The sequence below is a fragment of the Nicotiana attenuata genome, unplaced genomic scaffold (assembly GCF_001879085.1).
Source record: "Nicotiana attenuata strain UT unplaced genomic scaffold, NIATTr2, whole genome shotgun sequence".
Lineage (NCBI taxonomy): Eukaryota > Viridiplantae > Streptophyta > Magnoliopsida > Solanales > Solanaceae > Nicotiana > Nicotiana attenuata.
In genome coordinates, this window is record NW_017670233.1 from 4,324,977 (window position 1) to 4,397,065 (window position 72,089).

At 40.2% G+C, this 72,089-nt stretch overlaps 1 protein-coding gene across 1 annotated transcript; it reads left to right on the forward strand.

The window, feature by feature from the left end:
* The first annotated feature begins 37,178 nt into the window (after nt 1-37,178).
* On the forward strand, nt 37,179-42,720 carry LOC109236319 (60S ribosomal protein L32-1-like). The gene is made up of 4 exons (XM_019402484.1): nt 37,179-37,292; nt 37,366-37,469; nt 42,129-42,310; nt 42,401-42,720. Exons 2-4 carry the CDS (start codon nt 37,380-37,382, stop codon nt 42,528-42,530), a joined length of 402 nt encoding a protein of 133 aa, XP_019258029.1. The 5' UTR covers nt 37,179-37,292; nt 37,366-37,379; the 3' UTR covers nt 42,531-42,720.
* The last annotated feature ends 29,369 nt before the right edge of the window (nt 42,721-72,089 follow it).

A 72,089-nucleotide genomic window follows, 5' to 3' on the forward strand; every position in this document is an offset into this window, starting at 1 on the left:
CCTTGGCCAATCGGTTCGTGAGGTTGGATATTTCGGAGCCCAGCCGGGTATTTCCTTGTGTGATTTCTCGGTCTTCCCTATATGAACGCATCAGAGAGCGCCAGTATGATGATCCGCACTTGCTTGTTCTTAGGGACAGAGTTCAGCATGATGATGCCAGAGATGTGTCTATTGGAGATGATGGGGTATTGAGGATGCAGGGCCGGATTTGTGTGCCCAATGTGTATGGGCTTCGGGAGTTGATTCTGGAAGAGGCCCATAGCTCGCGGTATTCTATTCATTCAGGAGTCGCGAAGATGTATCAAGATCTGAGACAGCATTATTGGTGGCGGAGAATGAAGAAAGATATTGTGGGATTTGTAGCTCGGTATCTTAATTGTCAGCAGGTGAAATATGAGCATCAGAGACCGGGTGGCTTGCTTCAGAGGATGGATATTCCTGAGTGGAAGTGGGAGCGGATCACTATGGATTTTGTAGTTGGACTCCCTCGGACTTTGAGGGAGTCTGATGCTATTTGGGTGATTGTGGATAGGCTGACCAAGTCCGTGCATTTCATTCCTATCTGTACTACTTATTCGTCGGAGCGGTTGGCAGAGATATACATTTGGGAGGTTGTTCGGTTGCATGGTGTCCCAGTTTCCATCATTTCAGATCGGGGCACTCAGTTTACTTCCCAATTTTGGAAGTCTGTTCAGCGAGAGTTGGGTACTCAGGTACAGTTGAGCACAACTTTTCACCTTAGACGGACGGGCAGTCCGAGCGCACTATTCAGATATTAGAGGATATACTACGCTTGTGTTATTGATTTTGGAGGGTCATGGGATTAGTTTCTACCGCTTGCAGAGTTTGCTTACAACAACAGCTACCAGTCGAGTATCCAGATGGCTCCATATGAGGCTTTGTACGGGAGGTGGTGTAGATCTCCAGTTGGTTGGTTTGAGCCCGGTGAGGCTAGGCTATTGGGGACAGATTTGGTTCAGGATGCTTTAGATAAAGTGAAGGTAATTCAGGAGAGACTTCGTACAGCGCAGTCGAGGCAAAAGAGTTATGCTGACAGGAAGGTCCGAGATGTGTCCTACATGGTTGGTGAGAAGGTTCTGTTGAAGGTTTCGCCCGCGAAGGGTGTTATTAGATTCGGAAAGAAGGGGAAGCTGAGTCCGCGGTTCATTGGGCCTTTTGAGGTACTTCGGGGGATTGGGGAGGTGGCTTATGAGCTTGCCTTGCCACCCAGCTTGTCGAGTGTGCATCCGGTTTTCCATGTTTCTATGCTCCGTAAGTATATTGGGGATCCGTCTCATATTCTGGATTTCAGCACGTTCAGTTGGAGGGTGATTTGACTTATGATGTGGAGCCAACAGCTATTTTGGAGCGTCAGGTTCGGAAGTTGAGATCAAAAGATATAGCTTCAGTGAAGGTGCAGTGGAGGGGTCGGCCCGTGGAGGAGGCTACCTGGGAGACCGGGCGGGAGATGCGGATCAGATATCCTTACCTGTTTGAGGCTTCAGGTATGTTTCTTGACTCGTTCGAGGACGAACGTTTATTTAAGTTGGGGAGGATGTGACGGTCCGGCCGGTCGTCTCATGAGTTACCGCTTCGTTTTCCCCATTTCTGCTCCTATTTGCTTTGTTCATCTGTGTTTTGAGGTATCGGGTTGGTCGGATTGAATTCGAATTAGTTTTGGTGAGGTTTGAGACACTTAGTCTCTTTTAAGAAGGCTTAAGTTAGAAAAGTCAACTGGATGTTGACTTATATGTTGGAGGGCTTGGATGTGAGTTCCGATGGTTCGGATTGCTTCAGGGGGTGATTTATGACTTAGGAGTGTGATCGGAATGGGTTTTGGAGGTCTGGAGTAGATTTAGGCTTGGATTGGCGAAATTGAGTTTTTGGCAGTTTTCCGGTTGATAGGTGAGATTTTGATATAGGGGTCGGAATGGAATTTCGGAAGTTGCAGTAGCTTCGTTATGTCATTTGGTATGTGCATACAAAATTTCAGGTCATTTGAACGTGGTTTGATTGGGTTTTTTGATCAAAAGCGGAATGCGGAAGAATTTAGAACCTTAGGCTTGAATTCGATGAGTTTTGGTGGTTTGATGTTGTGTTAGGTGTTTTGAAGATTGGTACAAGTTTGAGTAAGGTTACGGGATATGTTGCTGCTTTTGGTTGAGGTTCCAAGGGCCTCGAGATGATTTCGGATGGATGACGGGGAGTTTGAAGAATTTTTTGCAGCTGCTGTATTTTTTGCTGCTTCTGGTATTTCCGCACCTGCGGATAGGGGACCGCAGGTGCGGCGCTGCATATGCGAAAGAGGAGCCGCAATTTGGAAGGAAGGAATTTAAGCCTTCGCGTTCGCGTTTGAGGCCCCGCGTTCGCGGAAGGCTGGGAGCTTGTGCTTCGCGTTCGCATGAGGCTGTCCGCATTCGCGTATAAGGATTGGGGTCCAGTGGAATTTGCTCTTCGCGTTCGCATCAGCTGTCTCGCGTTCGCGTAGGTATGTGAACTGAAGCATCACGTTCGCAGTGTATGTATCACATTCGCGTAGAGTATTTTTGGGGTCTTGAGGATTTGTGCTTCGCGATCGTGAGGCTATTGCCGCGATCGCGATGAAGAGGGATCTGAACTAGGTAGAAAGCTTTTAAGTTATTTCATTCGCGATTTTGGGTCATCTTTCCTCCATAGTTGATCATTTTGAGAGCTTTTTGAGGGAGATTAAAGAGGGATTCAAGGAGAATCGATTGGAGGTAAGATTTTTGAACCTAAAACGTGATTCTATTATGAAATCAACCTAGAAACTCATGGAACTTAAGCTAAAAATGGAAGAACTAGGGCTTGGGATTTTGAACTTTTGAATTTGGATTTGAAGGACCATTTGAGGTCAGATTTGAGAACTTTTGATATGTATGAACTCATGGGAGGATAGGAACCCGTTGATGTGAAAATTTCTGAGTTTCGAGAAGTGGGCCCGGNCTTAAGAGGCCTTTAATGGGGGATTTGAGGGGTCGTTTGGACTCCGATTTTGGTGTTCTTTATATGCATAGACTCGTGGGGAGATAAGGAACCTATTAGTGTAAAAATTTCTGAGTTTCGAGAAGTGGGCCCGGGGCTCGGGTTTTGCTAATTTCGGGATTTTTGGTATTTTTTGATTGTTTTCGCTTGGGATTTTTTCCCCTCGCATATTGTGACGTATTCGTTCTGATTTTGGATAGATTCGACGCACGTGGAGGCCAATTCGAAGGGCAAAGGCGTCGCGAGCTAGGGATTTGGCCGGTTCGAGGTGAGTAATGCTTGTAAATGACGTTCTAAGGGTTTGAAACCCCAGATTGCACATCGTAGTGCTATGTTGAGGTGAGACACACGCTTGTTGACGAGCGTGGGGTCGTACACTTGGGGATTGTGACCTGGTCCGTCCCGGTTGATGATTTTACCGGGTATTTGACTGAAACTTGTTTGTTATCACTATGATTTGGGCTGAATGTCATATTTAGGCTTCGTGCCAATTATTTGAACCCTTCGGGGCTTTTTCTTGATATTTCCTCACTGTTTTGAATTACTACTTGAACTCAGTCATGTATTTTCCACTGTTTTACTACTCAGCCGGTTTTTACTCAGTTTTGAGACTTAAATGATATTTTAAATGATATTTTGGGCTGAGACACACTGTTTTACTATTGCCCGAGGGGCTTGTGAGTATTTTTGACTGAGTAAGGCCGAGGGCCTATGTTGTGAGGAGACATTGATACTGATTTGAGGCCGAGGGCCTGAGATATGTACGCCACGAGGTGGCTTGATAGATATGAGGCCGAGGGCTTATTTGTGATGCCACGAGATGGCTTGTTATTGCGCTTGGGCCGTAAGGGGCCCCTCCTGGAGTCTGCACACCCCCAGTGAGCGCGGGTACCTAGTGTGATGTGAGATTGAGCCCGAGGGGCTGTTATTGTTTTGAGATGTTGCCTGAGGGGCGGATGTGGTGATACTGTGCCCGAGGGGGGAGCTTTTATTTATTTTCCGTACCTTAATTATCTGTCATTTACCTGTTTACTTGTTGAACAAGGATTTTACCGTATTTTCACTGGTTTTACTACTTTTAAATGATTTTACTGCTTCATCATAGAATGCTTTGTGCCTAGCGTGATTTCTTACTTTCAGTCATTATTTACATTTGTTACTCACTGAGTTGGAGTACTCACTTTACTCCCTGCACCCTGTGTGCAGATTCAGGCGTAGCTGGTTCCGCTCCGGAGTGTTGATTTCCTCCAGTTCCAGGCAGGCTTTTTCGGAGATTACGAGGTAGCTGTTGGCGTCCGCAACCCGTGTCTCTACTCTTCTATCATTTCTGTTTCCTACAAACACTTGTAGTAGTTTATGACTTTAGCACACTGTATTGTGATTCGTAGATGCTCTTGACTTGTGACACCCCGGTTAGGGCTGTGTCGGGTTGGATTTTCCATATTTTTATTGTTATTTCCGCTATTCAGTGTTAGTAAATCATGTTTTAGACTATTATGTGTTCGTTAACTATTTGAAAAGATGAATTGGATTGAACTGGTTGGCCTTGTCTTCACGAGAGGCGCCATCACGACCAGGTTCGGGGTTAGGGTCGTGACAGACATCTGGTCATTTTTGAATTTGGTGACTAATGTGATAATTGATGTCGCAAGTGCTACAATTAACATGGATGATATTTTGGAGTCCATCTAGATTAATTTTATAATGAGGAGATGGATGAGTTTCATGAAATGTGTCAACTCCTTGCTAGGGATGGGTTCACACAACTACACACCAAGAAAGTTATCTGTGGACCTTGAAAATAGGAAGACTACTCCTATAAAGCCGATTAAAGAACCACCTACCTTGGAGTTGAAGCCATTACCACCACGCCTTCGGTATGAGTTTTTAGGCCCTTGTTCTACTTTACCGATTATTTTTTCTTCTTGTTTGACTAAAGTGCAGGTAGGTTCTACGTTGGAGGCCATGCAAAAGAGGAAGAAAGCCATTGAGTGGACTTTTGTAGACCTTTGGGGTATAAGTCTCATGTTTTGCATGCACAAAATTAAATTGAAGGATGGTGTGAGATCTTGGTTGAACTTCAAAGAGGCTCAATAAGGCAATGCAAGAGGTGGTCAAGAAGGAGATTATTAAATTGTTGGATGTCGAGGTCGTATACCCGATATTCGATAGCTCATACACGTTATCAGCTAAATATGTGCCTAAGAAAGGGGGATGATGGTTATTACCAATGATAAAAATGGGTTAATCCCCACAACAACTGTTACTGGGTGGAGATTTTGTATGGATTACCAGAAACAACAAGGTTGCAAGAAGGATCAATTTCCCCCTCCTATTCGTGGACCAAATGCTTGATAGATTGGTCGGACTGCCTTCAATTGCTTTATAGATGCTATTCAGAATAAAACAAAATCCTTAATGCATCGAAAGATAAAAAAAGATTACTTTCACTTGTTCCTATGGCACATTTGCCTTCATGTGAATGCCATTTGTTTATGTAGTACACCGATGACTTTACAATGGTGCATGATGGATATTTTTACGGACATTTACCTTGAGGTTTATGGATGGTTTTTCAGTAGCAGAAGAATCATTTGATGCTACTCTTGCAAACTTGGACAAAGTATTGGCTAGATATGAGGAGACAAACTTGATGCTTACTTGGAAAAAGTATCATTTCATGGTTGAAGAAGACATAGTCTTTGAGCATAAAATCTCAAAGAATAACATTGAAGTTGACAAAGCAAAAACAGAAGAGATCTCCAAGCTTCTACCTCCAACTTCGGTGAAGGGTTTGAGGATTTTCTTAGGCCATGCGGGTTTATACTGCAGATTCATCAAAGATTTTTCTAGAGAACCCCATGTGCAAGTTCCTTGAGAAAGATGTGAATTTCAATTTCAATGATGATTGTATGAAAGTTTTCAAAGAGTTGAAGTTCAAGTTTAGCACCACTCCTGTTATCATGTCTCCAAATTGGAGTTTGACATTTGAGCTCATGTGTGATGCTGGTGATATTGCGGTGGGGGCTATTTTGGGGGCAAAGAGTCAACATGATCTTTCACATGGTCTACTATGCTAGTAAGACCATGAGTAGTGCACAAGTAAAGTACATGGTTATAAAAAAAGGAATTTCTTCCCATTGTGTTTGCTATTGGGAAGTTCTGTCCTTATTTGATAGGTGTCAAGGTAATTGTGCACACGATCATCTGACACTTCGGTATCTTATAAGCAAAAAGGAGTCCAAGACCTATTGATGAGATGAGTACTTCTATTTTAGGAGTTTAATATTGATATCCAATATAAGAAGGGTAGTGAAAATCAAGTGGCGGACCACTTGTCTCATTTGGAGGAGAAGAGGAAGCCATATGATGGCCTAGAGATCAATGACTCTTTTTACAATGAGAAACTCATAGCATTATCCATGAAAGAAGTACCATAATATGCGAATTTGGCTAATTAAATTGCTAGTGGTATTATCTCGATTGGGTTTAGTTCCAATCAAAGAAAGAAAGTTAAAAGAGATCGCACAGATTATTATTGGGATGTGCGATGCCCTTTTGGATTTACATGGATGAATAATTAGGAGATGTGTGTTAGACGATGAGCAAACAAATATTCTTGTTGCTTATCATTCTTTGCCTTATGGTGGTCATCGTGGTGGACAAAGAATTCCGGCAAAAGTCCTAAGTTATGGATTCTATTAGCCTACTCTTTATAAGGATATTAGTGAGTTGGTAAAAAGATGTGATGAATGCCAAAAAGCTGATGAAATTTTAAAGAAACGTAAAATGCCTCTCACGGCTATCTTGGAGATTGAGATATTTGATATTTGAGGTATTTATTTTATGGGTTCATTCATGAGTTCTTATGGTGATAGTTATATCTTGGTGGTAGTAAACCATGTGTCCAATGGGTGAAAGTTGTGGCTTCACCTAACAATGAGGCTAGAATTGTGGTTGCTTTCTTGAATAGGAACATATTCATGAGATGTGGGACTCCGAACAATCATATGTTATGGAGGATCACATTTTTGCATCAAGGCCTTTAACCATTTTCTTGGAAAGTATAATGTCAATTACAAGGTGATAACTCATTATCATCCGCAAGCAAGTGGGCAAGTAGAAGTGTAAAATCGGAAAATAAAGAGTTTCGTGTCCAAAATGATTAATGTTAACCAGACGGATTGGTCTAAGAAGCTTGATGATGCCTTATGGACATATACAACGTCCTACAAAATACCTATCAGGATGTTCCCGTATTGGTTGGTGTTTGAGAAAGCTTGCCATTTACCGATAGAGTTGGAGCGCAAAAAGCCATGTGGGCTTTAAAGAAGTTGAATCTTGATTGAGATATTATCACTAACATGCAGGTAGAACATTTGAGTGAGTTGGATGAATTCTCATTTCAAGCTTATGAAAGTTCATCATTGTACAAGAAAAAGATGAAATATCTTCATGACAGTATATTTGGAACAAGGAGTTCAAGATCAGAGATCCAGTGTTGTTATTCAATCCTAGGTTAAAGATGTTTCCATCAAGGCCATAGATAACCGAGTGTGGACCGCGTTGCACAATTGTGGCCACACTGCTTGGTTTTGACCCAACCCGCCGTGCAATTAAAAGAACTAGAGCTAAGTCCTTTTTTCCTTTTATTTCAATTATCTGAAAATACCCTTACAGCTCTCTAACCACCTCTTAGGCATCAAAGCATGCAAATTACCACTATGCTTCCAAATTTCACACACTTGCACTTAACTCTCAACTTTCACGGTAAGTGTTCACTTTCTTCTCTTTTTCTTCTCAACTTCTGTTTGTTGCTTTTTGCTTCTTGTTTTTTGGATTATCTCTGGTGGTATATGCGGAATCATGTGAAGTTTGGGAAATTTTGACTGAAATAATATAGCATGATTATCTTTGATGGCAAACCTCTATTGTAGTCTGTTATGGCCCTAGTGCGGTCGCACTTCCCCAATTGCGGACTGCAATACTCTAATAGGACTGAGATGACCCATGTCCCCTGCATATTTTCTAAATTCTTAACCAAGTGTTTAGCATAGTTTATGGCCAAACTATGTGGTCCTCCTTTTATGTTGTATCTTTGTGCTTTCTCAGGTAGAATTGTTAGATCAAGAGGCAAGGGTGAGGTTTCTAAGGGTCGAGGTGAGCCTGTGAGAAAGAGAGAAAGAAGTAAAGGGGCTCTAAATACTTCACGAGCCCCTAGTCCCAGGAAATTGATAGGCAAGAAAAAGAAGGTTGGTAGGGGAAGGGGATAGACTCAGACTGAGTCCTCCTCCTATGCTCCTTCTTGGGAAACCTCTGAAGGGAACCTGTTGCACAATCAGAATAGATTGATGTTGAGTAATCACAACCTCAAAGCCATTCTGAGTCCCAATATAAAGAGAAAAGTTCCGAAACTGCACAAACTTCAAGTCATGGAGCATACATTAAGAAAAAAGAAATAATAATAATAATAATAATAATAATAATAATAATAATAATAATAATAATAATAATAAACAACACAAAGATCTTCTAAATCCTGAGATGAAAATTCCTATACATTCAAATGAATTTGTAGACCAACTAAATAAAATGATGATAACTAAGTTTTCTTGTGAAAGAAAGACATTTATTAGTTTTGACTCTGTAGAAGAAGAAGATACCAACAACTACTATATAAAAAATACTGGATACTTTAACATCAAATGATCTTCCGTCACATAGGTATATCGTCAAACCCATAATGTCATTTAAGTTTCTCTTATTCTCTTTCTTTCTCTCTATATAAGTATGTATATACTTTTATGTTTAAAAATATCAATAAAATTTCAAATGTTTATATTTCCTTGAATAGGTTAGTTCCAAAAGAAAATGCCCCCATCATGCTACTTAGAAATTCGGACCCTTCAAATGGCTTAGGCAATAGTACAAGGTTGATTTATAGAGAATTTGACAATAGTGTTATATATGCAATATTGCAACGGGTTAAAATGCTATGAAACATTTGTTTATTCCAAGAATTTAACTTTCCCCCTCTGAAAAAGAAGGACGCCCTTTCAAATTCGTGTGAAAATAATTTTTCTTACGTTTATGTTTTGCAGTGATAAATAAAGCACATGATCAAACAATACCCTATATCTGATTGTATCTACCACAATATGTTTTTTCACATGGACAACTTTATGTTGCTCTTGTTAGTATCCTGTATTTGTAAAATAATTTTGGAGAATATAAATTAACGTATAAAGATGAATGGAAAAACAGAAACAGAATTTAATCCGAGCCTACTGAATTCACAGTGTTTCCTTAAGGAACTTAATACCCTTCTAATACCCAAGATTGTGGATTATTTTCTCCCAGGATAGAACGAATTACGCATTGATGTAGTTGTACTTCAAACCCCAGTGTTTCAGTGAACACAATGATCAGTAGCAAATCACACTTACTGTTGCTTTCTTAGTAGTTAAAACAATGCGGAGGAAAGGAGGAGAAGTCAGAAATTCGTATGAAAAATCTGAGAGAATGGACAACTTATTTATAGCCCCAACCTGTTGAGTTCAAACGAAGAGAGGTCAGTTACGTAAAATGGCCATAACGTAAATGGCCATTTACGCAAATTAAAACGGGCAGAGGAAACGTTTTTCGTTACAAAAAACGGACGGGCAGAGTCAATGAAACGGATAATTTGGGTTATTAATCTTCCGACAAACATGGATATTTAATATTATTACGTTAATATTTACTATTAAAAAATAAATATGGTCCAAAAAATTAATCAATCAATCGTTTGACCGAATCCGAATCCGAGTCGCCGAAGCCGAGCCAAGCGAGCGACGATGATGACGGCGCGAGGCTTGCCTTCTTCTTAACTCTTTAAGAGCTAAAAGAAGAGCAATTGTATATATATACCCATCAAAAACCTTTTCCTCTTCCAATATGGGACAATGTCCTATTATCAAGGAGGGAAACTTAAAATTTTTATTTTCCCTCCATTTCCCATTCACCCTCTTTTAAGCTTATTTTAGCTTAAAAAAACTCAACAATTCCCCACATGAATGGGAAATGACTATATCACGGAAATATGCATGAAAAACTGTGTGATTCACAAGCAAGGATTAATCGCATCTGGATAAGTAGGTTTCCCTTTGAACTTTCCATAGTGAACTCATGTCGGATATACTCGGTCAATCGGTAGATTTGATATCTTTGAACCGTCGAACTTTGGTGTATACCTAGACAACCATAAGTCACACAATCAACCCTTAACCGTCTTTGGTTCTCATTGTTGTGTTCATTTCAGCCATTAACACTGCCTGGTTTCATAAGTGCGTAGAGAACTGGCCTTATAAAATTCTCCTTGAAGCGGCTAACACATTACACTTACATAGGTGATTCCTAAACGTGTCATCCCGTAGATACACTATTTGATATACCCCGTATCAAATTTAGAAATCATTAAAAAGCCTTAATGCTTTATCCTTGGTACTGAACATTGTCTCATCACGAGAATAGACCAAAATTTTATTTGACAATGTTGAACCGTCATTAATGACTTTGTTTGATCTCTTTGAACCTATATCTTGGGATCTCCAGTCTTCTAGGTAGAGTTACTGCCACAATGACTTGTTCTCGCCCATAGTCCCATACCCCTCGATGATTTCTCAACTACCTCTCTAGTTAGGCCTTTTATAAGTGGATCCGACACATTATCACTTGACTTTACGTAGTCAATCATGATAATTCTTCTAGAGAGTAGTTGCCTAACGGTTTTATGTCTTCGTTGTATATGACGAGATTTACCGTTATACATAACGCTCCCAGCCCTTCCAATTGCCGCTTGACTATCGCAATGTATGCATATTGGTGCCAATGGTTTAGGCCAAAATGGAATGTCTTCCAAGAAATTCCGGAGCCATTCAGCTTCTTCACCAGCTTTATCTAAGGCTATGAACTCAGCCTCCATTGTAGATCGGGCAATACAAGTTTGTTTGGACGACTTCCAAGATACCGCTCCTCCACCAATAGTAAATACATATCCATTTTTGGACTTAGAATCAGTTGACCGAGTGATCCAATTTGCACCACAGTATCCCTCAATCACTGCAGGATATTTGCTGTAGTGCAAAGCAAAGTCCTGGTATGTTCTAAATATCCCAAAAATCATTTTATTGCCATCCAATGAGATTGACCTGGCTTGCTCGTGTATCGACTCAGTTTACTTATAGCACAAGCTATATCTTGTCGTGTAAAATTCATGATACACATTAAGCATCCCAACACACGAGCATAATCCAATTGTGATATGCTTTGGTCTTTGTTCTTTGCTAATGCAAGATTCACGTCAATTGGAGTCTTTGCAACTTTAAACCCTAAGTGCTTGAATTTTCCAAGTACTGTCTTGATATAATGAGATTGTGACAATGTTAGAACTTGAGGAGTCTTATGGATCTTAATCCCTAGAATTAAATCAGCAACTCCGAAGTCCTTCATATCGAACTTGCTAGTTAGCATACGCTTAGTCGCATTTATGTTGGCAATGTCATTACTCATTATCAGCATATCATCCACATATAAGCAAACAATGACTATGTAATTTGGAACATTTTTAATGTACACACATTTATCACATTCATCTATCTTAAAACCATTTGACAACATTGTTTGGTCAAATTTAGCATGCAATTGTTTAGGTGCTTGTTTTAGTCCATAAAGGACTTAACAAGTCTACATACCTTCTTTTCTTTACCTGGAACCACAAACCCTTCGGGTTGTTCCATGTAGATTTCTTCCTCCAAATCTCCATTCAAGAAAGCCGTCTTAACGTCCATTTGATGAATTTCAAGACCATAAACTGCAGCTAATGCTACTAACATTCGTATGGACGTTATTCTTGTAACTGGAGAGTATGTATCAAAGTAGTCAAGACCTTCTCGTTGGATATACCCTTTGACTATAAGTCTTGCCTTAAATTTATTAATAGTGTCATCATCTTTCATTTTCCTCTTAAAAATACATTTAGAATCCAAAAGGTTTATTTCCAGGAGGAAGATCAACCAATTCCCATGTATGGTTGTTCAATATGGACTCTATTTCACTATTGACTGCCTCGAAGGCATAGTTTCTTTAAATGTTCGAGGCTCATTTTCCAATAAGAAAGTCAGAAAATCTGGTCCAAATGAAGTAGACGTTCTTTGACGTTTACTACGTCTTGGATCCTCCTGATTAAATGTACTTTCTTTTGTTTCTTCCCGAGGCCGTTTAGATCCTTCACCAATCGACTCACATTCCTTTTTTATATGGATATATATTTTCAATGAACTCAGCATTATCTGATTCTATAACCGTATTATTATGAATGTCAGGATTTTCTGATTTACGAACCAGAAATCGATATGCTTTACTATTGGTCGCATATCCAATAACTGTTTTCGGTCCTATTTATACCCTTTTGGGTTTAGGAACTTGCACTTTTTCCAAACACCCCCACACTTTAAAATAAATCAAGTTGAGCTTCCTTCCTTTCCATTTTTCATATGGAATGAATTGTGTTTTGCTATGGGGTACTCGGTTAGTATCCGGTTAGCCGTAAGAACGGCTTCCCCCACAAGTTCTATGGAAAACCAGAACATATCAACAATGCATTCATCATCTCATTTAACGAACGATTCTTTCTTTTCGCAACCCCATTGGATTGGGGCGTGCAAGGGGCCGTTGTTTGATGAACAATTCCATATTCTAAATATATTTCTTCAAAAGGAGATTCATATTCACCACCCCTATCACTTCTTATCATTTTGATTTTCTTGTTAAGTTGCGTGTAACTTCATTTTTGTATTGCTTGAATGCGTTTATTGCTTCATCTTTATTATTAAGTAAGTAAACATAGCAATATCGAGTACTGTCGTCAATAAAAGTTATGAAATACTTCTTTCCACCGCGAGATGGTATTGACTTCATATCGCAAATATCTGTGTGAATTAGGTCTAAAGGATTTGAATTCCTTTCTAACCACTTATAAGGATGTTTAACATACTTAGATTCCACACATATTTGACATTTTGATTTGTCGCATTCAAACTTAGGCAATACTTCCAAGTTAATCATTTTCCGCAAGGTTTGCCATTAATCATTTGACTCAAGTAAGTAAGAAGAAGCTGAAATTTTATTATTATTCTCAACAACCATTACATTCAGCTTGAAAAGGCCCTCGGTGAGGTAACATTTTCCTACAGCATCTCATTCTTACTTATTACAATCTTATCAGACACAAAGACACATTTAAACCCGTTCTTAACAAGAAGTCCAGCAGAGACTAAGTTCTTGCTAATCTCGGGAACATGAAGGACGTTGTTTAGAGTCACCACCTTGCCAGAAGTCATTTTCAGAAATATCTTCCCACATCCTTCAATTTTGGCCTGTTACACCCCGTAAGTTTAACAACCTTGATATATGTATGTGATATGGTATATATATGTATGTGATATGGTATTTTGAGTGAAACTTTTTTTGTAAAGAACAAATGGTTTGAAAAATATGATTTTATATAATTATTAATATTACTACTTTCGAATATGTTTTAAATTATACACATAGTATGAGAAAAGTTTATGAGATTTTCTTTATTATAAAGATATAAATTATTTTCTCACAAGAAAAGAAGGTTATCTTTTTACCATTTTAAGAATTAAGTGTACGAAAATTTTACTCTTTATATGAGATTAAAAAATTATAAGTGGAGAAAATATATGTATTTTTACATGAATATTTTAATGAAATAATAATGTATGTATTAATTTTATATGGTACCACATGACCATGATAATAGGGTATATATAAAGTGTGTTAAAAGTGGGTAGTATTTTAAGTAATTTGAGATAATTTTTAATTATGTGAATAATCGGTAATTTATAATGAGTTTTGTGCAAGATTAGTTAGTTAATTATCAAATTTTGGATAAGTCTTGAGCCCCCCACGTGGCAGCCATATAGGATAAATTAGATGACTAATAAATCTAGTTAAATAGGTGGCATTTGGAGGGTTTCGACGAAGTGATATTTATGTCTTCTACTAGATGAGGAAAGGCCCGTATACGGGCCCAACATTGTAATCTTAAAATTATTGTTTGTCGGTGCTCAATTAATTTTTTGATAAATAAATCGATCATTATTATATCCATTTAATAACTGATAGAGAATGATATTGGGGATCACAATTTATAGTTAATTTATTTTAATAATTACAAAAAATTAAACTATAAATTATAACCTGCTTAAGTTGCTCCAATTATTAACATAAAATACTATGTACTATAATACTCATTTTAACATCAATGTCAAATATAAATATCTAATTGTAAAATTGATTGAATGGTATTATTTCCTCACTATATTTGAATTTTTAATTACAGGGTTTTAATTTTTTTCTTAATTAAGGATATAAGAGAAATATTTTTATTTTTCTATAGATTTATCATATGTTAATTTTTATAATGAAATAATATAAAATATTTTAAGACAATTTATAGATTGTTGAAAACTTATCATGGAAGAATGGAGTTCAAACCATATAAATCAAATTTTCACATCAATTAAGTACATAAGAGGTAACCTCCTAGAACAGATGAACAAATGTCATCATTTAAATTAACTTTTACTAAGGTTTAACAAACTATAGTTTTTAAAACTACTTTTGAATATAAAACTTTTAGGTTTGAAACCGCCTTCAGATAGTGTGAATGCATGAAAACCTTTAATTTTATTTTTTAAATTGTGTTAAAATAGTATGGGTAAATATGAAAATCTTGTAAATATTTATCTATATTTCTTTTTGTTGCTTTATTATTTAAAAATTAAATTTACTTTTTCTGTGAAAACTTTTATTTGACTGAAACAAAAATTAATAATTTTATCAAATGAGAAAAAACATTCAACATGAGTATTTGCATGGAGTAACTCTATGCAAAAGTAGTCTTATCAATACTATATTTAAACTTTTAAAGGAGTGTTGTGGTCAACGAAATGTGGGGTCCACGTATATCAAGAAGGACACAATTTAAATTTAAGAAATGCAATCTGTTACTTTGCATTTGGTTATGCATAATATGTCGTGAACTTCACTTTAGATCTTCATATCAACAATCTGTCAGAAGTCTTTAACTCACTATACCGGAGGGATAACCAACTGGCCTAGCAAAACATATTTAGCATTCTATTGAGAATTTATGACTCAATTTTGGACAGGATAAGGTCCATTGTACAGCATGTATTTTCAGTATTACTGACATGTATTAGGGCAGATTCTGGCCTTTAACATAACGATTATACTCGCGCCGATTTCCTTTAGCGGATACGAGTTGAGCTCTTCAGCAAGTGGAATAAGATCAGATATGTTAAGGCTATCCCTTCCTTCTTTTAGGCATGATCCAAATGATACAAAAAAAATACTCTATTCATAGAATACTAGGGGTCTCTATAGTCTTGATTCCCCATGAGTCTTTTATTCTATCATCTGTTCATGGCTCTCAAAAATACGTAAGTTGGTAAAGTTTATTTCATGATATTAATCAGAGGCATAATGGTCTTATGACGTACCAAGAGATTTTATTAACGTATTTCATATGCATTTCATGCATTTATACATGCACATTGATCCATGACATGATGACGTTATACACGCGTATTTATATATTTATATATATATATAGGAAAAGTTTACGGCGTTATATACGCACCACCACCTGATCAGTTGGTATACGTTGATGATTTTGCCCACAGTGGCCGAGATGATATGATGGGATGCCCTCGTGTCACGACCCTAGTTCGCCCTCCGTGAACTGTCGTGACGGCACCTAGTCTCTACGACTAGGTAAGCCTAACAAGTGCAGAAAATAACTAAACTTGCAGAAGGAATAATCAAAATCAAAATAACTGAATGGAAACAATAGTTATAATGCCACTCGGCATATACAACACAACATTCTCAAACCAAGTACACTATCCCAAAACCCGGAATCTCATGAAACCACAAGCCTTTTAATATCTAACAGTGTCTAACTCCAGATTGTCTAACAAAGAAAAGAAATACAGAAGGGCTAATACTTGAAAAAAACGAGAATAGAAAGGGACTCCTCGGCCTGCGAACACGGCAGATATACCTTGAAGTCTCTACAGAAGCGCCTCGCCTCAAGGATGATAAGACTGAGCGAAAGTACCTGGATTTGCACATGAAAAACATGTGCATAAGGGGCATGAGTACACCACAGAGGTACTCAGTAAGTGCCAAGCCTAACCTCGGTCGGGTAGTGACGAGGAAGGTCAAGGCCCTACTGAGGTTAAATAAAATATAAGGTTTAACAGTGTGAAATAAAAACAGTATAAATAAGTGCAACAGTAAGAAATAACATAGAATTGAAAGAACAACAACAACTAGAACAGATACAAACAAACCACAGAAAGAAATACAGCTCAACACAGAGATAACAACCGGGGCACCTTCCAGGATACTGTCCTGTAGTCCCAATTACAACTATCCAGTGGATCTCCCGGGATACCGTCCCGTAGTCCGTCATGTCCGAAGGATCTCCCGGGATCCCGTCCCGTAGTCCAACTATCAATGCGCGGGGGGATCTATCGAAATCCCGATCCGTAGTCCCCAAATATAAATACCCAGTACTGGGAGAATCTACCGGGTACATTCCTGTAGTTCCATATAACTGTGCAGGGGGATCTACCGGGAATCTAACCCGTAGTCCCAAAGTAAATGTGCAGGGGGATCTATCGGGAATCTAACCCGTAGTCCCAAAGTAAATGTGCAGGGGGATCTACCGAAAATCTAACCCGTAGTCCCAAAGGAAACAGACAAGGGGGAGCTACCAGAATCCCACATCCGTAGTCCCAATGTAAATATACAACGGCAGCAAGAAAATATTCAGAGAAGGGAAATTTCGTATTAAGGCAACAAATAACTCTAGCCTAGCATGCTGCACAGAGTTCGGGTAAACAGATTGAACAATTAAAGCAATTAAAGCACTTAAACATGCGTTCCTAAGCTAACGACAGGCTTAATAGTACAAGTAATAAAAGCAGGAGAAGAAACATACTAATAAGTACTTAAAGAAAACCGGATTTCCAATAATTTGCACAAGTACGCACTCGTCACCTCACGTACAAGGCATTTCAATTACCAAATATATCAAACCTAAGGGAAGGTCCCCCACACAAGGTTAGACAAGCCACTTACCTCGAACCCGCTCAAAATCAATCTAACACCACGTCTTTGCCACGAGTACTCAACTCAAAATGGCCCAAATCTATTCAATTCAATTGCATAATGTAAATAACACTTCAAGTGACTGATTCTACAATTAAATTCTAAGCTAATACGCGAATGTAAAATGACCAAAATGCCCCTTGGGCCCACATCTCGGAATCGGGTAAAATTTATATTTTCAGAAATCTCGCACTCTTACGAGTCCAACCATACCAAAATTATCCGAATCCGATGTCAAAAACCCAATCAAAACTCAATAATTCGGCCTATGAAGTTTATCCAATTTTTCCCAATTTTTCCACCAATATTCGAAATTTAAAGACTAGATTTAAGTTAGGAATCATGGAAACTGATCTAAGTTGGGTAGAGATCACTTACCCAAGTTACCCAGGTGGTCTTCAAAATCGCCCCTCCCGGGCTCTCAAATTCAAAAAATTTGAAAATAGGCTTAAACCCTCGAATTGAGGTTTTAAGAATCTGCCCAGGTTTTTTTGTACATCGCGATCGCGAGAAATGATGTGTGATCGCGAAGAGGAAAAATTGAGGGTTCCTGAACTGGTCTATGCGAGCGCGACAGGATGTACGCGGTCGCGGAAGAGGAAAAGAACAGGCTTACACGTTCGCGGACAAGACCATGCGAACGCGAAGGGAAAATAGGCCATTGAGCCACCGGCTCCTAGTTCTAATATGCGGACGCGAAAGGGGGGATGCGAATGCGAAGGAGGAAGGGGCAGACTTCCGCGATCGCGAGCAAAATCATGCGATCGCGAAGAACAAATTAAACCTCCTCCGAAAATACACTACGCGAACGCGGAGGGAAGGCCGCGAACGCGATTAAGGAAACTAGATACTAGATTTTTTGCAATTCTAACAAGTTCCAAAATGGCCCGTTGAGCATCCGAAACACACCCGAGGCCCTCGGGACCTCAACCGAACCTGCCAACCAACCCTAAAACATCATTCAAACTTGTTCCAAACTTCGGAACGCTCAAAACAACATCAAAACACCTGTTTTTCATCGGATTCAAGCTTAGGAATTCCAAAAACTCTAAAAACACGCTTTCGATCAAAAAGTCTATCAAACCTCATCCGAATGACCTGAAATTTTGTACACACGACATATTCAACACTATGGAGCTACTCCAACTTCCGAAATTCCATTCCGACCCTCGGATCAAAATCTCACCATCGAACCGAAAACTTCAAAAATTTAACTTTCGGCATTTCAAGCCTAAATTAGCTACGGACCTCCAAAACACAATCCGAACACGCTCCTAACCCCCAAATCACCCAACGGAGCTGACGAAACCATCGGATTTCCATTCTGAGGCCGTCTTCACACTGTTCCGACTACAGTCAACTTTCCAACACTTAAGCTCTCACTTAGGGACTAAGTGTCCCAAAACTCCCCGAAACTCAAAACCGAACATCCCGACAAATCAAAATAGCAGAAATAAACTTGGGGAAAGCAGTCAATAGGGAAATTGGGTGTTGATTCTTAAGATGACCGGCCGGGTTGTCACATCCTCCTACACTTAAACATTCGTTCGTCCTCGAACGAGCATAGAGACATACCTGATGTAGTGAAAAGATTAGGGTAACAGTTGCGCATATCCTGCTCGGCCTCCCAGGTCGCCTCCTCGACCGGATGACCCCGCCACTGAACCTTTACTGATGCAATGTTCTTTGACCTCAGCTTTCTAACTTGCCTGTCCAATACTGCCACTGGCTCCTTAACATAGGATAGATCCTTGTCCAACTGGACTGAACTGAAATCCAACACGTGCGACGGATCACCGTGATACCTCCAGAGCATCGAAACATGAAATACCGGATGAACTCCTACCAGGCTGGGAGGTAAGGCAAGCTCATAAGCAACCTCCCCAACTCGCCTCAGTATCTCAAAAGGGCTAATAAACCTCGGACTCAACTTCCCTTTTTTCCCAAATCTCATAACACCTTTCATAGGCGAAACCTGAAGCAGAACCCGCTCTCCAACCATATAGGAAACAACACGAACCTTCCGGTCCACATAGCTATTCTGTCTGGACTGGGCTGTACGGAGTCTATCCTGAATCACCTTAACCTTCTCCAAAGCATCCTGAACTAAGGTTGTGCCCAATAATCTAGCCTCACCCGGCTCGAACCAACCACCGGAGATCTACACCGCCTACCATATAAAGCCTCATACGGTGCCATCTGAATGCTGGACTAACAACTATTGTTGTATGCAAACTCCGCCAATGGCAAGAACTGATCCCAAGACCCTCCAAACTCGATCATACACGCACGGAGCATATCCTCAAGAATTTGTATAGTGCACTCGGACTGCCCGTCCGTTTGAGGGTAAAATATTGTACTCAACTCTACCCGAGTACCCAACTCCTGCTGAACGGCCCTCCAGAACCGATATTTGAACTGAGTACCTCTATCTGAAATGATGGGAACTGGAATACCATGTAGACGAACAATCTCCCAGATATAAATCTCCGCCAACCGCTCCGAAGAATAAGTAGTACACCCAGGAATGAAATGAGCGGACTTGGTCAGCCGATCCACAATCACCCAAATAGCATCAAACTTCCTCAAAGTCCGTGGGAGCCCAACTAGAAAGTCCATGGTGATCCGCTCCCACTTCCACTCCGGAATCTCTATCTGCTGGAGCAACCCACCCGGCCTCTAGTGCTCATACTTCACCTGCTGACAGTTGAGACACCGAGCTACGAATCCAACTATATCTTTCTTTATCCGCCTCTACCAATAGTGTTGCCTCAAATCCTAGTACATCTTCGCGGCACCCGGATGAATGGAATACCGCAAACTGTGGGCCTCCTCTATAATCAGCTCCTGAAGCCCATCAACATTGGGTACACAAACCCGACCCTGCATTAATACACAACCAATCCCAACTCTCGAAGCATCTCAATACACGGTATATGAACCTGAAGCTGATGGTAAAACCAGCACTGGAGCTGTAGTCAAGGCTGTCTTGAGCTTCTGAAAGCTCTCCTCACACTCCTCCGTCCACTGAAATGGAGCACCCTTCTGGGTCAACCTGGTCATAAGGGCTGCAATCGATGAAAACCCCTCCACAAAATGATGGTAGTAGCCCGCCAAGCCAAGGAAACTGCGGATCTCTGTAGCTGAGGATGGTTTGGGCCAACTCTACACGGCCTCTATCTTCTTCGGATCCACCTGAATACCCTCACTCGATACTACGTGGCCTAAGAATGCCACTGAATCCAACCAAAGCTCACATTTCAAGAACTTAGCATATAACTTCTTCCCTTTCAGAGTCTGAAGCACAGTCCTCAGGTGCTGCTCATGATCTTCCCGACTTCGGGAATATACCAAAATATCATCAATAAAGACAATGACGAACGAGTCAATATACGGTCGGAACACAATGTGCATCAAATGCATAAAGGCTGCTGGGGCATTGGTCAGCCCAAATGACATAACAAAGAACTCGTAATGACCATACCGAGTCTTGAAAGCAGTCTTCGGGATATCTGGCTCCCGAATCTTCAACTGATGGTAACCTGAGCGCAAATCAAATCTTAGAAAACACCTGTGCGCCCTGAAGCTGGTCAAACAGATCATCAATACGAGGCAAAGGATAATGGTTCTTCACTGTAACCTTGTTCAACTGGCGATAATCAATACACATACGCATAGAACCATCCTTTTTCTTCACAAACAAGACAGGAGCACCCCAAGGTGATACACTGGGCCGAATAAAACCCTTATCAAGCAATTCCTGTAACTGATCCTTCAACTCAGGAGGAGCCATGCGATACGAAGGAATAGAAATGGGCTGAGTGCTCGGGAACAAATCAATACCAAAATCAATATCTCTATCAGGCGGCATGCCTGGAAGGTCAGCTGGAAACACATCGGAAAAATCCCGTACTACTGGGACTGAATCAATTGAAGGAGTATCAATACTAACATCTCTCACATAAGCTAAGTACGCGTCACACCCCTTCTCAACCATACGCTGAGCTTTAAGAAAAGAAATGACTCTACTAGGAGTGTGATCTAAAGTAACCCTCCACTCAACACGCGGTACACATGGCATAGCCAGTGTCACGACTTTGGCGTGACAATCAAGAATAGTATAATGGGGTGACAACCAGTCCATGCCCAAGATAATGTCAAAATCTACCATGCTGAGTAAAAATAAATCGGCTCTGGTCTCAAAACCACGAAGAGTAACCAAACACGACCGATAAATGTGGTCCACAACAAGAGAATCTCCCACAGGAGTAGAACCATAAACAGGGGAACTCAAAGAATCTCGAGGTACACCTAAATGCGGAGCAAAATAAGAAGACACAGAAGAGTAAGTGGAGCCTGGATCGAATAGAACGATACATCTCTATGATAGACCATGACAATAGCTGTGATGACAGAATCTGAGGCAACAGCCTCAGTACGGGCAAGAAGGGCATAGTATCTGGCTTGGCCCTCCCCTCTAGCTGGCTGAGCAGGTGGGGTAGCAACTGGTGCTGTGATCATAGCGTGAGAATCCTACGGAGCGCGTTGTGGCTGAGAAGTCTGTGGAGGTGCACTCCTCCCAAGTCTAGGGCAATCCCTTACCACATGGCGTGTGTCACCACACTCAAAACAAGCTCTGGAAGGACGTGGCAGTGGGAACTGTGCGGTACAGGTACTCCGAGACCCCTGAACACCTGAAACACTGTGTGTAATCTGAGATGCAAACTGAGCTGGCTGACCCACAAAACCTCTACCATGTCGTACTCTTCCTCCAACATAAGGACCAGTGGGTCTCTCCAGTCTACGAGGTCTCCTTACTTCCCTATACTCTCTCTCCTGACCTTGTCTGTCCTCTCTCTCCTGGACCCACCTGTCCTCTGCTCGGCGAGAGGTCCTCACCCCCCGCTGAACTGGGATCACAGGCTGTGTCGCCATGTCACCTGGAACCTGACCAATGGGAACTCGCTGCTCTAGAGTGGGGGTGGCAAAAGTTTGGATCCCTTCCCTGATCTGTGAAGTGGCTGGTACAACCTGAATCAATCCCGCCTGAACTAATGTACCAAGCATGCTCAGGAACTGTGCTAATGTCTCCTGAAGTGCTGGAGTAGTAGTAGCAGCAGGCGTATCCGATGCCTGGGCTCTGGCTAGAACTGTTGGTGGCACCTCGATGGCAGCTCGCGCGAGTGCTCTGGCTGCACCGCGTGCGCGTCCTCGGCCTCTACCCTGGCCCCGACCTCTGACGGCTTTCGTAGGGGGCGCGGGTGTCTGATCATCTCTGGTAGCACATGTTCTCACCATCTGTGAGAGAATGGAAGACAAAGGTTTAGGATTGTGACGTCAAAATCTTGCACAACTGGGAAATCAAATGAAGTGGAATTTCCTAACGGTTACATAGCCTCTCGTAGATAAGTACAGACGTCTCCGTACCGATCAGCGAGACTCTAATAAACCGGCTTGTGATTCATGACTCCTATAAACTTAGAGCTCTGATACCAACTTCTCACGACCCCAGTTCGCACTCCGTGAACTGTCGTGACGGCAGCTAGTCTCTACGACTAGGTAAGCCTAACAAGTGCGGAAAATAACTAAACTTGAGGAAGGAATAATCAAAACCAAAATAACTGAATGGGAACAATAGTTATAATGCCACTCGGCATATAAAACACAACATTCTCAAACCAAGTACACTATCCCAAAACCCAGAATCTCATGAAACCACAAGCCTTGAATATCTAACAGTGTCTAACTCCAGATTGTCTAACAAAGAAAAGAAATACAGAAGGGCTAATACTTAAAAAAACAAGAATAAAAAGGGACTCCTCGGTCTGCGGACGCGGCAGATATACCTTGAAGTCTCTACAGAAGCGCCTCGCCTCAAGGATGATAAGACTGAGCGAAAGTACCTGGATCTTCACATGAAAAACATGCGCAGAAGGGGCGTGAGTACACCACAGCGGTACTCAGTAAGTGCCAAGCCTAACCTCGGTCGGGTAGAGACGAGGAAGGTCAGGGCCCTACTGAGGTTAAATAAAATATAAGGGTTAACAGTGTGAAATAAAAACAGTATAAATAAGTGCAACAGTAAGAAATAACATAGAATTGAAAGAACAACAACGACTAGAACACAGACAAACAAACCACGGAAAGAAATACAGCTCAACAAAGAGATAACAACCGGGGCATCTTCCAGGATACCGTCCTGTAGTCCTAATTACAACTATTTAGTGGATCTCCCGGGATACCGTCCCGTAGTCCATCATATATGTGTCCGAAGGATCTCCCGGGGTCCCGTCCCGTAGTCGAACTATCAATGCGCGGGGGCATCTACCGGAATCCCGATCCGTAGTCCCCAAATATAAATACCCAGTACTGGGGGAATCTACCGGGTGCATTCCCGTAGTTCCATATAACTGTGCAGGGGGATCTACCGGGAATCTAACCCGTAGTCCCAAAGTAAATGTGCAGGGGGGTCTACCGGGAATCTAACCCGTAGTCCCAAAGTAAATAGACAAGGGGGAGCTACCGGAATCCCACATCCGTAGTCCCAATGTAAATACACAGCAACAGCAAGAAAATATTCAGAGAAGGGAAATTTCGTATTAAGGCAACAAATAACTCTAGCCTAGCATGCTGCACAGAGTTCAGGTAAACAGATTGAACAATTAAAGCAATTAAAGCACTTAGACATGCTTTCCTAAGCTAACGACAGGCTTAATAGTACAAGTAATAAAAGCAGGAGAAGAAACATACTAATAAGTACTTAAAGAAAACCGGATTTCCAACAATTTGCACAAGTACGCACTCGTCACCTCACGTACAAGGCATTTCAATTACCAAATATATCAAACCTAAGGGGAAGGTCCCCCACACAAGGTTAGACAAGCCACTTACCTCGAACCCGCTCAAAATCAATCCGACACCACGTCTTTGCCACGAGTACTCGACTCCAAATGGCCCAAATCTATTCAATTCAATTGCATAATGTAAATAACACTTCAAGTGACTGATTCTACAATTAAATTCTAAGCTAATACGCGAAATTATCTAAAATGACCAAAATGCCCCTCGGGCCCACGTCTCGGAATCGGGTAAAATTTTATTTTTCAGAAACCTCGCACTCTCACGAGTCCAACCATATCAAAATTATCCAAATCCGATGTCAAAAACCCGATTAAAACTCAATAATTCGGCCTATGAAGTTTATCCAACTTTTCCCAAATTTTCCACCAAAATTCAAAGGGAAGGCCGCGAACGTGAAGAGAAAAAAAGGCCACTGAGCTACCGGCTCCTAGTTCTACTATGCGGACGCGAAAGGGGGAATGCGAACGCGAAGGAGAAAGGGGCAGACTTTCGCGATCGCGAGCAAAATCATGCGATCGCGAAGAAAAAATTAAAGCTCCTCCGAAAATACACTACGCGAACGCGGAGGGAAGGCCGCGAACGCGATTAAGGAAACCAGATACCAGATTTTTTGCAATTCTAACAAGTTCCAAAATGGACCATTGAGCATCCGAAACACACCCGAGGCTCCCGGGACCTCAACCGAACCTGCCAACCAACCCTAAAACATCATTCAAACTTGTTTCAAACTTCGGAACGCTCAAAAGAACATCAAAATACCTATTTTCCATCGGATTCAAGCTTAGGAATTCCAAAAACTCTAAAAACATGCTTTTGATCAAAAGTCTATCAAACCTCGTCCGAATGACCTGAAATTTTGCACACATGACACATTCAACACTACGGAGCTACTCCAACTTCCGGAATTCCATTCCGACCCTCGGATCAAAATCTCACTATCGAACCGGAAACTTCAAAAATTCGACTTTCGGCATTTCCAGCCTAAATTAGCTACGGACCTCCAAAACACAATCCGAACATGCTCCTAACCCTGAAATCACCCGATGGAGCTGATGGAACCATCAGATTTCCATTTCGAGGCCGTCTTCACACTGTTCCGACTACGGTCAACTTTCTAACACTTAAGCTCTCACTTAGGGACTAAGTGTCCCAAAACTCCCCGAAACTCAAAACCGAACATCCCAGCAAATCAAAATAGCAGAAATAAACTTGGGGTAAGCAGTCAATAGGGAAACGGGGCATTAATTCTTAAGACGACCGGCCGGGTCGTCACACCTCGGAGGCTTGATGATGTTATGTACACCTATACCTATGCATGACACGACATTTACACGCACGTGCTTCCTTGTACATTTTTGTATGTTTGATACATCTATGTAAGAATCATTTTTTGGTTAGATCACAAAGGAACAAGTCACTTCTTCATTAGTTTCCTTGACCATGAACATCTTGATGGCTTCAAAAGAATCTTGAAGGTGCAATCACTGTATTTTAAGGATTGAAATATTAGTTCATAGTGGTGACCTATAGAAAGAGACCTATTTGAAAGAGAATAAGAAAATGAAAGAAAAATCATCTGAAACTAGTGAGAGAATACCTTAAATGTGAAACAAAGAGATGTGCCATGTTTACTTTTACTTTAGATGTATAATTTTAGCTAATCTAGATCAGTTTGAAACAACAGACGGGTCGGATGTCGACCCTAAGTCATCTTATGTGCTTTAGAATCAAAAGAATACACTCTTCGTTTTACATTGATGTCGTTTATCTTGTATTTTGGAGCATCTTCAAGGTGTAGTAATCCATTGCCCTTATACATGGTATTTTCTTCTAGGAGACATACTTATTCCTTTTAACTATTTTTACGACAAGGCAGGGCAAGTTTTTACCTTCTGACTCATCCAACTTGCCCATATTGAGCTTTACATGCTAAAACCACACTACTTTATTGTTAAACGATTACCATCCTTATTTAATCATTTACATAGAGGTGGAAAACAAGTTTCACTAGGGGGTTTATGGGGTGGTTGGTTGATGTAACGACCCGGCCAGTCGTTTTAAGAATTAACGCCCCGATCCCCTATTAACTGCATTCCCCGTGTTTGTTTCTGCTATTGTGAGTTGTTGGGAGGATTTAATTGGAGTTTCGGAGAGTTTTGGGACGCTTAGTCCCTAAATGAGAGTTTAAGTTTTAGAATTTGGACTGTAGTCGGAACAGTATGAAGACGGCCTCGGAATGTAATTCTGTTCATTCCGTTAGCTCCGTTGGGTGATTTCTGGTTTAGGAGCGTGTTCGGATTGTGTTTTGGAGGTCTGTAGCTTAATTAGGCTTAGGATGCCGAAAGTTGAATTTTTTTGAAGTTTCCAGTTCGATAGTGAGATTTTGATATCGGGGTCGGAATGGAATTCCGGAAGTTGGAGTAGCTCCGTAGTGCTGAATGTGACGTGTGTGCAAAATTTCAGGTAATTCGAACGAGGTTTGATAGACTTTTTGATCGAAAGCGTAATTCGGAAGTTTTTGGAATTCTTAGGCTTGAATCCGATGTTAATTCGGTGTTTCGATGTTCTTTTAGGTGTTTTAAGGATTGGTATAAGTTTGGATAGTGGTATATGACTTGTTCGTGCTTTTGGTTAAGGTCTCGGGGGCCTCGGGATGATTTCGGATGGTTGACGGAGAGTTAGGCATTTGAAGTTAGCAGATGAAGCTGTGTTTCCTGTCATAACCGCACTTGCGTGTGTGGGACCGCAGGTGCGGCGCCGTAGAAGCGGCTATGTGATCGCAGAAGCGAGATTGGCAAGGCTCTAGCAAACTGCAGGTGCGAAATGGTCAACGCACCTGCAAGACCGCAGGTGCGGTAAGGGAGCCGCAGGTGCGAAAATTTAGGTTTAATGAAACGTCGCAGATGCGACTTGTGTTCCATAGAAGCGGGACCGCAGGTGCGGTCCTAGAGTCACAGATGCGGATTTACTGGGCAGAAAAATTAGAATTTCGAGCGTTTAGTTTCAAAAGTTAGAAAAATTGATTTGGAGCTCGGGACAAGGCGATTTTGGGAGATTTTTGAAGAGGAAATCCGTGGGTAACGATTACTTATCCCTTCCTAGTTGTATTCCATTAATCTATTGTTAGTTTTATCGTTTAATTTCGGATTTGAGATGAAAATTTGGGGGGGAAATTGAAGAAGGTTCTTAGACCTAAATTTCGAGTTTTGATTGGGAATTTGACGTTGGATTTGGATAATTTTGGTATGTTTAGACTCGTGAGAGTATGAGGATTTTGAAAATGTAAATTTTACTTGATTCCGAGATGTGGTCCCGGAGGATGTTTTGGTCATTTTACCTAATTTCGCGTATTAGCTTAGAATTTGTTTGTAGAATCAATTACTTGAAGTGTTATTTAAATTATGCAATTGAATTGAATAGATTTGGGCCATTTGGAGTCAAGTACTCGTGGCAAGAACGTGATTTCGGGTTGATTTTGAGCCGGTTTAAGGTAAGTGGCTTGTCTAACCTTGTGGGGGGAAACTCCCCTTAGGATTTGGTTTGTTGATAATTGAAATGCCCTGTACGTAAGGTGACGAGTGCGTACTTGTGCTAATTGTTGAAAAAAAATCCGTTTTCTTTAAGTAACTATAAATGTGATTTCCTGTTTCCTGTTCATATCGTGTGTAATTTAAGCCTGCTACTAGCTTAGGGAAGCATGTTTAGTTGACTTAATTGCCTTACTTGCTCAAATTGCCTTATTTAGATTATGTGTAGCATGCTACGCTAGAAATACCTACTTTATCTTGGTATGGAAATTTAAACCGAATTGAGTATTCTTTTGTGTTGCTGCTGTGTGTTTACTTTGGGACTATGGGAAGGTATCCCGGGAGATCCCCCTGTATGTTTACTTTGGGACTACGGAATTGTATTCCGGGAGATCCCCCTTGCACTTTTATATTGGAACTACGGGACTGTACCCGGTAGATTCCCCCAGTATTGAGTATTTATATTTGGGACTACGGATGTGGTATTCCGGTAGATCCCCACGCATTATGAGTTGGACTACGGGACTGCACCCGGGAGACCCATTGGATATTTATATTTGGGGACTACAGGACGGTATCCTGGGAGATCCCCTGGTTGTTATCTCTGCGTTGAGCTATATTTATTTCCGTGATTACATTGTTTATGTTAAAGTTGCTATTGTCCTTCTATCCTGTGTTACTTTTTTACTGTTGCACTTAAGTATACTGTCTTATTCTACACTGTTATATCTTGTATTTCCGTTAACCTCAGTAGGGCCCTGACCTTCCTCGTCACTACCCGACCGAGGTTAGGCTTGACACCTTACTGAGTACTGCTGTGGTGTACTCATGCCCTTCCTGCGCATGTTTTTCATGTGCAGATCCAGGTACTCCCCCTCAGACTTATCACGCTTAAGGCGAGGCATTTTGTAGAGACTCCGAGGTATATCTACCGCGTCCGCAGACCGAAGAGTCCCTTTCTATTCTCAGTACTAGTATAGTCCCTTTCCTGTATTTTTCCTTGTTCGTAGACATTCTGGAGTCAGAGCTTAATATGTAATATTTTAGCTTGTGATTCATGGGGTTCCGGGTTTTGGAAGTGTTAGATTGAGATTTCGTACTGTTCTATGCCAGGCGGCATCTTAAACACTGTTTAACCTTGTTATCTCGGTTTTTAATTACTTTGTTTCGCAATTTATTTATTTTTTTCGTATTTGTTAGGCTTACCTAGTCGTAGCGACTAGGTGCCGTCACAACAGTTCACGGAGAGCGAACTGGGGTCGTGACAGATTGCTTGAGGAGTAGAAGAAAAAGGAGGATAAAAAAGAGGAGTTACTGTTCAGATGCTCGTCAGCCTAATGAAATAGGGAAATGACTATGAGGAGGAGAAAGAAATAGTTAGGAAGGAACAATAGTTGTAAGTCCTATTTTGACCTTAAAAAGTAAGAGATGTGAGTTAAAATTTCAGAAGGTTAAGTTACTCTTCTTTTTAAAGCTAAAGATTTTAACTGCCATGAAAAATGGTTTAGGAAGCAGTGTCTAGTTAGTGTATATGATCTCTACTCTATGTTTCTTCCATGCTCTTTATATATTTATTTACATGCTTTACATACTCAATACATTATTCGTACTGACGTCCTTTTGTTGGGGACGCTGTATTCATGCCTGCAGGTATAAATAATCAGTTTGACGAGCCCTCATAGTAGACGAGATTGGCATTCAGCGAAGGAGCAGTAAGACTGCACCTCATTCGGAGTGCAGCCGAGTCTATGAGTCATCGTGTCAGAGTCTTGCTACAAACTTATGGGTAGGCCGGTACCCTGTCCCATTTGGTATCAAATAATCTTAGAGGATTTGTAGACAGAGGTTCATTTTGTACAGTATGTCAGAGGCCTTGACGGCCCATATGTATTTATATTTTAAGAAAAATGGTTCAGTGATACAGTGTTTTCCACGTACAATTGTACATTAAGAGTTGTGGCCATGTTGGCCCATGATAGTTACGAAAGGAACGAGTTCAGCTAACTCGACCTATGTATGTTCTAGTTTTGGTCGAATGATCATGAGTTACAGAGTGGTTCGCTCAGGCCAGTGCGGCACCGGGTGCCTGCAACGCCTCCCCAGGTTTGGGGCGTGACAAAGTGGTATCAGAGCGGGTCGTGTCCTAGAGAGTCTACAAAGCCGTGCCTAGTAGAGTCTCACTTATGGGTGTGTTGCACGCCACATTTATAATTGAGAGGCTATAGGGCATTTAGGAAATGTTACCCTTCTTTTGTTCCAGGATCGTGCCATAGAGCTGAGCCGTAAGAAGTTAGTATGAAGTTTTTTAATTTGTTTTGTATGCACTAGAGGTGCAGGTATCACAATAGAGCTTTAAGGCATAGATGTAATTCTAGTTATGTGGAAGGGAGGTTATGATACGAGATACTCAAGTACAAAAGGTTGTGAATAGTCGCGATTTCAGATATAGTTTGAGGTTTAGTTTAAGTTACAGAGGAGACCCTAGTGAAAATTTTGTAAATATGTAAGAGTTAATATTCGAGGAAGAATGTTCTAAAGGGGGGGAAGGATGTTACACCCCGTAAGTTTAACAACCTTTATATCGTTATATATATATATATATATATATATATATATATATATATATATATATATATATATATATATATATATATATATATATATATATAATATGGTATTTTGAGTGGATCTTTTTTTGTAAAGAACAAATGGTTTGAAAAATATGATTTTATATAGTTATTAATATTACTACTTTCGAATATGTTTTAGATTATACATAATATGAGAAAAGTTTATGAGATTTTCTTTATTGTAAAGATATAAATTATTTTCTCGCAAGAAAAGAAGGTTATCTTTTTACCATTTTAAGAATTAAGCGTACGAAAATTTTACTCTTCATATGAGATTAGAAAATTACAAGTTGAAAAAATATTTGTATTATTACATGAATATATTAATGAAATAATAATGTATGTATTAATTTTATATGGTACCACATGACCATGATGGTAAGGTATATATATAAAGTGTGTTAAAAGTGGGTAGTATTTTAAGTAATTTGAGATAATTCTTAATTATGTGGATAATCGGTTAATTTATAATGATTTTTGTGCAAGATTAGTTAGTTAATTATCAAATTTTGGATAAGTCTTGAGCCCCCCACGTGGCAGCCATATAGGATAAATTAGATGACTAATAAATCTAGTTAAATAGGTGGCATTTGGAGGGTTTCGACGAAGTGATATTTATGTCTTCTACACGTGTGCTTTTTGTGCTTACGACCAACTATCAATACTCCAACCTTTAGGTTTATTAGTAAGCAACCTGTTACTTTGCATTTGGTTATGCATAATATGTCGTGAACTTCACTTTAGATCTTCACATCAACAATCTGTCAGAAGTCTTTAACTCACTACTTTGTTGTAAAACAAGTTTCACTAGGGGGTTTATGGGGTGGTTGGTTGCTTGAGGAGTAGAAGAAAAAGGAGGATGAAAAAGAGGAGTTATTGTTCAGATGCTCGTCTGCCTAATGAAACGGAGAAATGACTATGAGGAGGAGAAAGAAATAGTTAGGAAGGAACAATAGTTGTAAGTCCTATTTTGACCTAAAAAGTAAGAGATGTGAGTTAAAATTTCAGAAGGTTAAGTTACTATTCTTTTTAAAGCTAAAGGGTTTAACTGCCATGAAAAATGGTTTAGGAAGCAGTGTCTAGTTAGTGTATATGATCTCTACTCCATGTTTCTTCCATGCTCTTTATAAATTTATTTACATGCCTTACACATACTCAGTACATTATTTGTACTGACGTCCTTTTGTTGGGGACGCTGGATTCATGCCTGCAGTAGATAATCAGTTTGACGAGCCCTCATAGTAGACAAGATTGGCATTCAGCGAAGGATCGGTAAGACTCCACCTTATTCGGAGTGCAGCTGAGTCTATGAGTCATCGTTTCAGAGTCTTGCTACAAACTTATGGGTAGGCCAGTACCCTGTCCCATTTGATGTCAAATAATCTTAGAGGCTTTGTAGACAGAGGTTCATTTTGTACAGTATGTCAGAGGCCTTGACGGCCCATATGTATTCATGTTTTAAGAAAAATGGTTCAGTGATACAGTGTTTTTCACGTACAGTTGTACATTAAGAGTTGTGGCCATGTTGGCCCATGATAGTTACGAAAGGAATGAATTCAGCTAACTTGACCTATATATGTTCTAGTTTTGGTCGAATGATCATGAGTTACAGAGTGGTTCGCTCGGGCCAGTGTGACACCGGGTGCCAGCCACGCCTCTCCAGGTTTGGGGCGTGATATGGCCGTTGCTGAATTTTCCATAGAAAGCGTCTCTTCGGGTCCAATGGGAGCATATGTAGCAAATGCTTCTCTAACGGTACAAACATGGCGAGTGGCTCCAGAATCAATCCACCACTTCTTAGGATTTCTCATCAGGTTGCATTCAGAAAGCATAGCACACAAATCATCAACATCTTCGTGCTTTTCAACCATGTTTGCTTGACCCTTCTTCTTGTCTTTCTTCGGAGCACGACAATCTGTAGATTTGTGTCCAGCTTTCCCACAGTTGTAGCAATTCCCGTTGAACCGCTTCTTGCTTGGGTTGCTTTTCGGTCCAGAAGCCTGCGTCCTCTTTCTCTTATTTTAAGGAGTATCCTCAACAATATTTGCTCCCATTATTGTTGTTTTCTGGACTGCCTCTCTTTTTAGCAGCTTTGTTGTCCTCTTCGATTCTCAACTGAACAATGAGATCTTCAAGAGACATCTCCTTGCGTTTGTGTTTCAAGTATTTTTGAAGCCCTTCCACAAATGAGGCAACTTCTCAATCATCGCTGCAACTTGGAATGCTTCATTGATGACAAGACCTTCAATGAAAATTTTGTTAGTAAACATAATAAAATTAATACTTTCAACATCAGTAGTAATTCTACTTATACCTTCAGCAAGGAGATCGTGAATAATCACTTGCAATTCCTGGACTTGGGTAATAACAGACTTGCTATCTACCATTTTGTAGTCCAAAAATTTAGCGGCAACGAATTTCTTCAACCCGACATCTTCAGTTTGTATTTCCTTTCAAGTGCAATCCATAGTTCTTTTGACGTCTTCACATTACTGTAGACGTTATACAGATTGTCCTCCAGTCCGCTAAGAATATAATTCTTGCACAGAAAATCAGAATGCTTTCACGCCTCAATCATGAGAAAGCGTTCATTCTCTGGAGTTTCATCGGGCAGAACAGGAACATTTTCCTTAATGAACTTCTGTAGACTTAAAGTAGTCAAGTAGAAGAGCATCTTCTGCTACCACCGCTTGAATTCAATCCTGAAAAATTTTCCGGATTTTTCTGCCGGTGCCAATGCCGGTGTTGTTCGGCTTGTCGTTGCATTGACAGTCACCATAGGAATAGTCTGGTTCCCGTTGTCATTCGTCATTTCTGTAAAAGAATGACACAAACAAACGTTAAAATCACGTAAATTTTAATCTCCAATGGGTTAGAAAAACACAAAGGTTTTACTCTCCAGAAACAGTGAGTATAACACAAATACAGAAAATAAATTAAGTTCCTTAAGCTTGTTAGTATCCTGTATTTGTAAAATAATTCTGGAGAATATAAAATAACGTATAACAGAAATGGAAAAACAGAAACAAAATTTAATCCGAGCCTACTGAATTCATAGTGTTTTCTTAAGGAACTTAATCCCCTCCTAGTACCCAAGGTTGTGAATTATTTCCTCTCAGGGTAGAACGAATTACACACTGGTGTAGCGGTACTTCAAACCCCAGTGTTTCAGTGAACACAAAGATCAGTAGCAAATCACACTTACTGTTGCTTTCTTAGTAGTTAAAACAATGCAAAAGAAATGAGGAGAAGTCAGAAATTCGTATGGAAAATCTGAGAGAATGGACAACTTATTTATAGCCCCCAACCTGCTGAGTTCAAACGAAGAGAGGTCAGTTACGTAAAATGGCCATAACGTAAATGGCCATTTACGCAAATTAAAACGGGCAGAGGAAACGTTTTCCGTTACAAAAAATGGACGGGCAGAGTCAATGAAACGGATAATTTAGGTTATTAATCTTCATTTACAAACATGGATATTTAATACTATTACGTTAATATTTACTATTAACAAATAAATTTGGTCCAAAAAATTAAGCAATCAATCGTTTGACCGAATCCGAATCCGAATCGCCGAAGCCGCGCCGAGCGAGCGACAATATGAGACAATGTCCCATTGTCAAGGAGGGAAACTTAAACTTTTTATTTTCCCTCCATTTCTCATTCACCCTCTTTTAAGCTTATTTTAGCATAAAAAACTCAACAACGCTTTCAAGAGGAATATCAATGTCAGTAATAAAAGTCTTGGTTATGATAGAACAATTGAAACAGATGAAAGGAACATACACTAAGAATACCGTTTATAAGAAAGTATTGGGTGAGATACATTTAATTATAAATTTTTAACCTCATAAAACTTAAATTAGTATGCAAATCACATGTATCTAATTACACTTTACTTATTCATTTTTGCATGTTCGGACGAATAATACACTTAACGATGATTTCAAATGATCACTCACAAAAACTTATTATATTAGTTTATGTATATTCACTTACGGAAAACTTCATTTTATAATATGAATATTAGTTTATGATAACGTGTACTATTAAACTTCTCATACATGTGCCGAAAAACTTGTATCAATGATATATATTTGAATGAGAAATATATGTCATCTCTCTCTGTCTCTTGTTCTATTTTGCTTGATGTTAAAAAATTGATTAGCCCATTTGTTCACAAACTCTTGTTCTATTTTCGTCGACGTTAAAAAATAGATTATAGCCTATATGTTCACAAACTTCTTTGAGCAATTTATGCTAACTACCTATGAAAACTAAAATATTTATCCGTGTTTACCTATCTAAAACTTTGTTACAATTTATACACATTTGAACTAAAAATATTACCCGACTAGCCATATCTGTTTTCCCTTATCCCTTATACCTTTATTTGATTGGTGTCCAAAGAATCTTTCTCAAGCTGACCTTTAATTAGTTTGTGGCGTGGTAGTAATTAGATTTGAGCACCTTCTTTGAAGTTTTTTGTTCCTTTTTTTTAAAAATAAAATTCCTTAGAGCTATTTTTATTAATAAAAGTTTGAAAATTCTATAATTTTATTGCTTGTTGTGATTGAGAGCTGGAATGAATATATAATTTACTATTTTTTGAGATCTTTTGTTCTAATCTTTATTATCTTCTAGTATTGCATCATAAAGTATTTTTACCTTGTCATTTTGTTAGCTTAAATTATCATATGTTATTACATTTTTTACTTGCACAAGTTTAAATTTTCATAGATTTATTATAATAAAAATAAAATTCACTATTAAAGGACCTTGAAGCTTGAAATGCATAAATTGGTTTGTTGAAATTGTATTTATTTCGAACCAATTTTAACTAGGGTGGGTTTAATTATTTTTGATTTGAAGTTTTGGCTAAATTTTGAGTTAATAAGATTATGTGACAACTGATATTATTTCAGTTTAATAATTGAACTTAAAATTTTTTTTTAAACCCTTTGCGTACAACTGTATATCATGTTGGTATAGTTATATACTATACTGGTATCACATGTTAGTTGGAACCTTTTTTGGTTGTATTAGCTACATTTAATTGGTATACTATTTGATTTTTCTTTAGTAATAGTAGCATAGTACAATATCTTGATTTTCTTTTATGCATGTGTATTATGTAAGCATTTTGATTTTTTCTTTATGTATTTGTTTTATATAATAGTATTATAGTACAATATCTTGTAATACATTATTATATTAATATGCGGTACACTATTTTTGATTTTTCTCTTTATGCATGTGCATTATGTAATAGCAGTATAGTCATATATAGTTGCCTGGAATTAATTAGTAGAACTGTATACCCTATTGGTATAATTATATGTCGTATTGGTATCATATGGTAGTTGGAATATTTTTTGGTTATTTTAGCTGCATTTTTAAATGAATTGTATTCTGAAATAATTTATATGATCATGTTTTATTGTGTTGGATTTTCTTGTACCTATGGACATAGATTTTATATATTATGTAATAGATTTTATAGTTATATACAGTTGTTGGAACGACTCGTACAACCATATACCATATTGGTATAACTAAATACTATATTGGTATCATATGCTAGTTGAATCCTTTTGGTTGTATTAGCTGCATTTAATTGGTACACTATTTGATTTTCTTTTAATAACAGTAATATAGTACACTATCTTGAAATACTTTATTATATTAGTATGTGGTACACTATTTTTTTTTTCTCCTTATGCATCTGTGTTATGTAATAGTAGTATAGTCATATAGTTGTTGGAAATTAACCAGTAAAGTTGTATACCATGTTGGTATAGTTATATGCCATATTGGTATCATATGGTTAGTTTGAACAATTTTTTGGTTGTTTTAGCTGCATTTTTAAGTGATTACTATTCTAAAATTATTTATATTAACATGATTTGTAGTGCTGGATTTTTTTTGTGCCGATGGATATAGATTACGTGTCATAGTTATAGGCAATTGTTGGAACGACCCCATACAACTATATACCCTGTTAGTATACGGAATGAGCAAGTTGATTTGTGAATATTTAGCTTGCAATGCCAGCATGTAATTTTCTCATACTTTTATTGCCTTCTTTAGTGTTTTGGTGCAATAGTATAGTCGCAGATAGTTAGCAATAATTTAGAACAATCATATACTCTGTTGGTATATATGTATACCATATTGGTATCATATGGTACTAGAAGCCTTTTTTGCTACTTATACTTTTATTACATTTTTCAATATTTTATTATCATATTCTACTGATATTCAGTGAATTAGATCAAGTGACAACTCATATTATTTCAGTTTAATAATTGAATATCTAAAAAAGAAAAAAAAAAGATAAAAGGTATATTATACTAGTTATAATTTAAAAAAAAGGTGAACAAATATTTACTATATTAGTTATTTTTTCTTATTGTACAAGAAAATAATAAAAAATAGTGAAAACAGTAAATGAAATTAGATTATGAAGAGAAAAAGAATATAAAAAACAGAAGTTTAAATGAATTAGAGAAGGAAAAAAGAAAAAAAATAAGAAGAAAACGAGAAAAAATAAAAGGAGAAAAAAAAGAAAAAAAGAAAAAAAAAGAAAAGAAGCATAGAAATAAAAAAAAATTGAAGAAAAAAGAGAAAATTCCCAACAAAAACTACTATGGATAGAAAATGTAATTAGTTTGTCGGATAAAAAAACAAATAAGTAAACAAAAGTAAATAATTTTATTTTTGTGGATAACACTGTCATTCTCCCTTTTTGTTTCCTCCGTTTCTTGTTCTAACGTTAAAAAATAGATTAGCCCATTTATTCACGAACTTCTTTCTCTTTCTTTTTCTGTTTTTGGCTAAAAATGATTTTTCATGCCTAATTTTTTTATTCTTTTTCTCCCGAAAATTAACAGCGCTTTCATTTCATAACCCTAGCTAAGGTTCCGTAGGGATATATAATTTTATTGCATTCACTTCCGCAACAAAGTTGCGGCGGCTTTAGCAGAAAAACCTACATTTCCCGGCGAGTCTCTCTTCTTTTTGCCTTTTCCATTTTCTCTCTGTATGAAAAATTTAATTTTATAGTTGAATTGCAGAAGGTAAGGTAAGAATGGCGGTTCCATTGCTGAACAAGAAGGTTGTGAAGAAGAGGGTCAAGAAGTTCATTAGACCCCAGAGCGACCGCAGAATCACTGTTAAGGTACTTTTTCAGTAGCTCAATATCCAAACAAGAACGTGTTTTATACCCTTCTGTTAGTATATCAATTCTATAATATTTGTGTTGTGACATGTTTCGAAATTAGACTGCAATTGTGGCAATTTTTGGCTGAGATTGCACTAAAGCCTGATTTTTCGTAGGCCATTTGTTTCTTAATTTTTGGTTTAAATAATGCTTCAATATAGGGATGAAGAGATTCACATAAAAGTGGTGGTTATCAAAATTGTGACGACTTAATGTAGCTGCAAGATTGCTCATATATTGAATAGGTATATAATTGATCTCTCATTATTAATACCAAAAAGAGACTATTTTAGAATTATATTTGTGATATATATTTCAACAACTTGAATAGTGTACAATTACTAATAGTAGATGCCTATTCTCAACGTTCATTCTTTCCATCATTTCATCCTTGACGTAGCTTCACCTGTCAAGAATACGATGTTGCATATTGTGCTAGGAAATGAGTTTAAAAAAACTCTATAAAAACGAATAGAGGTTCATAACCATCTAATTTCTTTTTGAATTAGAGTTTTTCATACTTCCCAAAGTTGACAGCAATGAAGTGAGAATGTTTGGCTTGTTCTAAGTGACAATAGTCGATGACTAAGGTGCAAATAAAGAATAAGAGCACCTGAAAAGACATGTCTCGCATCTCCCTTCTCTGAAGAATCTCTATTTTGGTCGCACAACTTCTTACCATATGTCGCCTCACCGTCGACTGAATCACAGCCATAGCACCCAATGCGAATCAATTTTCTCTTGTGCCACTACCTATAGCCGGTCACAAACACACTAGCCACCATTTTCTTATTCTGTGTTTACAACCCCTATCTATCTTCTTCAGTCTCTCTTCCCCCATTATGCCAAAAGTTGGTGTTTCTGGGCTTTGGGCTGCGAGTCAATGCCCTCTCCCAATTCTTGCTTTGATTCCATTTTCTTTTTCTTTTGATTTTATTGTTAGAAAGGGGAAATAAAGATTCTGATGGCCTAGTGGATCGCCTAAATGGTTTTTGGTTGGTCACTTTTTAGTTATTACCAAGATCTCCTAAATTGTATTCTTTATAAAAGGGGAGATCATGATAAAATCATATGTTGTCAATGTGATATGTAGATGCTCATTCATTACTGTCTGGAGGATCGACTAAGTTTATTCATTCCGCGATCTTTAGATATTTTCATGTAGCCACTTGGAGTTGACATGTCCTCTCTTTGTAAGTTAGTGGAACCTAGGGATCAATTAAAACTTTTAATTTGACTAGTCAAAGACTTCTATTACTTTTTTATAAGGCCATTTAATCAAATATAACCCTATTTCTTTCTTCAGCCGACATCTCTCAGGCAAAGAATAACCATGAAAGCAAGCAACATAGGAGCAGAATCCTACTTTTGTTTGGGTCACCGAGAATTGTAGTTTAACCATGAAAGCAAGCAACAAAGGAGCAGAATCCTACTTTTGTTTGGGTCGCAGAGAATTGTAGCTTAACCTTATCCACATGACTCAATTTCAGCCGTCTCCTCAATAATTCCCTCTTTTTCTGCAAGAATTCAGTTGCACCAAATCTTCTATGTATTACTTATCTGCTCTTATCACTATGTATTTTGTTTACATAGTATTTAAGTTTTTCCGGATGATTTACTTCCAAATCCTCCGCCGGTGAGAGGGATGGGGGTACTAAGAATGGGATTGGGGGGATGGATGTGAAAAGTTTTAATGTCATTCACATAAAATGTAAATTCAAATGCAATACTATATAAACTACCTTCTAGGTTATACCGTGGCTTTAGTTGTCGCTGGTTCAAGAGACAGCAAAGGGCTCCCCCGGGTCTTCTTCCTCTAGCTGCTCCATTTGCTGCCGTAATGGAAGATTGGTGGTGGCAAAGGAGTTGTAGGATCAAGATCTGCATGTTCAACCATTGAGAGTGCCTGCCCCCTTGAAATGGAGGCAGCTCAAGCCACTGTTATAAAACTTGGAAGTTATATTGGTTAAGGTACCGCTACTGAATTTACATTGTTTGTATGATTGTCATTGGCGGCGATTTTGAAATAAATCTTTTGCGAAAATTGAAAAGTGTATTCTTGGCAGACAGCAAAAACATTTATAGAAAACCAAATAATAATCACAAATTCATTTTGCAGAAAAATTAGTGAAAGAAACTAAGATCAACTGCCTTTTGCCTTCACAGAACTCTCAGTTGTTTTTTAAATAGGGCGTTTATGATGAGAAGATTTCCTATCCTCCCCCAAAAAGTAGTAAGTTGAACATCTTTATGCATAAAAATAAATAGCTATTTCTTGAAATTACAGAATTTATTTTATAGGGTTTGAAAGCTAATCTCATTCATTAACCAATACCTACCATATTTTGGTAAGAATGGGAAATTTTAGAATACACCAACCTGTTCTCATGTTACTCTGCATATTTTTTATGAAAAGAAAGGTCATATTTTCTGAAATTTTGGGAATTGAACAAGTTTCCATATTCTACAAGAATAAATGGGGACTTCAAATATTTCCTACCTTTGATGCACCTTATATTTTCTTTGCCCTAATATCCTATAAAAGGTTATTCTAGACAACAAAATTCTTTTTTATTCTGAAAACGTGGAGACTAAATTACTGAACAAGTTTTGTGATAGAGTTGGGCCTTGAATGTTTCTGTTACTTGAACCCCCACTTGCACGACTTCATTATATTATCCTCTATCTGCATTTTGTAATTTGCCAGCTTTTAGTGTAGCTTAGACGATTCTGCAAGTTTAGATGTACGGTGGAATGAGAAAGCATCTAGTCTGTAGAGTATAATTGTTACTTTATCCTCTTCTGAAAAGTACTAGTTGCACGTGTGTGTTGCTGCAGTTAGTATAAAACATATACAAAAACTAGAAAATAGCAATTGCTCTTAAACTAAATGCGATTTTTGTTCAAATGATCAAAGTGACTGTTATTAGATTGATACAATTGTTGAATTCAATATCTTCTGAACATGTAAAGATGATGAATTCAGTTGAATTCGTTAAATAGTTGTAGTTATAGAGACAATATGTTATGCTAGTGTATCGCACCAAACATCTCTTTATATATGCTATATTCATAATGTTATAAAATAAGCAACAAAAAACAACAACAACCACCCAGTAAAAATCATAAAACCAACAAATAATAATTTTATTAATTAATTGGAAATTTTGGACAAACGATTTTTTAACACAACTAAATGCACACCCTTGAGCTACTTTTATAACAAAAGAAATTAAAAGTTCAAACATGTGCCATGCACTTTTCTTTCTTTCTTTTTTCTTTTCTTGGGTTGAGTTTAATATTAAAACTTTTTAATGTTTATATGTTTGTTTTTAGCATGATGATGGAATTTGTTTTTCGTAACCTAAGGGGTCGTTTGGTTCAATTGTGGGATAGACAAGGATAACCCCATGGGTTAGGTTATCCATGGGATTAGCTATCCCACCCTCTATATGGGATAACTAATCCCTCCATTTTGGTATAAAATTTATTTGGGATGAACTAATATCCATAACCAAACATGGGATAGATACAATCCCAAACTCTATCCCAGGATTAGTATCCTTATCTAGGTAACCAAACGACCCCCAAGTACATAGAATGCTTATTTGTTCGTTTAAAGTTCATAAAAATGTAAATACGCTAAATGGACCTTTGCACATGTAAAAAAACTGCCGAGATTGTTGTTGGCCTTAGTCTAAATTCATCCTAAGACCAAATAAAAGTTAATATTATCCTAAGCTCATTTTGGATAAATTCTGCCAATGAGTGCACATTGTTGAGGACAATTTTTCAAAATTATAGGAAAAAGGACAAATTTATAATTGTATCAAAGTTCCCTATTAGTTTATCTAATGTTTAAAATATTAATTGTAGATACAATTTTACATAGTATGACTGTATCTTAATTTATTGTTTAAATTAACATTACAATGGTAGTTCTGACTTCTACTAATTTATACATAAAATTACATCAAAACTCTGTAAAAGTTTAAAAGGAATAAAACGAGCATGCATTGCTGTTGTCTTCTATCTAATCAATTATTGTAATTGTTTGGAGAAAAGATACTACCACTTCTGAGGCTAAGAGTAAGAAAAACTTTAATTGATACGCATTAAACTCCAAAAGCATTTCCAAAGTCCATAAGGATATAAAAGTTGGTCAAATAAGGAATGGAATTATATAAGGTGAAATTTTAATTTAATTTGAAGTCCTAAATATTAGGAACTTCTACATAGTTTAAATAAGAAAAGATTTTGAAAAAATAAAAAAGTTTAGTTGATTCTGAAGTCCTAACTATTAGGGAAATAATTAAATGACTATTTGGTCTAGTGTGAGATCTACTTTTTAAGGGTAGAAAAGGTGAACGACATTTTGCTAAGGGACTTCATGCTATTAATATAATAAATATAGATAATCATTGATTTGCACATTATTGATTGGTTTAGTATGTGGGATTATGAAGGTTAATTGGTTTCATACATTGATACAGGTCATTTTCATTAAATTGAGAGGGGAATGCATCTAGTGTCCCAAATGCATTCACCTTTCATCAGTCAGCATGAACTCTGCTGGCTTACTAAATTAAACTAGCTATTTTGATTTTTCTAAAACAGGAAAGCTGGCGCAGACCAAAAGGTATTGATTCTCGCGTTAGAAGAAAGTTTAAGGGATGTGTGCTGATGCCCAATATTGGATATGGGTCTGACAAGAAGACACGTCACTATCTTCCCAATGGCTTCAAGAAGTTTGTTGTGCACAATGCGAGTGAACTTGAGATCTTAATGATGCACAACCGGTAATGCACTAAGCAGTCCTATTCTATCATTCGCTTTGAGTTGTTTGATCATCTTTATTCCTGGCAGCTGATTGTATCTTTTCTTGTCAGAATTTACTGTGCAGAGATTGCACATAATGTGTCCACAAGGAAGAGGAAAGAAATTGTTGAGCGAGCAGCACAACTTGATGTGGTTGTGACGAACAAGCTTGCTAGGCTGCGCAGCCAGGAGGATGAATGAGCACATTGGCTTTAGTATCTTTATATTGTTAGTGTCTGGACATGTTCTATGCGTGCGTTTGACTGCAAATCAAATTTTGTTCGATATGGATTTTGGCCCATCCTTGTGTGGCTAATGTTAAAAACTTTTCAGATTTTACGTATGTACTCCAGTCCTCTGGGTTATAAGTTGCCACTATGGTTATAGTCTACATGCATCTATGGGGTTTGTAGACTATATTATACAAGAGTTGCTGAAACGGACCATAGGAAACTAGAGTTTTAGATCTCATCATTGGCAGAAAATGCTAGGTGCCTTGTTTTCATCTGCCTAGAGTTTAAATCTCAGCATTGGCAGTAAATTTTGTTGAAGTTAAGCAAGCTAATCCGTACACAAGACTTTAGAGTTTTGTTACAGAAGAAAGATCCAAAGGCAATTTGTGACGACCCAAAGGGTCTATCACCTGTTTTTAATTGAATTCTGTGTCCCCGAGGCCTTGAAAACCTCATTTAGAGTTGCCTCGATTTGCGTGCGCAGTCCGGGCGCGTAGCCGGAAAGCTTAAATAAGAAATTCTGTGAAAAATGTTAAGTTTTGATGTTAAAATGAATAAATTTGACTTTGGTTAACATTTTGGGCAAACGGACCCGGACCCGTGATTTGACGGTCCCGGAGGGTCCGTAGGAAAATATGGGACCTGGGCGTATGCCGGGAATCGAATTCCGAGGTCCCGAGCCCGAGAAATGAATTTTTTAGAAAAATTGTTTTCTGGAAATGTTTAAGAAAATTGGAAATGAAATTTGATTAGAACATGTTAGTATCGGGCCCGTATTTTGGTTCCGGTGCCCGGTACAGGTCTTATATATGATCTAAGATGTTTCTGTGAAATTTGGTGAAAAACGGATGTCATTTTACGTGATTCGGACTTGAATTGCAAAAATTGATGTTTTAAGAAGTTTGAGAGAATTCTTTGATTTTGAGGTTTAATTCGATGTTCATGATGTTATTTTGGCGATTTGATCGCACGAACAAGTCTGTATGATGTTTTTGAGTTAGTATGTATGTTTGGTTTGGAGCCCGAGGACTCGGGTGAGTTTCGGATAGGCGTCGGAGTGTTTTTGGACTTAGAAAATCTGGTGTTTTTGCTGGTTGCTGGTGTCCAGGTTTTTGTTCTATGCGATCGCATAGGAATGTCCGCGATCGCATAGAGTTAATTTTGGTAGTCATCAATTTGTTCTATGCGATCGCATTGATTCTTCCGCGGTCGCATAGAGTTGATTTTTGTAGTCATCAATTTGTTCTATGCGATCGCATTGGTTCTTCCGCGATCGCACAGAGTAAATTTTGGGAGGTCACAATTTGTTCTATGCGATCGCGTTGATTCTTCCGCGATCGCATAGAGTTAATTTTGATAGTCATGAATTTGTTATATGCGATCGCATTGATTCTTCCGCGATCGCATAGAGTAAAAATTCGCCCAGTTATTTTAAGTTCTAAAAACAGAATGCATTACGGGATTCTCATTATTTTTCACAACTTCTTCTTCTCCAAAGCTCTTAGGCGATTTTTGAAGCATTTCTTCACCAAAACTACTTGGGTAAGTAATCTTTAACTTGTTTTCTTCCACTTTCATCAACACCCACTAGATTTCTAGGCCTAAAATATGGAATTTAAGGTAGAAAATTAGGGATTTGGGTAGAACTAGGGCTTTTTGATTTTTCTTGATTTAGACCTCGTTTTGGGGTCGAATTTGAAAACAAATTATATATTCGGGCTCGTGGGTGGATGGGTGATATGAATTTGGTCCGAACCTCGTGTTTTGACCAAGCGGGCCCAGGGGCGATATTTGGGATTTTGGGAAGAAAGCTTGGAAAGCTATAATTAGCCATTGGGTTTGATTTGTTTAGCATATATTGATACTATGAAGTCATTATTGTATAGATTTGATTGAATTGGAGCCGAATTCGAGATGGAAAGCGGTTGTGGTGGATTGATTTGACCGTGGAAGTTGAGGTAAGTGTTTGGTCTAACCTTAGCTTGAGGGAATAGGAGTTGAGTCTTGTTTTTGCTACTTGCTAATTGTCGAGTACGATGTATAGGCATGGTGACGAGTATCTATACATTGGTGTCTAGCATGACCGTGAGTCCTATATTGTGATTTCCATGACTTCGTTGTATTATTCATGCCTTGGTGATTATTACTATTTGTTGTGCAAAGATGTGGAAAGAATCGTGACTTATGGATATTGAGGAGCGTTGGCTCCAGTTGTATAGCGAATTGCGAAAGTATAAGTGATAATTGAACCTCTAGAGCATTGGCTCGAGTTGTGAAGTGAATTGTGAAGTAAAAGTAAGGAGAGAAAGGATCATTATGCTGTCCCTTGGCGGGCTATTGTTGAGTTGTAGTTTCCTTGTACCGTGTTCTTAATTGATATTACGGACGCTTAGATTAATGCTTCCTTGTGTTGAGTGATGACTATAGTTATAGCTGAGATAGCTAAGTGTTGTCATAGGTTGGTTATAGCTGAGGTAGTTAAGTGTTGTCATAGGTTGGTCATAGCTGAGGTAGTTAAGTGTTGTAACAAGATTGATCATAGTTGTGGTAGATAGATGTCGTAACTGGAATGATTATAGTTGTGGCAGTTAGACATTGTAACAGGATCGGTTATAGCTGCGGTAGTTAGATGTCGGGACCAGTGCGGTTATAGATGTTTCTCCCTTGCCGGGACATTTGATTTGATATTTTGTTCCCTTGCCGGGAAGTCATTATATTGTTGTTCCCTTGCCGGGAAGTTATACATTGTTATCCCCCAGTCGGGATTATTTTGTTATATTGTGATTATGAAATGGGATCGTATGGCACGCCGACCACTTATATATTATGAAATGGGATCGTGTGGTACGCCGACCACTTATATATTATGAAATGGGATCGTGTGGCACGCCGACTACTTATATATTATGAAATGGGATCGTGTGGCACGCCGACCACTTACATATTATGAAATGGGATCGTGTGGCACGCCGACCACTTATATATATATTATGAAATGGGATCGTGTGGCACGCCGACCACTTATTCTGCGTTAGAAGAATTCAGTGGTAGTTTCCTTATTTATCCCTGCTATTCTGTTTATCTGCTACCCCCAACAGCATGTTCCCCTCCCAGTCTCAATTATTACTTTCCGCTGTTATTTTGTTGTACTTGTATATATAGATATATCTGCACAGGTTTGTTTGGTAGTCCTGTCTAGTCTCGTCACTACTTCGCCGGGGTTAGGCCAGGCACTTACCAGCACATGGGGTCGGTTGTGCTGATGCTACACTCTGTGCATCTTTTTGCACAGATCACAGCGCCGGAGCAGCAGCTTTTGAATAGCAATAGTCGATTGGGAGTTGATTTCAGTCCAGGGACATTCGAGGTAGCCTTGCTGACGTCCGCAGGCCCGAAGTCCCTTTCTACTTTATTCAGTTTGTTATCATTTGTACCGAAGCAGACAGTTTTATGTTTCATTCAAACCTTGTATTTAGTATTCTCTAGACGTTCGTGAGTATTGTGACACCAGTCTTGGGTAGAGGATCTTGTTAAACTTCCGCATTTTTCTTTCAGTGAATTACTATTTGAGACTTCCGCTTTATCATTCAAGTTTTGTTTTTATTAAATGATCGATAATTGCTAAAAGAAGTAAATTAACTTGGCTTGCCTAGCTCCCATTAGTAGGCACCATCACGACTCCCGAGGGTGGAAAAATCCGGGTCGTGACACAATTGAAGCATTTTGTTTGAGGTGTGCTAGTAGATACAGCTCCTCCATTTTTGGCTTGAAGATGAAAAGAAATTTTGAGAGTTTACTTAAGAAACTGCTTATCTTATACTATCAGTTGACCATCTTAATTTGATTCTTACTCTTGTTTGACATTCTTTGGCGTTGGTTCAAGTTCATTTATATGATAATGCTAGTCTCTATTTTTAAGAATTTGGTCTCTCCAAAAGAGTGTTTCTGAATGCGATTGTCCATTTCTATATCGGCAAAGGGTCAAATATACTCGTGTACTATAAGGAAATGTTTAAATATACTTTTCTTTATACTTTGGGTTTAAATATTTTCCTATCTTAATACTATTGGTTCAATTATACCCTCTTCTGTTAAGTTTGTCCAACAACAACAAAATTATATTTAGAATATATTTTGGTCTGCTGTTTTGTTCATATTAATGTAGATAATTAAAATTTTACGAAATTTAAATCCATAAGAAATTTTATCATAAATTAAATATATACTAGTCAAAATAAATATTATGGGCTAGTATAATTTGGTCAATTATTTAAATCTAATAAAATTGATTTAAATAAAGGTCTAATATATTACTAGCCCATTACTTGGTCTTCTATCAAATGGGTCGGCCCATAAGCCTCAAGCCCAATAGCCCACTAGAGTTTTCTTGGAGGCTACTCCATCCCATCCTATATAAAGGAGTCAAAGGACAAGGCTAGAACAAATCAAATAAGCAGAAGGAAAGGCTAAAAAAGCTCTGAAGAATAGCATCAAGGTCTCCCTCCACATATGCAATCTTCGTCTGTGGTCAAAGGCAAACTCAAATCATAGGTGGATGGTTTCAGATCTTCTGTTCGTGATAACACAACACTAAATCCTGGTTCGTGACGAACGTCAAGTTGTTCGTGATGCACCACAAATCTGGAATCTATCAAGTTCTAGATCAAGCTCTCGAGCTCCTAAACCATCATTCGTGAGGAAAAGTATCAGAGGACTATATCTCTTTAGATTTGAGTTATTCTAGAGATTGTAACCCGATCACTTGAAATTGAATATAATATTTGTCACTATATTTCTTGTCTTGATTATTGTTTTTCAGGAACAAAATTTTAGTTGTCACAAATTTTGGCATGCCCAGTGGGACCATCTCTACTCTCGTCTCTTCTCAACTCTCAATAGTCAAGATCACTAAGATGGCTTCTAAGAAGATCGACTCAAAAGTTGGTGACACTAAGTTTTTTTCTGACATTGAAAGTATCCTGGATGCTACTATGGGGAGTCTTGGGCCAGTCACACGAAACAAGGCGATCATTTTGGGACAACACTCACTCCAAGTGTCATCTACACTAATGCATGTTTGGAGATCTTCATCATCTGGAGAAGAAAGGTCCTTTTCTAGCAAATTAGAAGGAGGAGATAATATCGCAGAAGTTGTGGAGAAGGATCTTGCTCAGCTTACTTTATACAAGACCAAGAGTCCGCTTACCTAACTGATGATGAAGTTTTAAGCGTTGGATCTACGCCAATCTCACCACATGACATGTTCTAAAATGAGTTCAATCTATGGTAAGATCTCAATTACTCTTCATCATCTACAATAATCATAGAGGCAATGATGACTAACGTTTCGACAACAAAGGAGAAACTCGTAAATCTGACAAAGGCGATTGAGAGCTTAAAAAAGTATGCTCAAGATCAAGATGTCCGTATCGCAAAATTGACATGCATAGTTAAAAGCATGATGGATGATAATCAAGTCATGTATCTGGAAAGCTTCCCGAAGTCCGCAAGAAGGCTGTTCCTCCAACAAAACAAGTTTCATCTACCAAAGAACTTCAAGTCTCCTCCGAAGGATCAATCACCATCGAACAATTGAAGGAATTCATCATGGAAACTATCAAGGATATGTATGAGGTCGCTGTAAAGTCTTCTCTCATGTACGGAAAGTCGTGTACTACAAGAATCGATAGCTTTAATATGCCTGCCGATCATCAACCTCCCAAATTTCAGCTGTTTGACTGCAAGGAAAACCTAAAGCAACATATGGTGCACTTTGTTGAGACATGCAATAATGCTAGGACTTATGGAGATTACCTTGTCAAGAAGTTCATCCTCTCACTAAAGGGGAATGCTTTTGATTGGTACGCCGACCTCGAGGCTGGATCTATTGATAGTTGGGATCTATTGGAACAAGAGTTTCTCAACCGCTTTTATAGCATAAGGTGTACTGTGAGCACGGTGGAACTTACGAACACTCGCCAACGAAAAGATGAACCAGTTATCGATTTTATCAATCGATGGAAGAATGAAAGCCTAAACTGCAAATATAGGCTAAATGAAGCTTTTGGCATAGAGATGTGCATCCAAGAAATGCATTAGGGACTTCATTACATCTTGAAAGGAATTAAGACGAGGACATTTGAAGAACTTGACACTTGTGCTTATGATATGGAGTTGAGCATGGCCTCTACAGGAAATGAAGGGCTGCCTGTCTACGAGCCTCACAAGGGAAAGGACAAGCAAGAAGTCAAAAAATGGAGCAAGTTTGTACCAAAAAGTGAAAGCAAATAATCTATGAACGTCAATGCCTCTCCCGTGAAGTTTACTACGAAAGTGAGAAAGAAACAGAGTATGAAAATAATTTCCTCTCAAGACAATGCAAATAGAAATTTGACTCTCAAAGAGATGCAAGAAAAAGAATACCCATTACTTAATTCTGACGTGCCTACAATATTTGAAGAACTCCTCGAGCTAAAGCTTATTGAGCTGCCAGAGATGAAGTGGCCAGATGAGGCTGGAAAAATCAATGACCCAAATTATTGCAAATAACATCGGCTTGTAGGTCACCCCTTGAGAAGTGCTTTGTCTTCAAGGACAAAGTTATGAATTTGGCTCATTAAAAGAAGATCGATCTTGAAGACGAAAAGATGAGCACAAACCATGTGTCTATCACATTTGGATCATTCGTTCCAATTGAGATATGCACCTGTGAGGAAATAAAGATGAATAATTGTTGGAGGATGACATAGCCCAAGTTGATCAACCTGATGAAGAAGGTTGGACCCTAGTGACTCGTTAAAGACACCATAAATTGAGTCCGCAAAAGGAATCAACTAAGCAACCTTCAAGGAATAAGATGGTAAGGAGACCAAAGAAGCAACAAATGGTTAAGTACCCAAAAAAGGTGAGGATAGAGACACACCATCATCAGAAGCCACGCCACCCGGTGACTATGGGGAGAATTCTTGCCAAGTTGGTTTCGCATGAGGATTTCTGAAGATGATTGAAAGGACTTATGTTATAGTGCTGATAAAGAAGAAGAGGAAAAGAATTAAGTCACATCAAAACCATCTCCATCATCGTCTAAAAGGCTTATTAAGTCCCCTTCCAAGAAGCAGATGTCTGTAATGCAAAAATCACCTTCACTGAAGATGATCTTCTACTTGGTGAGATACCACACAGTCTCCCTTTGTTTATGGTGGGTTATGTGCTCGAGCGGAGGATAAATAGAATCTTGATAGATGATGGATTTGTAGTTAACATTCTTCCTATTCGCACAATGAAAGAACTCGACATCTCAACTGAAGAACTTTCTAAAAGCCATCTGATGATTCAAGGATTCAATCAAGAGGGACAAAGGGCCATATGTGCTATCAACTTGGAAATCACCATGGGAGATATGCAATCAAGTGCATAGATGCATGTGATTGCCGCAAAGACTTCATACAATTTGTTGCTTGGTAGGCCGTGGATACACGAGAACAAAGTTGTCCCATAGACTTAATACTAATATTTTAAGTATAATAAAGATGGAGTCGAACAGAAGATAGTTGCTGATGATAAGCCGTTCGCTGCTGGGGCATATTCCGCTGATGCAAAGTTCTACTTGAAGAAATACATCGTGAAATGAGTAAATGTTGATGACATCATGAAGGCCAAAGGTGATAATATCGTGTCTAAAAGTGCCGAAGTAGCTTCTAGTGAAGATAAAGTTACAACAGAAGCATATCAAGTTTTACAAACTCACTAAAAGAATGCTGCAACTTCAGGCAAGAAAATAGCTCTTATTTCTCTACGTCCCAAAAGTGAATAAAGATGAAAGACAATCATCAAGCCTCCAAAAAGATGCGCAAAAATAATTAACCCTTGCTATCAAGCAGATTGATACCCTTCCTAGCATGCCTCAAAATAAGACACTCCCCATAAAGCGCACCAAAGAAGGTTTTGATCTGAATGCTTACAGGTTGTTCGCAAAGGCTGTATATGATCCCAATGAACTATCTAAGCTAAGGAAGCTCCGACCTGAAGCTACTGGGAAAGCAAAATCAATGAAGGATAATAAGTATTTGGGTGAAGCAATCACGTGAGGGCCTGGGTCAGAAAAAACCCCCCACCAATTCACATCTCCATAAGAACAACAAGTAATAACTGTATCCAGTGGAAGATGAACCCACAAATCCTAATAAAAGGCCTTCTATCTTTGATTTAATTGGAGAACCAACTACAAGAACTTCCGTATTTGAGAGGTTGGGGCCATTGAAAAAGACGATGAACAAGTCTCAAAGAAATCATAGAAAAATAAGAGGACATGTGTCATCGATAGTCTAAAGTATCTCCAACGAGTATCAAAGTCTGATCCTTCAGAATGAGGCGACAATAAGAACTTTTGATTTCATGCAGAGAGGTACTCAAAGTGAAGACTCATATAGTGATCCACACCAAAGAGCGTGACGAAGATGAATAAAGTGTAGGATCCGCATACCACATTATTGCGAATGAGGAGCAATACGCTTCATTTATAAGGGAGGTCAACGAATACTTGGGAGACACCTATTGGTGTGGCCACATATCTTTCAATGATGGTGATCCCTAAGAAGACGAATATGCCAAGGATGCTCCCTCGTAACTAGGAGAAGGAATTAAAATGACAGTTGATGCATTGAAAGAAGTCAACCTTGGCACTGGGGAATACTCTAGGCCCACCTATGTAAGTGCCCTACTAACCCCAGATGAAGAAATCACTTATGTGGAGCTACTAAAAGAATATAGAGATGTATTTGCTTAGAGGTACAAAGAGATGCCTGGTTTAGATCCTGAAGTATCAGTTCATCATCTCGCGGTCAAGAAAGGAGCTCGTCCTGTTAAGCATGCCCAAAGACGCTTCAAGCAAGAATTGATCCCATCAATCGAAGCCAAAGTCAACAAACTCATTGAAGTTGGTTTCATTCGGGAGGTTAAATATCCTACATGGATTTGAAGCATTATTCATGTTAAGAAGAAGAATGGCCAAATTCAAGTTTGTGTCGATTTTAGGGACCTCAATAATCCATGCCCTAAGGATGAATTTTGCACCCCATCCCAGAGCTTATGATTGATGCCACCTCCGGATACGAGGCAATGTCTTTCATAGATGGATTATCGGGCTACAATCAAATATGGTACCGAAAGAAGAAGAGCTTACTGAATTCACACGACTTGAACATGACACATAAGGAAAAATGAATTCTGGAGAAGAACTACCCATCCCGCATAGCGAATAAAACGGCTGAACGGATGCTATGAACCTCTCTCAGAGAATGAGAAACAAAATACACAAAAATAAGTATAGGGAATTGTACTCAACGTCTTACTGTTACGGCGTCAACCCGATCCCAACATGACACCGTTGCGGCATGCAACCCGATCCAAACAACATGCCCATGGCAGCACGCCACCCAATCCATACATAAAAATAAATAAGGAAATACCCATCAAGCCAAAATGCTTATACCTACGAAATGCCCGAATATCGACCACAAGCACGCCAAGTGTATAAATACAACCTTGGGGAGACGGATAGCGCCACACTCTACAAAACTCAAGAACGGGTAAGGTGCAGTAACGACAAGCTGCATAGGACCACAACCAAAGGAATAGAGCACCTCTCAGTCATAACCTCTCCCGTTGGCGGCAACACCAAAATCTCCATACTTGATTTCAATCTCTAAAAATCAAATGACTAACACATCACACTTATACGATCTTCCCGTGGGATATACTCCCACAACCTTCTACACCAGGTAGTAAAATCTGAACATTAATGGCCATCGACCATGCCATTTTTATAGTGCTAGACAAACATCCACATTTCAATACCCAACACTTCCTCCACAAAATAGACCATCCCAGACTGCCCGAAAATAATGCCAACATACTCTGAAAACCTGAAATCTTCCCCCGCTCCTCCGAGATCATGACATTTTTATCAAAAATGAACCGCAACCTTGATCCTCAACTTCCAATCTCCACACCGCTCACTGCACCCACCATGCCGCTACGCGAGTGTCCAAGAATTTCATCAAAATCCCTTGAACCACAAGTAGAATAAACACTTCATAGGCTAGAACCCCCTTTCACTCCACTTATTTCAGAAGAACAATTGCAACACGCAACCAAATTCCCGTAATCGCAGGAAATAAAACCTCCATTTGTAGTCTAAACTGCCATAACTCTTCCGGAATCCATTTATACATAATAGAACCATCAAAATCAAATACCTCCAAATCAATCAAATCATGGAGGCTACCAATCTCGCACGTACAGCCACAAATCTCCTGTATAGTCTTGCCACACCGAAGGAACAGATCATTTCCTTAACCATGCCGATCCAAATCACTACTAGGCCGACTCACCTTTTTCTGATTTCTCCTTGACTTGCCTTCAGAATCAATACCTCTATTTAATCGTATAACGGATCCCAATCAACACTCATCCTGAGCAGCACAAATCGCAAGACCACGTCGTTTCAATACCCATAAGCCATCTCATACCCTCCGCGTGCACTCCGTAGTATCACTAACTGATTCACCTGCACTGATTATATCTTCTGCGAATCCGAAGTTGTTTCTCCCATTTATCCAATATTGCCCCGCAGATCCGATGATGACATAGAAATTTTCCCAAGTATTCCTCACACTCTGCTACAGAATCCCGGTCTTCAGTCACATAACGAACCCCAAAGTCCTTAGACATTACACCTTGAATTCTGGAACCCACTAGGACCATTGTTGAGAGTCACCCACTCTGGCCTGGTCCCGAATATAACCAAACTCCAACGCTCTGCTAGCACATGAACACCCTCTCAAAGAAGCAACCGGCTGAATTCTTTTCCTTGTACATCACATCCACAAGAAGCATAAACTCTGAGTCTTCCCAAAACCTGCACATGAATCGATAAGGCGAAATATAGCACACATTTAACAAGTTCTCCGCTCGTATTACCCCTGATGATTTCTTTTCTTAGTCATAAATAATCCACCAATGCACCGATAACCAAACACTGCACAAGCAGAAAACCACGCGATCCAATCGTAGACGTCGGGCTCCCCTACTTAGCTTTAAGCTACCATGACATAAATGTAGAGCCCACAAAGAGTCCTCCTTTTCAATTACCATGATATCGCACCTTCAACCTGCCAATTTTCTTGTAGTCTCTTGTTAAACTTTTCATGAACATTCCGAATTATCAGCCACAATCGCGTACTCGACCTTCTACCAGGTAGTAAGTAGAACTCTTCGTAGAAAATTCATCAGAATCACGCAATCGCTAGCCTTCTCACAGGAGATAACCCACCTGTGGAATTCCATACCGACATCTTCCAATGACGCTGCACTGGGTAAATTACCACGAAATCAGTAAACCCTCCTGAGCCCATGCTCGTCCACCAGCTGTACAAGTATGTTTATTCCCCATTGATATCAACTGAAAGTCCGATAATACATTCCAAACTCGAAGTCACGTCGTATCCCATAGCGATAATCAAGCCTTTACACCCCTAAACACTCCTAGCAAACTTCTTTCCGTCATATTCAACCTTCCTTAGCACGGTAGCCACCATTCCAAATAAAATTCGTAGACCTAGTCACTGTCCACCATTATTCCCAAATTGCTCTAAACATTGCTCATGGCATGTGGCTATCCTACCACAGAATCCATATGCTACTCCGCCTATCCCACTTCGGTTAAACCATCTCCTTTTAGAAACTTCTCGACCTCTGCTTTTCATGCTTGACCTGCTAGTAATTCAACCACCGCGAGACACCTCCCACCATGTCATTCCTTATCCTTCGCTACCCAAATGATGCCTCAAATCAAAATCTACCTCTTTAGCACCTGAACTAATAAATTTCTACCAACTCCAAGTGTATGCGACAAAATCGGAGGGTCCGATTTTCGGCCATTATAACGCCTCGTAAGCAAAGCTCTCCAAAGGCTCGGGACTATGGTCGAGATTCACCCCGAAGGGCCATCGATGCTCAACCTCGAGACAGTGCAAATCGATAGCTATGATAAAAAAGTGGGAAGTTCCCTAGGCGCACGACTGAGGCTGAGAAAGCCTAGAGGTCTAGCCCTGACCCGTATCAGGGCATTAGGTGGCTATACCTGCCCCATATCTTTGTAATCAATGTATTTTGTACTATGTTCCCCCTCGTATACAAAGGGGAATCCTTGTCATTTTGTAGACATTTGTTGCTCCATACTAAAATATACAAGAACATTCTCTCTGCTCTCTAACACATTCTCTTGAGTCCATTACACCATTTATTGCTTGCACTCATTGTGTTCTATTTATTGTTCATCATTTATTGCTTATTATTGGCCATAAAGAGCCGTCATTGATTTTACCCTAACTGTTAATCGCCCACCGATTACCCCCGATAGCTCCCAGCCGAGCTTCAGACTCGACCCCGAGGCCCTCGCATAAGCAAGCTCGAGGTCCCGACAATCGATCATTCGGTTTGGTTATCACCTTGCTCTCGAAATCCTATCCCGTTTCTAAGTCTTTCACATAGCATCAACTGCTTAACAATCGGCATAAAAATAGATCACGTATTTTTAGAATCCCATAATCAAATTTAATTGTTATTACCATTTTCAGGGTAAACAGTTTGGCGCCCACCGTGGGGCTAAAAATAATAGTGATTATTTTCTTGCTGGTTTAACTACGTAACGCAAGTTATCTTTCACATTTTTTCTTGTCCAAGATCTTTGATTTCAGGTTAAAATGTCTAACTCAGTAAACGCACGTGGAAACATCAACCTGGAAGACCATGGAGAAAATGGTGTTGACGTCCCAGGTGTTGGTATACCACCACGAAACCCTAAGAACGCACTGGAACTGACTCCCGTGGACGCAGTTTCACGCGACGCTCAACACGTCGAAATAAGCTCCCACAACAACAGGAGCATACACCAAGGCGACCAACAAGAAGCCCAAAAAATCCCAGCTCGGGAAGAACGGGAGGTTAGCCTTCACGTTATTTTTGAAATGTTGCAGGCACAACAGCTGGCTATTGCTCAGCTGCAAAGTCACCAGAAAACTCCTAGCATGGTAGCACCGGGGACGGCTCCCCCAGCCGAGCAGGTACCAGAGAGATCAAGCAACAACGGCTCGGCAGCCGACCCTGCCATCGTAAAGATGCTCGAGGACCTCACGAGGAGGATTGAATCGGGTGAGAAGAAGATAGAGGCCAACGACAAAAAGGTCGAGGCCTACAATTCCAGGGTCAACCAGATTCCGGGAGCACCCCCGATCCTAAAAAATGTGGATTCAAAGAAGTTCGTGCAAAAGCCGTTCCCACAGGAAGCGGCTCCGAAACCCATTCCAAAGAAGTTCAGAATGCCCGACCTTCCAAAGTATAACGGAACGTCGGACCCCAACGAGCACGTCACTGCCTACACTTGTGCAGTAAAGGGCAACAACCTAAGGGACGCCGAGATCGAGTCCGTCCTGCTGAAAAAGTTCGGGGAAACGCTCTCTAAAGGAGCCATGATGTGGTATCACAACCTAGCTCCTAACTCTATAGAATCATTTGCCATGCTGGCAGATTCTTTCATTAAGGCACATGCTGGTGCCATCAAAGTAGCAACAAGGTAATCCGACGTCTTCAAGATCAAGCAGAGGGAGAATGAGATGCTGCGAGAATTCGTATCTCGTTTTCAAATGGAACGTATGGAACTACCACCAGTCTCCGATGACTGGGCAGTGCAGGCCTTCACTCAAGGTCTGAATGAACGAAGCTCGGTGGCTTCGAAGCAGTTAAAATAGAATCTAGTTGAATATCCCGCCGTGACCTGGTCGGACGTTCTCAACCGATATCAATCTAAAATCAGGGTCGAGGACGACCAACTAGGAGCCCCCTAGGGCTCGGTATACCCAAGCAGGCTTCTGGCAAAGGAGCCAAAACCAAACAAAGAAAGGTACCAGCCATACATCGAAGACAGGAGAAACGCCCCGAGGCGCAACATACCCCGCAACGATCGAAGGATGGACCGAGGACAGAATCCTCGGGGACTCGTCGACAGAGTCGGATTTGATAGGCATACAGGGCTAACGGAGGCACCTCGCTTATCAGAATACAACTTCAACATCGACATATCAGACATCGTGTTCGCCATCAGTAAAATCAAAGACGCCAGGTGGCCCAGGCCTGTACAATCAGATCCTTTGCAAATGAATCATAACTTAGTGTGTGAATTTCACAACACGCACGGCCACGGGATCGAGGATTGCCACCAGCTCCGAGAAGAAGTAGCCATACTACTCAATAAAGGTCACCTCCGAGAATTCCTAAGCGATCGGGCCAAAAATCAGCTCCGGGAAAGAGAGGCGGCCAAGAAAAATGAAACGAATGAGCCACAACATGTCATCCACATGATCTTGGGAGGCATCGATGCCCCATAAGAGCCCATGATGAGAAGAACAAAAATATCCATCACCAGAGAAAAGCAAACTCGGGGCTACATACTCGTGGATGCCCTCACATTCAGCGACGAGGACATCGAGACCTTGTCTCAACCTCACAACGATGCACTAGTAATCTTTTTCCTTGTAAATACATTTAAAATTAAACGTGTACTTGTGGATCCAGGTAGCTCGTCCAACATTATCAGGTCGAGGGTGGTAGAGCAGCTCGGACTGCTTGACCAAATCGTACCCGCCTCTCGAGTCCTCAACGGATTCAACATGGCGAGCGAAACAGCGAAAGGGGAAATCACCCTCCCAGTCAACGTGGCCGGCACAACCCAAAATGCCAAATTCCATGTCATCAAGGGAGACATGAGGTACAATGCCTTGCTCAGAAGGCCGTGGATACATTGCATGAGAGCAGTGCCATCCACCCTCCATCAAATGATGAAATTCCCGACAAAGGATGGGATTAAAACCGTCTACGGGGAACAGCATGCAGCGAGAGAAATGTTTGCGGTGCACGATATGGCCCGGACACCGGTACCCCCACCTTCGAAGGAGCCGAAGGATAAGCAAACAGTAAAATAGCGATAACAAGCTACACTCTCGGCTACTCCCGACTAAACAAAGCAGGGGACCGTACCGCGTCCTCATCACAAGCGACTGAAACACATCAGGGCTCGAAACATCGCCGATACATTCTACTCTAAGGTATGACCGTCTTCCTTTTCTTTAAATTTTACTCTACGCTAACCTGAGTGCAGGTATCCAATCAAAACGGCTGAAGCACTTCTCGAAGGCCTTAGGTTTCAAAAGCATGCGTTGCACTCTTTTCCTTCGCCCAGGTTTTTATCCCAATAAGGGTTTTACCGGCAAGGTTTTCAATGAGGCAACGCCTATATGCTACCTAAGGAAAACATTAACGAGTATTCAAGGCTTCTCTTGCAATCAACCTCGAATACTGGAGGGCATCCCCCCGGAAGAACACCTTCTCGGAGAAGCTAAGATATGCTGAACAGGGTCTCGATAGGAAAAACAATGTACCGGGCCAAGCGATCAAACGAACCATGCCCGCACAGAATAACCGAGCCCTCGACAGCAAAGACATGTATGTTCGCACCTAGCAATCGAAGAATAATTGCAAAAAGCATTTTGCGTTTCAAAGAAGCTCGGTATTTTTGCAAAAATAGCTCCTCTGTCAAAAATGTCCCGAACACTTGGGGACTGCCTGAATGACCTCCGGGTCGGAGCTCCAAACTCATATTCCCTCAACGAGGCAACATCAAAGTCACAAAATGGCTCCAAAGCCAATAGCGCCCCGAGCACTCGGGGACTGGCGTAAAAAACGCAAAAATCGCACGACCTCCTGGTCGGAAACTCCGAAATCGTAAACCCTCAATGAGGCAATACCAAGTTTGCAAGTAATGACTCCCAAGCCAAGGAACCCTCTTTGACTCGGGGACTATCGCCAATCGCCACCTATCAAAAACCCGAGGCCATAAAACCCCAAGCGGGCAGCCTCGGTCTAGTAGGACCTACATAAGGCAGCGACGATATCTGTAAGACCTCAAGCAAGGCATGAACCACACTTGTACCAAGTGACAATATCTGTAAGACCTCAAGCAAGGCATGAACCATACTTGTACCAAGTATCCAAACTGTAAGACCTCAAAGGCATGTAAAACTTGTAAGACCCCACTAAAGGCATAAACCCGATCTCAAAGTTAAGGCTATATATCGAACTTGTAAGACCCCTAAAAGACATACCCTCGATATAGACGCGAAAACTACTTCACTCGGGACTAAAAATGGCTCAGGCCAAACACAAATGACTACGGTCACAAGGCTGTACCACCCAAACTAACGCGACACGGGGACGCCCGACCGTCGCTACAAAATCACAGGCCTTCAATTACTTCGAATCTACTTCGAAAAGAACCGGTTAAACAAGCTACCCTTGATGTAGGCAAAAGTGCTTCGACCATGTCATCTCCTAAACACTGGCTTCGAGATACTCAGCTTCCGAGCCAAACCTCCCGAGGTGCTCGATCATCGCCATATAACGACTCGCAATCGAGGTTTTTTATTAAACCGTCGAAGAGTCAGGCAAACACTATTTCAAAAAGGCCTTATCGAGGGAAAAATAAAGCCTACATAAAAGGTCGCATTGACCCAAGGCGTAAGAGCCACTGTCTCCAGCCCACACATAAAAGGTCGCATCGACCCAACGCGTAAGAGCCACTGTCGCCAGCCCACACATAAAAGGTCGCATCGACCCAAGGCGCAAGAGCCACTGTCGCTAGCCCACACATAAAAGGTCGCATCGACCCAAGGCGTAAGAGCCATTGTCGCCAGCCCATACAAAAGGTCGTACCAACCCGACGCGTAAGAGCCTAATGGCCAGCTTTAAATTCAAAAACTTAAGGGTCGAATGAGCTCGAGTCAAAACTCGATTCGGAGACTGAACCCAAAACAGTTAACTTAATCTGCCTAAGAGCAAAAGTGTAAGAGCCATTGTCGCCGGCTTATACTAAAAGGTCGCATCGACCAAGCGCGTAAGAGCCTATGAGCCAGCCTAATGAGCCCCAGGGCCATATCATGAATCTAAGGATTCCTCTCAACTCAAAGACCAGTTCACCTGACTAAAATCAAGGCCAAGGAAAAAGGAAATGCAGGAGAAACAAAACTGCGGCATTTCCTCTTTATACATACATGCGAAGAAATACAAGCTCCGTCACAAACGTGCTTTAAAAATGCTATATACAGAACCGGAAAGTAAAATCTATGTCCCCCCCTGGGGACTATGGCCCGTCGGCCTCATCTTCGCTATCCTCGGCGTCAGACAGAAGTAACCGAGCACCACGCTGATCCGCCCTCGCCCGCTTCACCTCTGTCGAGAGGTCAAAGCCCCTAGCATGGATCTCCTCGAGGGTTTCCCTTCGAGATTTACGCCGAGCATATTCCTTGCTCTTGCCCTCACGGTCGAGAATCCTACTCAGCTCAGCTTGAGCATCGGCAACGTCCTTTAAATAGGCCGCCACTTTCTGGTCGGCTTTAGTTTGTCTCATTACAGCTTCAGCCCGGGCGTCCACAACCTCGACCTTTATCCTCAAAAGCTCAGACTCGAGCTTCGTAATCATATCCGTTCAAACCAAGCTATTATCACGAGCTAAGTGAAGTTGAACCTCAAAGGCAGAGGCTTTTCTCAGAGCACCCTTCTCCGCCGAAGCCTGAGCGTCTGCCTGAGCCTTTAACTCATCATACTCACGCTTGGCTCGGCCAACTTCGTTCCGAAGGTGCTCCAGGTCCTCCGTCTTTTTCTGCAACTGAAACAAATGAAACATTAGCCTTAGGAGCTAGAAGAAAGAACACACACTCGCTCAGAACAAAAACTACCTGCTCCTTCGAATAGTACTCATAATTCAAGCTCCGACTCGCCTCATACCGTAAGTGTGCCAGCTCAACTTCCCTTTCATCGCAAAGGAGCCTAAGGGATTTCTCCTCATCCAGAGCTTTCCGCAGCCTGGCCTCACGGCGAAGCAGCTCGGACTTAAGCTCTTCAAAAGCCTGCAAAGGAAAACTCAATAAGGGAAGGCACGAAACTCGAAAGGCCTGTGCCAAAACTCACCGCAGAGTGAAGCCGCTGGGCTTCTTCAAAGTTCGAGCGCACATCTGCTAGCCTGGCTCCCTCAGCTCCGAAAGAATCGACCCCGGTCGGGACACGGTCGCTCGGCGCATATGATCCCGGGTTTCGAGTATCCCTCAAAGTACCTCCGATGAAAAAAGAGGACGACAGTGGAGGAGAAACCGCCTTTCCAAAGCCTGAAATCACGGGCATGGCAGGCTCAGTCAATACTTCCACTCCGGGCCCCCGGTCCAGGTTCACCTTACTTTGAGCACCGTCGCCCTGCAAAGGTATCTCTTGCTTATTGTTATCATTCTTTAGCCCAGAAGCTAGCAACCCTTCTCCCTCTCCAAAAGGGCACGACCTTGCCTCAGAAGGCTCCCCGATGCCTACAATAATAGGGTTAGTACACGGAAAGAGAAAGTGCTTTTCCAACTGAAAAAAGGGAAGGGAACAAATCGCACAGCACATACCATGATGTTTTGCCTTCCATCTGCCCCTAGACAAAGCTCTCCACTTACGCTCATTGCAGGTCGAGTGGGCCGCCAACTCCCGAGCCCAATTTGGCAGATCAGGGACCTCACACGGCATCCCGTGAAACTGCTGCAGAAGAGGGAAAGAAGGCACATTTACGGAACACTCCTTCGCCATAATTAAAAAACTGCGAAGGCACGAGTGTGCAATTTACGTGTATAATTCCATTACTCAGGGAATGGCATAAACTCCACGAGGATAATATCAACAGTCCGTACTCGGACAAATCGACTCATCCATGCCCGATCTCCGTCTTCTTCATCATCAACAACGAAAGGCGTGGCCGACCGGCTTCGTAAGGTTAACAGACCTCGATGGTGAAAAGGTCGGTACAGCCTGATAAGATGACTGAGCGTGAATTCAAGCCATGCCTTCTCCGCAAAGAACCTCATCATCAATACTATCCGCCAAAATGACGGATGAATCTGCGCCAAGGTGACCCGGTGTTTCTGACAGAAATCAAGCACAACCCTATCAGGGGGGCCTAGCGTGAAAGGGTACGTATACACGTTCAAAAACCCCTCAGCGTGATCCATAACGCTCTCTCCCGGGGAAAGTACACGCAATACTACCTTCTCCCCCCATCCACAGTCTCTCCTCACTGATCGAGATGCTCCTCTCCTATTAAAGAAATGAACTTCGAGGCATAATCCCAATAACCTCGAACACTGGGAGTCTCTTGTGGCGGGAGATTCCCTCCCGAAGCAAAGCGCCCAGAGGCGGAGCTCTTTTCTCCTTGCCAAGCGAATTCGGGCATAGCAGCCATGGCTATAGTAAAACGAAGAAAGGGGAAATGAAGACTTGGGCGAAAGCTTTGAGTTAAAGGAAAATTGGCACAAGAAAAGAGAACCCTATGAAAGAGGATAACTACTCAGAATAGCAGAATCTCCAAAAGGGTGAAGACAACCCTATATATGGAAAAAGCGGCGACCACCCGCCTGCCTCAAAGGCCGATTACAAATGTTGGCTAAAGCTTTTGTCGCTTTGGAAAGATACGCCGGCGGAGTCGCCGGGCCATTTCATAACCATATCCTACACTCGACGTTGCCATACGACGCTTCAAGGTCGAAAACCCCGCGTCAACCAAGTCCCGAGGTGGTACCCGACCTCGAGGACCTCCATCAAAAAGAAGTTAGGCTCCAGGAAGCCATTGGCATCATTGCAAGTCCCGAGGTGGTACCCGACCTCGAGGACCTCCATCAAAAAGAAGTTAGGCTCCAGGAAACCATTGGCATCATTGCAAGTCCCGAGGTGGTACCCGACCTTGAGGACCTCCATAAAAAAGAAGTTAGGCTCCAGGAAGCCATTGGCATCATTGCAAGTCCCGAGGTGGTACCCGACCTCGAGGACCTCCATCAGAAAGAAGACAGGCTCCAAGTAAATCATTAATATCACTACAAGTCCCGAGATGGTGCCCGATCTCGAGGACCTCTACCAAAAGGGGGACAAGCTCTAATAACCTACTCATATGGGCTTGGCCTCGGGATACCATCTAAGTCCGGGTAAACCCTCACCCGGGATCTATCTACAACGCCTTAAGGCTATCTACACTAAGTTCGAAACAAGGTCCCAGGTGGCCCGGATTCGAGCAAACCCCCACTTAAGGACTACTCTTGAAAGTCTAAAGGCAGTCTCTATTCTCGGACCTCGGAGCAAAATCCCCCTTGAAGATTACCTCCAGGTCCAAAGGCTAGGTCTCGATCTAAGGGTTTGAAGCCCTACTCTCATTCAACTCGAAGTCAGGGTCCCGGCGACCCGAGTTTATCAGTCCAATCCGGGCTCGATCCAAGGAACGGCAAAGGGTTCTGCGGGGAGCCGTGTTAATCAATCAAAAGTCAGAAGAAACACTCGCCCTAGGGATCGATATTTATGCCAATCGGTAGGGTCATACACTCAGATTCTTCACAAGCGTAGTTAAAGGAAAATATAGCATACATCAGAAACAAATTGAAGGATCATCTTTGTATTCATAAACTCTTCATTACAAAAGCCCACGAAGGGTCCTTACATAGAAACAAAGAAGCAAAAAGGTGAACATATATAATTAAAGCCTAGAGCCTAATCTATTCTCGGGGGCGCACCCTAAATGGCAGTATCTTCGAGCGCCATCTCCTCGGGGTCCTTGCCTCGGTCTTCCAAAGTGGTGTCTCCAAGGGAGAAGATGAAGAAGAGGAAAGTGGGAGAAGCAGAAAAGGATGAAAAAATGCCATAGCCCGCCAAGGAGCAGAGGCTTCTACCAGGCCAAGAAGATCACGGCCCGATAGAAGACTTGGCGAGCGCCGGTTGTGCCATTTTATCCCTTAGAAAACAAAGGGATAAAGTGCCACACCAAACATCCTCCTAATTCGGAAGAAGTCGGCCCCCTGTCTCATCACCTCGAGCCAACGACGACAGCAGCAACGCCGATATAACCTCACTTGGTAAGGGAAAGCCCTAGGAAAAGGCCGCGGCATGACTGATGAAAACGCCGCCATGCGGTCCTAAGGCCGCGGGGCTCAAACATGGAAAATAACAATGGATGGGGATAAAGAGAAGAAAGGGGTGAGAGGCTATTAAAGAGCACTTTAATGAAGAATTGATTCGATAGAGCTCTCATTTATAGAAAAGGGGGAGCATAACCTACAAGCACAATCAATAATCTCCGGAAAACGTAACCGACGGCGCCATCAATGTCCTTGAAAGACGTATCGACAGTCACAATCAATGCGTTTTTGAAAAATGGACTGATGGTGATATTATGGCTATGAGGAATAAAAGCCGACAATGCAGTGGTAACTCTGGAAGAGTGGACCGATGGGACGCCTCAGTTATCATGAAGGCTTACGTCATATGTATGACATCATCGCAGGAAAGTTCGAAGAGATGAATATCAAAATCGTTTCTTATCGTTCCACTATTAAGAAATGCGGGGACTATCTGTATGCTGTGAAATCGGAGGGTCCAATTTTCGGCCATTATAACGCCTCGTAAGCAAAGCACTCCAAAGGCTCGAGACTACGGTCGAGATTCACCCCGAAGGGCCATCGATGCTCAACCTCGAGACAGTGCAAGTCGACAGCTATGATAAAAAAGTGGGAAGTTCCCTAGGCGCACGACTGAGGCTGACAAAGCCTAGAGGTCTAGCCCTGACCCGTATCAGGGCATTAGGTGGCTATACCTACCCCATATCTTTGTAATTAATGTATTTTATACTATGTTCCCCCTCGTATATAAAGGGGAATCCTTGTCATTTTGTAGACATCTGTTGCTCCACACTAAAATATACAAGAACATTCTCTCTGCTCTCTAACACATTCTCTTGAGTCCATTACTCCATTTATTGCTTGCATTCATTGTATTCTATTTATTGTTCATCATTTATTGCTTATTATTGGCCATAAAGAGCCGTCATTGATTTTACCCTAACTGTTAATTGCCCACCGATTACCCTCGATAGCTCCCAGCCGAGCTTCAAACTCGACCCCGAGGCCCTCGAATAAGCAAGCTCGAGGTCCCGACTATCGATCATTCGGTTTGGTTATCACCTTGCTCTCGAACTCTTATCTCGTTTCTAAGTCTTTCACATAACATCAACTGCTTAACAACCGGCATAAAAATAGATCATGTATTTTTAGAATCCCATAATCAAATTTAATTGTTATTACCATTTTCACGGTAAACACCAAGCCTCCTCGAAGATCATCTTTATTGATCTATCAGCATTAGAAGCAGTGATTCGACTCTGAAACCTCCATATACCGCCATCTCTGACAACCGCTTCTCAGGCACCATTTCATAACACCCTGCCCTGAAGGAAAATCAAGAAAACCATAACACCGATGAGCCTTAATGCGTTCAAACAAGGACGACGACACCACATCACAAATGAGAATTCCACCACGCTCGAAAATATCAAGTTTCGTTACTCCATCAACCAAAGCTTGAACATCCACAGTCTGATTACCTTTCCTGCGCTCAAATTAAATGCCAAACCTCTAAACCATGCACTAAGAAATCCTCCTTTCGAGTCATTCACTGTCTCGACACGTAAACAAGCACCCTACCATTATACCAACACTGTGCGATAACAACGCATGAACATCATAACAATCTGTGCATAGCCTCAAAACCATAGGAAATACAAATACTGAGCTGAAACGACAGAACAACCTTTCGCAAGGTGACGATAATAGCATGCCCGAATACGCAGGGAAAAACATCCTGCACCACGTCTGTAGTACCACTACTACTCCTCGATTCCCAACTGATAACAAGCGCTTCACGTCACATAAGATTGAGTAGGAAGTAAATAAAGGCATAAGCCTTAAAGGAATCAAATCGCACGATGATGAATCAAGAAGAGAAGTGCTCCCAACAGCCCTATAGCCTCTCGAAGATAAGTACAGACGTCTCTGTACCGATCCGCAAGACTCTACAGACTTGCTCATGACTCGTGAGACCTAAGTGAACCTAGTGCTTTGATACTAAGCTGTCACGACCCAAAATCCCCTATAGGCCATGATGGCACCTAACGTCGCCGCCAGGCAAGCCAACCGTGAATTATAAACTTAATTACTCATTTTTAATGTTTTCGACACCATAAATTTTATTAATGAAGGAAATTCACACTTTTAAATCTACGGGAACGTACATAATTAGTAGTTTATAAAAGAAATAAAATGCGATAATAATATATAAATCCGTAAGCATCAACTAGCATATCCCAAAACCCGGTGTTAGGGAGTATAATAATAATAATACAACATCTGTTTGGAATGTAAATAAGACAGAACAAAGTAAATAGTACGATAAAGACTCCGTGGACTGCGATGCGTAGCCTGGAATGCAGGTCACCATAAAGTCTCCTCAGCAGCTGCGCCTATGCGCCAAGATGACCATCAAATGAACCTGTCGGATCCTGCACATTTAGTGCAGTAGTGCAGTATGAGTACGTAAATCAACGCGTACCCAGTAAGTATCTAGCCTAACCCCGGAGAAGTAGTGATGAGGGGTCGACATCGACACTTACTAGTGGTCTAATGGATCAAATACAGTAGGAAGTAAACAAATATATAGCAGGGTAATAAACAATATAGACAAATTTAGGTACGTTGTAAAATCCTCCTTTGAAAATTAAACTCAAGCTCTCAATGTCAGTTACCTCCTCAACCCGAGGATATATGAAATGGACCTCACCAGATAGGTCGTCACAACTCAATTAGGAAAACACACGAATACGATGGTTTCTTGTCAAATATTACGCATGATGCTGCCGACGCGAACGACCCAATCCCATAAGAGTATATATAGAAATGCCGAGGCGAACGACCCGATCCCATTATAACGTGTACACTCCCGAGGGTCGAGCGGTAGGAACAATAAATGTATCTATTATACAGCCGAGGTGAATGGCCCGCTTCCATGAGAGTAAGAAGCTTTAACGGGTCCTTGACCCTATTCACGAATATATGAGTGAGTTATGAAATTTAAGGAAACTTTGCAATGAATACGAACAATGCAGGAGAAATTCCTCAGGGAAGCACAAGTTATTCCGCGGATTCAATTAGCTCGTCACAACTCTACAATAGCGAGTCATTACCCTATGCAAGTCTAGTCTCAAGTCGTAATGTGAAATAAAGGAATTAAACGAGAAAAGATAATTCAAATAGTACAATTATAGCATGGCGTGGACCTAAGTCTACCCGGACATAATTAGGAGTTATAGCATACGCACAGACACTCGTCACCTCATACGTGTATAGCTCTCACAACATATAACACATAAGAATATAACACCTACAAGGTAAATTCCCCCTCACAAGGTTAGACAAGAGACTTACCTCGCTCAGAAGTTCCATAACCGGCTCCAAAGCCTCTCTAACACCTCAAACCGATGCCCTTCGATCCAAAACTAGTCAAACAATATGCAAACCAATAAAAATATACCCATAATTAATCAATTTATAACCATTTCCAACTCCGCTCAAAAAGTCAATAAAGTCAACCAAGCACACGTGCTCGGATTTCAAAAATTATCGACAATAATTATTACCCATAACTTATATAGTATATATTTCAAAAATCATCCAATTTCATCCATGAATTGACCCTCAAATCAAGGATTTGCTATCTCATAACCTTGGGGCTCAAAACCCCACGTTTAACAATCCAAATACGGATAAAAATAATAACCAATGAAAATAATAATGGAAAACATTAAAATAAAGGTCATATATTTACCCCCTTGTTGAGACGAGAACAACCCCGCAAAATCACCTCAAACGGGGCTCTAGAACTCAAGATATGCATAAACTATGAAAATGCTCGATTTGTCCATTTAAAACACTGTCCAGGCGATTTTTGTTCTTCGTTTCGCGGGACACCTTTGCGTTCGCGAAGAGAATTTTTTTGTGTTGACCGGTCAACAAAAATTTCCTTCTTTGCGTTTGCGGGACTCCCCTCGCGTTTGGGAAGAAAAATGTCCGCACCAGAAACCAACTATTTTTCTCGACACGAAATGGGCATAACTCTCTCATACGACCTCGGAATTTGACGTTTCTTGTTGCTATGGTTCCGTAATTACGATACGGATCTAATGGTTTAATCCAGTCACAAATTAAAGGTCATTTGATCAATATGATACCTTTTATGTCAAAAGAAACGACGTTGAAACATCAAATAAGAGCGCGATACAACCCAAACACATCTGAAACACACCCGAGGCCCTCGGGACCCCGTCCAATTACACAAACCAGTCCCAAAATATAACACAAACCTACTCGAGGCTTCAAATCACACCAAACAATATCAAAACCATGAATCGATGATCAATTCATTCTTTTAACTTCCAAACATAAAAACTTTGACGAACGCGTCCGAATCATACTTAAACATTCCGAAATGACGCCAACTTTACGCATAAGTCATAAATCCTATTCCAAGGCTCGGAATATCAAACGGACATTGTTAACACCAAAGTCCACTTCAAATAGAACTAAGGAATTTCTAAAACCTTCAAAATGTTAACTTTCCACAATAAGCGCCGAAATGCTCCGGGCCGCCCGATGCTCAATCTGAATACACGCCCAAGTCCGAAATAATCATATGAACCTGCTGGAACCTTCAAATCCTGGTTCCAAGGCCATTTACTCAAAAGTCAAACCTTGGTAAAATCTTCCAACTTAAAGCTTCCGAATTGAGAATTTTCCTTCCGAAACAACTCCGAACTTCCCGAAACTCGATTCTGACCTCACGTACAAGTCATGATACATGAAGTGAAGCTACTCAAGGCCTCATACCGCCGAACGACGCGCTAGAACTCAAAACGACTGGTCGAGTTGTTACATTCTTTCTTAAATCTTTTTATTTTTCCTTCAACTATTTTTTTATAATTTAAGTGTAAGACTTATACAAAGTGAAATTTAATAAGAAAACAAATTAATAAGTAAAATTTTAATTAATTTAACCTCCTAAATATTAAAAAAATAGTTAAATACTATTAAACAAAGTGTTTCTTATAATATTTAACATAAAATTTGGGGGCCTTCAGTATATAAATTTTTTATTATAAAGATCAAGTTTAAAATGAAATGAAAAAGGTTAGTTTTAAATTCTGGTTTTTCATTCTAGGTAAATATTATTTCATTAATGATATTCTATTGGATGGTAATACTCGCGTTTTTCTTATTTAATTAATATGTTGTTATGACTAAAGGCTAAAGATTAGGAGTCCTTACTTAGTTTAATAAGAAAATATTTAATAACCAAAATTTTAGGTGATTTAAATATCCTAAATCTTAGGAAAGTATCTTAAATTACAATTGTGTCCAATGTAAAATCTATTTTTTGATGGTAAAAAAGGCGAACAATATTCGCTAAAGACCTTGGTTGTCACGACCCAAAATCTCGTCTCAGACGTTGTAATGGCACCTAGTCTCTAAGACTAGGTAAGCCAATTTCAATAACAAATCCAGCCATTTGTTTTTTTGAAACAGAATGTAATACAAGTATCGGAACCCAAGAAAAAATAATCTTACAACCTCCCAAGACTGGTAATAAAGAGTCACCAACTCTAACTGAATACATGGAAAGACCTCAAAAATCAAAATACAATACTGTTCATATACGACAGACAGTACAAGAAATGAAAGAACTCCAAGGGACTACGACGACCAAGCAGCTCTACCTCGAATCCTCGCGACCAATATGCTAACTCCGCCCGAGTCCGATACCTCCAAATACCTGGCTCTGCACAAAAATGTGTAGAAGTGTAGTATGAGTACACCACGGTCTGTACCCAGTAAGTATCAAGACTAATCTCGGTAGAGTAGTGACGAGTTACAAGTCAAGACACTCACTAGAGAAAATAACCTGTGCAGTATAGCAATATAACAATAATAATGGAGAAACAAGAATGGCAACAAGAATCACCCAGTGGTGTAATCAGTAAAGCAATAAGAACACCGTAAATGTCGTTCAACCAAATAAGGAACACAAGGGTAGCCAATTAATCAAGTCTTTCTAACACAAGTTTTCACAATAAAGTCACTCCGTGGTACCTCATCTCATGATCACAAATCACGGGTCTCAACCCACCCTCGGGTGCCGGTCACGGCTTATTCAGAAAATGGGTCGTGACAAAACCCACCCTCATATACTCACGGCACCTCGTGCCCATATTTCAAATCACAACTGCACGGGCAACTCATGTGCCAAAATATCAATGTCAAGATCCGGACGGACAACTTATTTGCCAATAACATAATCATCATATACTCACGTCACCTCATGCCCACATCTCAGATCACAACCTGCACGGGCGATTCACACGCCAGTAACATAATTATCATATACTCACGGCACCTCGTGCCCACATCTCATATCACAACTCGCACCGACAACTCACGTGCCAATAACATAATCATCATATACTCATAACACCTCGTGCCCACATCTCAGATCACAACTTCATGGACAACTCATGTGCCAATAACACAATCCGCCCGGCATAGTTATAGGCTCACGATCTCAACATGGCTCAAGTAATTATCAAGTTTCGTACTCATGAGCTAGTATAAGTACCATTCTACCGTGTGTGCATGTGCAAGTGTACTACTGCAGCCTAAATCAATAAGTAATATCAAGTATATCGAATAGCTCACCGAAACAACAAGACATGTTACAGAAGGTGTATAATAAACACAAGGAAAATCACAACATCACATAAAAGTTACCAGCACAATAACCCCATATCATCACACATCACTCCTGACATTGCCACCCTTATCTCTCCTGTAGCCACCCGTATTACTCTGCCCTGACAATATCAATAGCCACCCTTATCTCTCTTGTAGCCATCCTTATCTGACCTATAATAACCACCCTTATCACTCTGTATATTCAACAACAGTAAAATGCCACCCTTAGGCCCCGTATAACAATAAAACGGTGAAATACCACCCTTATACTCCACATAACAACAACGGTGAAATACCTCCCTTATACTCCGTATAACAACGACCTAATTCATACAGAAATTCATAGGTACTATCATCACAACAACACAACATGATCAACTCGTATCACAAGTGCCCGTAGGCCACAACTTTTCTCATGATTTCTCGATATCCATAATTTTACAATAAATAGCCCACGACTCAACACAACGTTCATAGTATCTCAATATTAACAACATGAATGGAAAAGTAACTCAGCAAGGGACAACATCTTCTTTAATCACAATTTCAGGAAAATAGATTAATGCCTCTTGATAACTTCAATTTAAATTTATTGTTTAAGAATGAACTCAATAGTGTAAGTATCTCTACAAAAGGGCAACCCGACAATTAAAGAATTCACGAAATGGTTACAGTAGTAATAATCCTAATAAGCATATGGGAGCAACTCGTCAAGTAAAGAATGTGACATTTAACTACAACTTCAAACAAAGCATGTAATAGTGGACATGGCGAATAAAGGATATAACAAGTGCCAACAACTTCCAATTTAATACATAACAATGTCTTATAGTTTAAACCGATAGAATTTCCACATATAAGCCCCAGTACATACTCGTCACCTCACGTACACGGCTTTCACATTACACAATTAGCACAAACGACTCAATTCCTAAGGGGTATTTCTGCCACACAAGTTTAGGCAAGATACTTACCTCAACGAAGCTAGACTGATACTCTAAAATGGCCTTCTCGCGTGAAACAACCTCCGAACAACTCAAATGTAGCCAAAATAATTTCATAACATAATTAAAACTCATAGGAACCAATTCCGGATAATAAAACTTCGTTCTTTTAATTAAAACAAAAAAGTCAACCCCCGGGTACGCACCTCGAAACCCGATAAAATTCTCAAAACCGAACACCCATTTTTATACGAGTTTAACCATACCAAAATTATCAAATTCCGATAACGAATCGTCTTCCAAATCCCCATTTCTTGTTTTTGAAAAGTTTTACAAATTTTTCATATTTTTTCCATTTGACTCGCTAATAATTGATGAAAATAACCATGGAACTATAAAATATAATCACTTTCAGATATAGAACACTAACCCAAGACGAACTTGTGAAAACTCTCTCCAGAATCGCCCAAAACCGAGCTCCAAAAATCCAAAACGAAATGAAAAAATGACCAAGTTCGATCCCTTATGTTTGTGTCCAGTTTCACACCTTTGGACAGATTTGCGCCCCTGCGAGCTCGCTTTTGCGAGACAATTCTCGCTTCTGCGAATGCACCAGCCAACAGCCCCATCGCACTTGCCGCAGAAAGTCCGCTTCTGCACAAACGCAGGTACGAGCAGGCCATCGCTTCTGCGCTTCCTTCGCTTTTATGATGCTAACTTCCGCTTCTGCGAAGCCTCCCCAGCCAGCTTTCCCCATGTCTCTTTTGCGACTAGTTTCACGCTTCTGCAAGCACGCAC

Bases quoted from the DNA above. Each gene is read 5' to 3' on its own strand.
- LOC109236319 (XM_019402484.1), top strand. From the start codon at position 37,380: ATGGCGGTTCCATTGCTGAACAAGAAGGTTGTGAAGAAGAGGGTCAAG. The intron at 37,470-42,128 runs GTACTTTTTCAG...TTTCTAAAACAG, and splicing joins ACCGCAGAATCACTGTTAAG to GAAAGCTGGCGCAGACCAAA. The intron at 42,311-42,400 runs GTAATGCACTAA...TTTTCTTGTCAG, and splicing joins ATCTTAATGATGCACAACCG to AATTTACTGTGCAGAGATTG.